Source organism: Medicago sativa, chromosome 1 (assembly GCF_051527215.1).
Source record: "Medicago sativa cultivar Bolivia chromosome 1, Bolivia_mono, whole genome shotgun sequence".
Taxonomy (NCBI): Eukaryota; Viridiplantae; Streptophyta; class Magnoliopsida; order Fabales; family Fabaceae; genus Medicago; species Medicago sativa.
Window position 1 is genome coordinate 60,343,398 of NC_140749.1, and position 72,089 is coordinate 60,415,486.

General features: G+C 33.2%; 5 protein-coding genes, 1 long non-coding RNA gene and 2 pseudogenes across 6 annotated transcripts; 7 read left to right on the plus strand and 1 right to left on the minus strand.

Moving 5' to 3' along the window:
• Positions 1-1,781: 1,781 nt before the first annotated feature.
• Positions 1,782-4,184, plus strand: LOC146955976 (protein MAINTENANCE OF MERISTEMS-like). Its single transcript, XM_085748998.1, has 5 exons — positions 1,782-1,821; positions 1,934-2,058; positions 2,101-2,379; positions 2,839-3,525; positions 3,669-4,184. The coding sequence occupies exons 1-5, from the start codon at positions 1,782-1,784 to the stop codon at positions 4,182-4,184; spliced, it is 1,647 nt and encodes a 548-aa protein (XP_085605124.1).
• A 9,799-nt stretch (positions 4,185-13,983) lies between these two features.
• Positions 13,984-14,453, plus strand: LOC146955977 (auxin-induced protein 6B-like; annotated as a pseudogene).
• A 221-nt stretch (positions 14,454-14,674) lies between these two features.
• LOC146955978 (uncharacterized) lies at positions 14,675-17,535 on the plus strand. Its single transcript, XR_015018476.1, has 3 exons — positions 14,675-15,004; positions 16,291-16,524; positions 17,179-17,535. It is a non-coding gene; the product is annotated as an uncharacterized LOC146955978 (long non-coding RNA).
• A 492-nt stretch (positions 17,536-18,027) lies between these two features.
• LOC146955979 (cysteine proteinase mucunain-like) lies at positions 18,028-20,665 on the minus strand. The gene is made up of 4 exons (XM_085725397.1): positions 20,547-20,665; positions 19,174-19,289; positions 18,947-19,087; positions 18,028-18,480 (listed from the first exon to the last, which is right to left on the minus strand). Exons 2-4 carry the CDS (start codon positions 19,270-19,272, stop codon positions 18,043-18,045), a joined length of 678 nt encoding a protein of 225 aa, XP_085581523.1. The 5' UTR covers positions 19,273-19,289; positions 20,547-20,665; the 3' UTR covers positions 18,028-18,042.
• Positions 20,666-27,517: 6,852 nt separating this feature from the next.
• LOC146955980 (auxin-responsive protein SAUR32-like) lies at positions 27,518-28,229 on the plus strand. The gene has a single exon (XM_085725407.1). It carries the CDS (start codon positions 27,574-27,576, stop codon positions 27,892-27,894), a length of 321 nt encoding a protein of 106 aa, XP_085581533.1. The 5' UTR covers positions 27,518-27,573; the 3' UTR covers positions 27,895-28,229.
• A 1,592-nt stretch (positions 28,230-29,821) lies between these two features.
• LOC146955981 (auxin-induced protein 6B-like) lies at positions 29,822-30,276 on the plus strand. The gene has a single exon (XM_085725412.1). The coding sequence runs from the start codon at positions 29,899-29,901 to the stop codon at positions 30,223-30,225; it is 327 nt and encodes a 108-aa protein (XP_085581538.1). The 5' UTR covers positions 29,822-29,898; the 3' UTR covers positions 30,226-30,276.
• Positions 30,277-41,689: 11,413 nt separating this feature from the next.
• LOC146955982 (auxin-responsive protein SAUR32-like) lies at positions 41,690-42,092 on the plus strand (annotated as a pseudogene).
• A 5,652-nt stretch (positions 42,093-47,744) lies between these two features.
• LOC146955983 (auxin-responsive protein SAUR32-like) lies at positions 47,745-48,324 on the plus strand. The gene has a single exon (XM_085716086.1). It carries the CDS (start codon positions 47,807-47,809, stop codon positions 48,125-48,127), a length of 321 nt encoding a protein of 106 aa, XP_085572212.1. The 5' UTR covers positions 47,745-47,806; the 3' UTR covers positions 48,128-48,324.
• Positions 48,325-72,089: the final 23,765 nt, after the last annotated feature.

The following is a 72,089-nucleotide window of genomic DNA, read 5'->3' on the forward strand; positions in this document are numbered from 1 at the left end:
TTCTAATTCTTGCTAAAGAATTACTTTATTATTTGATGATTAAATTGAAGAATTTAATTAATCAAAATATAAATTTTCTAAGTGGAATATTATTGTATTTTTTGCTAGTACAGAGAATACAAATAATATATATGAACAAGAGCATATTATTTATTGAAAAAGTAAATAAATAAGAAAAGTTTGGTGTACGTTGCATTGGCCATGTATATATGGAAATAAGGCAATTGGTCAATGATTGATCTTTTAGAAAGAAAGAAAAACGTACAACATTATATATGTGCAATTATATATAATTATGTGGAATCATATTGGTCAATGGTCATCTTAGTAGAAAAATGGTTTTTCAAATAAATTAGCATTAACATGTGTTAATTGTTTTTATAAGAATTGACCATATGAAATTAAAAGGTCATTAAGATGAGTCAACACCTTCTATTTGATAGTAGTGTGTGTGACCTATAAATAGACCTTAAGTTATTTGATCAAGACACACAACACAACAAAATACAAAACAAAATATGCTCTAGTTTTCTTGTTCCACTACTCAAAGGTTGAGAGTAAGAATTGGTCTCGGTGTGGATACGCGTAGAGTCTTCATATCATTGAAGAATTTTTCATGCTTCAAGAATTGATACAAAGGTACACTTTTAGTATCTAAATTATAATTTTATAATTTAATCGCAAAATAGATCCAAACTATATTCCGTTGCATGTGTTATGAACACTATTTTTACTTCAATTATTTATGGACGTAATACGTATGTTCTTGTCCTCAGACCCCTACTCTCTAAACAGACAATGAAAGTGTGTTTGTATACTAAAGGCCCCTTTTTCATTGCAGATATAACTAGTAACATATGCTGTATAATTCAATAAAACGGTTAGCTATATAGGGGCCGGAGTGGACATACATTTCTCATTCACTCATAATTTATCAATCATTATTTCCTTTCTGATTGCCATTTTCCTTGATCTTACAATATTGTGGGCTGGGAACACTGACATAGTGCACCATGAACCACAAAACCATTTACCGACATATATTAGTAATCAGATTTTTCTTAATAATTTTAGGATCTTAAATTGAGTACAGAATAGAGTTAACTTGTTGTAATAAATTAATAATATAAATTAAAACTCTTGAGAAAATCAATGAATTCTCAGTTTTATAGGTGTAATGAGCTTGTTGATTCAGAAATAATTTTGACATCATGATAATCCGTATACCGAGGAAAATTGAAACCGGCGGTAGTTAACTGCCGAGGAAAATTGAAACCGGCGGCAGTTAACTACCGAGGAAAACCTCGGCAGTTAACTGCCGAAGCGTGCTGAACATAGGCAGAAATAGAAACATCAGTTTTCCAGTTTCTTCATTGTTCAAAATTCTTCCAAACTTCTCTCAAATTCCTCCAATTTCCATTTTCACGATTTGCAAGCAATCATCTCCACATTATCACAAGTAAGTAGCATTAATCAATTAGTTTGTTTAGGTTAAGTTTTTTTAAAAAAATTGAGTAGTTTGCATGTGGTTAGGGTTGATGTAGGAATTGAAATTTTGATGATTGCATGTAGTTTATAATTGAATGTAGTTGTTGTGAATGTTGTTTGAATGAGTTTTAAGTACAATGTGGTTTTGAATGATGTCAAATTAACACAATTTGAATATGTTTGAAACTTTGCACACAAAGTGTTTGAAAAATGCCCAAATGAGAATTGTATTGATTTTTTAGTTAGTTATGTACTTAGAGATAAATGTAGTTGATGGAAATGATGTTTAGATTATGTTTAAGTTGAATGTGGTTTTAGAATGTGACGTGAATGGTTATAGAGACAAAAGTGTTATGAATATTGTTTAGAATGTGATGTGAATGGTGTTTACATTTTTTGGTAATTTTCTTTGTGTAATGTGTTTATTTGTTAAATTTTTGTGTAGATATTTCTAATCAAGAGCCACCGATTGATCCATCTAAGATGATTGGTGGTAGGCGTGCGATGACTCAAAGTGACCGGAAGGAGTGGCAAAGAGGGCACATCCCAAAGAGAGGAAGAGGTAGGAGGGCGGATGGTTCAGAGACTTCTCAGCCTTCTGAGGCTTCTTAGGCACAGCCTGAAGAGTCGCAGGTGGTTGACCCGACCAGGGAGGTGGAGTACTTGAATTATCAGGATCACCATGATGTGACTGATGGTGGGTACGACGAGCAGTATATGCCAGAGCAGCCGCATATGCCAGAGGAGCCAGACGAGGATGACATTGCAGCAGCGGCTACCCCGGAGGTGTTACCTAAGGACCCTCCCTTTCCTGGAGGACCGCAAAACCTATCTCTGCTTCACTCTTATGTCAATCATGTGGCATTGCCGCTTTGGTATAATTCACAAAACGTAAGTATTGTTTTTTAAAATGTTTTATCTTTATGTTTAATTATTTTCTTTATATGTGTGTTTGTTTAATTATTATATCAAATTTTATATGTGTTTTTTTAATTCTTTACTTTATGTTTAATTATTTTCTATATATGTGTGTTTGTTTAATTATTATATCAACTTTTATATGTGTTTTTTTTAATTCTTTTCTTTATGTTTAATTATTATCTTTATATTTTCTTTTATTCAACTTTTATTGTTTTTTTTTATGTTTAATTATGATTTAAATTGTTTTTGGTATGTGTTTTTTAAGTTTTACATGTGTTATGTATTAAATTAAAAATATGTGCGGAAAATTAAATTTGTGATTTTTATTTATATTAGTTAAATGTTTACATTGTTTAATCTATGTTTATTTTTCTATTATTTCAGTGCCGCAAGAAGCGTTATGTAAAACCAATTAATCATGGCGCTTAGATTTTGAGTCTCGGACGTCCAAACGAGAATGCTGAGTGGTTTTGGGGTCCGCTTAGGGAGAGCGGTTTACATGATTTGGTCTACTTGGGCTACGCCACTGTGCCTCACGCTTTGCTGATGACTATATGCGAGAGGTGGCATCCCGAGACTATCACTTTTCACATGCCCATGGGGGAGATGACTGTGACTTTGGACGATGTCGCATGTCATATGCATGTCCCGATTGAAGGGCAGATGTTGGGCCACCGAAAGAAGATGTTGAGACATGAGGGAGAGGCACTACTAGTGAGGCACTTGGGTGCGTCACAGAGGGAGGCAGAGAAAATTTGCAATAGAGAGTATGGTGGGTACATTAGTTATCCAAAGCTGAAGGAGTTCTATACGACGCACCTCGGTATGGCTAACATATTAGCGGAGACTGAGGATCCAGAGGATATGGAGGAGTTGGAGAGGGTTAGGAAATATTGTGTGAGATGTTATCTTCTCTATTTGGTTGGATGCTTGTTGTTTGGGGATAGAAGCAACAAACGCATCGGGTTGGTCTATCTGACGACCATGGAGGACGATTACACGGGGATGCGTAATTATTCGTGGGGAGGGATGACACTTGCATACCTGTATAATGAGTTAGCTGAGGCCTGTTTTCCCGGAGACAGGCAACTTGGGGGAAGCGTGACACTACTCACTGTAAGAAAATTTAAATTTAAATTTTATTTTTTTTGTTAATTTTAATTTTTTTTGTTAACTATTAGTTTTTTTGTTAACTATTATTTTTTTTTATATTTTCCGTGCGTAATTATTTATAAATGTGACTTGTATGGTTTGTGCAGGCATGGTTTTTGGCGCACTTTCCTAAGTTTTATGCTGTTGATCCAAGCCCCGACTTTGTTGAGAACTTACCGGTTGCAGCGAGGTGGACACTTCAGAAGGGTCATGGAGAGGGGGTCACGTATCGGTCATTGCTTGATCGTATTATGTTTGATGACGTATGCTGGAGGCCGTACGAAGGGCATAGGGAGTTCCAGGCTTTCGAGGAGGTATTCTGGTATTCAGGCTGGATTATGTGCGGTGATCGTAGGGTGTACCGTCACTTGCCTGAGAGGGTATTGAGGCAGTACGGATACGTCCAGACCGTCCCTAGACATCCGCCTGAGATTGTACAACTGTCATCGACTGAGATTGTGCAGGCCTTCGTCGACTTCCGCCCTCGCACGCTTAAGGCGGCCGATTGGGGTGAGCATGCAGGAGAGCAACCATGGCGTATGACAGATGGCTATGTACGATGGTACACCGTTGTGTCTCACCCTCAGATTTTGCCACTTCTTCCGGGAGATATTCTGAAATGAGGAGCAGATCATTGCAGAACAGTGGGAGCGGTACGAGGCGAGAAGCTCGCCTGATACCTATGACATGGTTAGTGGCGTTGTTGCCCATGCTGATGCGTTTTTGGGTCTGGAGGTGATGAGCATGACCCCTCAGCAGTTGTATGCGGCTTTGCATGATGTTAGGCAGCAGATCGCGCCGATCATTACCAGGAGGCAAGGCCAGAGGCCGAGGAGGAGGCACCAACAGCATCAGCAGGACCTAGACCAGCAGTAGGATTAGGACTTGTTTTTTACTTTTTGGATTTTGATGACATTATGTTTGTATTTTGATGACATTATGTTGTTTTTTTATGACATTTTGATGATAATGGTTCATTAGTTTTATCGTTTAATTAGTGTTTGTTAAATTGAGCCAAATTTATTTTGCCATTTGAACACATTTGCGCCACTTAAGTTGTCATATTTGTGATGTATGTTTGTGTTTTTAACACATTACAGGATCAGAAGCAGAAGCTTAGCTTCTGCCTCTACAATAGCATCAGCCCGCATCGGCAGTTAACTCCCGAGGAAAAAATGAAACCGGCGGTACTTAACTGCTGAGGTTTTCCTCGGTACTTAACTGCCGATGTTTTCCTTGGTACTTAACTGCCGAGGTTTTGTTATAAGAACAAAACCAGCATAGGTGCGTTTTTTGATTTCTTAGGTGCGAATTTCACAAAGCATAAGTCATTCCAAACCAATTTCAATCACAAAATCAAGTGAGTGTTTTGAATCCTATTGCATTGGTTTTTTGTTATTGAAATGTTAGATTTTTTGGAATTTTTTTGACAAATTTAGGTTTTAGAAATTGTTTTAATTTGATGATGATTTTGTATTGGTTTGTTATATGTTGTTTAGAATAGAATTGTGTTAGAAAATGTTAGGAATTGTTATAAATTATTTGAAATTGTTAGAAATTGTTAGGTGAATTCAAATAAAAACTAGTTAAATCTAACGTGAATTCGAATAAATATTGCGATAGTGTGAATTTGAATAAATATTGCGATAGCGTGAATTCAAATAAATATTGTGATAGAGGTTTCCTTACATTACATTAAAAGGTACATTGCATTACATTATATTACATTTGGGTTGCACCTTCAAACTACAACAATTATCTAACCCCTGAATGGGGTAAATTCAAACTCGCTAAGCAGCAGGACTCCAACGTCCGACCGATAGTCCAATTGTTCCATTCAAAAGATTAAATTCTTGTTAGGTTTGGTTTAAATGACGGTATTGAAGTGTCAAAAGAATGAGGTCCAATCATTGACAGTTCAATACCTTCATTTAAACAAGCCTAACAAGAATTTAATCTTTTGAAAGGAACAATGGGAATGCCAGTCGGATGTTGGAGTCCTGCCGTTTAACGAGTTTGAATTACCCCATTCAGAGGAAAAAAATTGTTGCAGTTGGAATGTGCATTCCAACTGCAACAATTGTCTTACCTCTTAAATGGGGAAAATTCAAACTTGCCAAACAACAGGACTCAAGCATTTCGCTCGACATTCATGCTTTCCTTTGAAAAGAATAAATTTTTGTTAGGCTTGCTTTAGATGATGGTATCCAAGTGCCAACGAAATGAGGTCCATTCCTTGACACCTAATACCTTCATCTAAACCAGCCTAACAAGAATTTAATCTTTTCAAAGGAAAAACATGAATGCCGAGCGAAATGCTTGAGTCCTCGCCGTTTGGCAAGTTTGAATTACCCCATTTCAGAGGTGAGACAATTGTTGTAGTTGGAATGCACCTTACCCTAACTAATGACGATCTTCTGGCGGAATCAAGCTCTTGATGATATCTTTAGTTGATCTCAGCAACGTCACCCGCATATCGATCCACTGGAACATGATGTGCTCCCAAAACATGCTCGTCACGTTTTCGTCGTTCTTTAACTCCACCCAAGTGAATGATACCCTCCCCTCGTCGTGCGTCGGGAATTTATACCAGACGTTTTGCACCCTCCTTGTGTCTCTGAGGTTGACTCCTTGGTTGAATTCATTCAGTTGATCCTTGAGACCTCTTAACGTTACATCAAGGCACCGAACCTTCAACCGCTGAGGTTCTCCGCCGTTGAATTCTGCATGAACGTCGATCCACCCGACCATTGCTTAAAATCTACACACATAGAAATTTAAAATAATCAATGAAAAACTCATTCAAACATTTCATCAAACACTTGATGTGCAAATTATACATAGACTCTAAAAATCATAAAAATAACCCTAAAATGTAATTGTCTAAAAAATAAATAACGTAAACTATAACAAAATTATTCAACTTATATTTACTCTTAAAAAAAAAAATCATATAGTCTTACTAAAATAAAAAATAAATATAAAACACCAAATTAAAAAATCACCCTAAAATTTTAAACTATAACATAATCATCATGCAAACATTTTAACTAAATTAATCAACTAACATCTAATCTAAAAATGATTTATAACATGTGTTATACCCTAATTTTGGACCTAAAAATACTTGCTCAAAATGTTTTTCTATCTTTGATATGTGTCTATTACTTCACACTGATATTTTACCCTGCTTTATCTTCCAATTTTGCCTCAAAAATCTTTTCAAACTGTGAATTTGTCTATGTCTTCTTACATTTAAAACTATCCAAATGTTTTTCTTACATATCAAGTCATTTTGAAGTTGTCTCTGATCAATTGCATGTTTCTCTGCATTTTATTTCAATATTATTTGTAAAATTCATAACAAAGGGGTATTTTAGTCATTTCATGTGTCCAACTTCATTTTAATCCATGAAATTGCCTCTGAGTCATTTCAAGTTGTTTGTATAAGTCCTTGATTTAATTCATGTCAAAATTCATTTTAAAAATTGCATCTGAAACATTTTGAGTCAGTTTAGTCCTTAAGGGCATTTTAGTCATTTCCAGTGTTAAAACTCTGTTTAATCTCTAAAAAAATTGTCTCTGAGTCTTTTCAATTGGTCTGAATAAACTCTTGCTTCTACTCCATGTTAAAATCCATTCCAAAGCTTGCATCTGAGTCATTTTGGGTCATTTTAGTCCCTAGGGGTATTTTAGTCATTTCACACAAAATTTTGATAGAAAGAGGTTACTTTGACGTACCTCATTTATGTAGTTGGTTCATTTTAGACATTTTTGTGTTTTTTATTGGTTTCACTTTACGTTTTTTTTTCATTTTAACCAATTTTATTCCAATTTTTCATTTTTAGTGCTTCAAAGTTTCGAAAATTGCATTTAGGTCCTTATTGTTTTAAACTTGTGTTTTAGTCCTTTTTCTAAAATTTCAGTCCAGCCCTTTATTGTTTAAAATTTGTTTTTTAGTCCTTTTATAAAAAAATTATAGATTGGTCCCAAAGTTCTAAAAATTGCAGGAAGGTCCTTAGGACAGTTCTAAGCCAAGGCCGAGCCATTTTCAGTCCAAGTCCACATGTCACAAGCTCATTGGTCCAGTGGTACACATGTCAACTATATAAAGGATCCAATCATCACAGTGCCACAGAGAATCGAACACATCATCACAATCACAGAAACAAATCACATTTTTCTCTCTCTTGACAGTTACGATCAAACATAACAATTCTCCAGAAATTCATCCCCAATTCATCAAACCCTAAGTTTCCAGAATCACAAATTGAACAAAATTGAATTGAATTTCGTAGTAGTTCTCAGAGATTCACCAAAGAATCATCATCATCGAACTATATTTTTCTTATCTTCTTGCAATTCAAGCTCAAGGCGATCATAAGAAGAAGATCGAAGAAGAGAAGAAGAAGAATCGAAGCAAGTTTTGGACCAGTGAAGAAAAAGAAGAGAAGAACACCGATTTATTTTTGGTTCATACTTACCAGAAGAATCTGAAGCGTTCTCAAGGATCTTTTGTTCGAATCTCCAACTTAAAACCAGGTAATCACCAAAAACTTCTTCGTTTTCATCGCAATAGCTCAACGAAGGTCTATTAACACAAATAAACGGTGAATCGAAGCAGATTAACAAGTCCTAAGACTTGTTCTTTCACAAAACTTTGAAAAGATTTGAAAAATTTTGAAACCGAAACCCTAAAATGTAGATCTACGAAGATTCACCGTTTATTTTTCAAATCTGAGTTCAGATTCATAATCAGTGTAAGAAATAGAACAAGTTAGGGTTTAGATCCAAACAGATCGGAGAAGTTTAGGTCTTGCCGGAATCTGGAATTCACGGCGGTGACAATGAAGATTCCGATGAATCTTCATCGTCTCCAGCCGTTTCATTCCAGAATCCGGTGGTGGAGAGATGAACACCGGTGAAGAGAGAAGTGAGAGCTTCTCTCACTAGAACGAGAGTTAGAGAGAGAAGTGGAAGAAGAGAATGAGGCTGGATCGGCCTCTTACGCTTATAAAGGGGCTTGAACCAGACCGGTTCATTTGAACCAGTCTGGTTCACCCCTGAACCCAAGCACTCCCACCGTTAGATTTAGGTCAGGTTTGATCTGGATCAATCCAACGCTCCTGATGCGTTTGGATGATCCAGATCCATTTCCCCCTTGGGCCTGGGCTTTTGTTTGATGTGGATTTCGTTTTGCCTATATTTGTTGCTATTTTAATACTGTGATTTGATTCTTACACCCCTGCTTTGCCTAATTTTTTTTTGTAAAAATTCCTAAAAAATTTCCACATGTTCTTGATAATTTTCTTGACATTTTGTGATATTGTTATATGTTAAAACTTGGGGGAAAATATGTGTGGTAATTCTTGCTAATTGTTTACTATTTTTTTGTTAAAATTTGTGAAGTTTTGCATGTTCTTGAGCCTAAAAATCCTTTAAAATTCTAAAAGAAATTCATGCATGTTTCTTATTCATTTTGTGATATTTTTGTGGTAATTTTGCATATTAAAAGCTAATAAAAATAATGTGATGATTTCTCTTGCTATTTTGTGACATTTCATATTAAAAATTTGTGAAAAGTGCATGTTCTTGATCTCCAATCATGATACATGATATTGATTTGTGAATTTATAATGAATCTCTTGCTGTTTTGAAGTGTCTTTACTGCATGTGGATATATTGTGTGTGTTTACTTGTTTTACAAGCTTTGTTTGTGAATAAATAAGTGAAGAATATGCCTAATTGTCTCCCAAAAATGCTCATTGTGATACATACTTTTAATCCTCTTTGCAAAACCTAAATTTATGCCTTAGAAAATGTGTTGGATTGTGAGGATTATAAGTCATGTGAACTTGGTATTTTTGTGATGATTTTAGGCATTCTTTTGTTTTGTTTTTACTTGTTTTTGTGATACTTTCTTATTTTTGTTATGATAGCCTTTACTTGCTCTATATCTTGTGTTACTAACATTCCCATCTTATGTTTCATACATTCCATAAGCATATCTCATCCTTCAATCTTAGTTCCATTCCTTGCACTTTAATTCTCATGCCAAGACTTAGAATGTAAAGATCCTAGGAATTTTGTAATTTTCTTTATGTTTTTAATTTCTTGCAAGACCATAGCATGTAAACTAGGGCATATGTAAAGGACAATGGACTCTAATGATGTACACCGACACAAGCACCGACATATGCACACATATCACATGGTTACTTTAGATGAATGTTTAGGGAATGTATGCTTTAGATGTATGCTTAGGAATCGCGGTACGTAGAAAAATTCTTTTTTCCAAAAAATATGAACAACTTCACTCAAATATTTTTCTAAATAAACTTTGGGATCAAGATCCCATTGATTTTCCCTTTATTTTCTTAAACAAAAGTCTTAATGAATTCTAATCATACTTAGACTTTTTCTTTGCAAAATAACTAATTCCACCTCACATTTTTTCCAAATCTTATGCCCTTGAGGCCTCTCTCTCTTTCTTCAAAATTCCATTTTCAAACTTAAAATCAATCAACAAAAACAAAAACATTTTTGGAAGAGAACTACGGTGGATTTGATCCCTTAAAAGGGTTCGTAGGCAAGGAACCAATATTCCTTCAATTCATATAAAAATAAAAATTCAAACATCTTCTTCTCCCTCCAATTCTTGACTTAGTGAACCTAAGGTGTAAATATCACTTTTCAAATAGCATCTAAAAATAAAGCGTGCGCGTAGAAAGTAAAGACGGTTCCTATAGGATACTATAGTCGTTATGGGTGCCTAACACCTTCCCGTAGCGAAAACAACTCCCGGACCTCGATTCTCAAGGGTTTTTCTTATTTTTTTCCCTTCCCAAGAAAAAAATGAGATATCAGAGGTTAAAAAGGTTCAAACGTAATCAATGTTTGACACCCGAAAAACCAAGATAAAACAACATGTAAATCTAATTAAAAACTAAAATAAAAAAATTAATTTAAAACACCAAATTAAAATATAACCAATAAATTTTAAACTATAACATAAACATCATACAAACATCATACAAACATTTTACTCTAAAAATGAATTATACTATGTAAATCTACTCAAAAACTAAAATAAAATAAATCTACTCAAAAACTAAAAAATAAAAACATTTATAACAACTAAAATTTAAGTTAATAGCATTATAATTACTTACTTGTGCTTTTGTTGAATAAATTTGGTTGGATTTTGTTGGGTTTTTTAGAGAGATTTGAGAAAAAAATTGGAAGATGAGATGAATAATGGAGATGAGAGAGCTTCTGCCAGACTTGTAGCAGAAGATCCTCGGCAGTTAACTACCGAGGAAAACCTCGGCAGTGAACTGCAGCCAATTTCTTCAAAATTCGGCAGTTAACTGCCGAGGGGGTATTTAAGTAAATTACTCGTGTGGCATAGCCTTATGCAATGTGTCAACAACAATTTTCTTGATGTTATCTTGAGACGCAGTAAAGTGGTAAAAAAAGTAATCGATTAATCGAGGGTTTTGCAGGGAATTTTTTTTACAATGGAGATCCAACACATTGATCACAAAGATATTAGAAGAAATAAAAAAAAATTAAGAGATATCATATCAAAATGATGACAAGATTGAAAGAATGAAGAGTATCAAATCTTTTAGGATGTTTTTTTTTCTTATAAAGGATAATTGAAATGTAACGATGTTTTTATTTTTCAAATGTTTCCTCCATTTGAGCTTTTCATATTCGAGAAAATGTCGGAAATTAAATTTGGCATCTCTTCTTTTCGTGTTTTTTACTTTGGTTCATCACATTCTGGAAGTCGTCTAACTCCTTCCGTTAGATCCATCCTTTGTTGGTTAATTAATAGATATTTAACTTATTAGTTGGAACAATTTATTTAATTACATGTGTTTATTTAATTTTATCAATGTAATATTTGCAAATTCCGTGCCGTACAAAGTATTAGAAAATAGGGAAATGCTAACAAAGTGCCCTTGAGGCACTTGTTTAGTAGTCAAAAGAAGAAACTTTTTCTTGGAAATTGTATATTCTACGCATTGAAACTTGAAAAAAGAACTTTTTCTACATAAAATTTATAAATCATTTCCTCTTTTAAATCCTTAGGCTTATAACACTTGTTAGCATAACCCTAGAAAATAACATGCCCATAAGTATGAGGCTTTAGGCAGTCACCCCGTTTGCCCCCGTGCCTAGGGCCGCCAGTAGATGCCACAAACTATGCATTCTATTTTTCAAGATATGCTCATGAGAACAAAGTTTGTACAAAGTCATCAATAAATGTTGCCTAGTTAATCCTTCTAGTAGTCATATATGCTTCTATAATTCGATTGAGTTTAAAATTCGAATGTACTAGCTATAGTTGGTTCATTCACCTGAACTTTCAACTTCGTGGTGTATGTGTGTGTGTGTGTTTATATATATATATATATATATATATATATATATATATATATATATATATATATATAGCAAAGCTGTCAAAATCGAGATTTTGTTTCAGGTCGAGTTTCACGTCGAAAGAGAAGAGCAAAATCAAAAATTGAAAAATCGCAATTAAAATCGAAAGATTTTACTCAACTACTTTTGTAGAATCGATATAAAAATCGTAAAATCACAATCAAAATCGATGGATTTTACAAAACATAAATAATGCTAATTATATGTTATAAACCGTATATAGTCATAAATGACCCAGTTTAAAGTCACAAAATACTTATACATAAATGACTAAAAAAAATGGACAAAATCCTCCAAAACCCTTTAAAATCCTCCTATTTTGTGTTGATTTCACGATTTTGTGCGATTTTGATGCGATTTTACTAGGATTTTGACTATTTTGTGATTCAGCTATGGATTTGAGTTGTTGAAGGTGAATAAAGTCGCAAAATCCTGAATTTTAGGATTTAAGTTCGGATTTTGACAACAATGTATATAAGTTTTAAATCACAACTACTTGCTAATCAATATTCGATCGCATCTTCAAAAAAAATGAACGCTTCTTCCAATGTAAAGTCTTCTCTTAGTCCAAAATGTCATTGCTCTAGTTCGATACATTCCCTTTAACGTAATATCTTTGTTGGTTTGTATTAATTAGTTAACCAAGCATATCAAAAAGTGTGATATACGTGATAGATACTTGAGTTTTTAAACATGTAGTTAGAGAGATTTGATTCCCGATCAATATAAAAAAAACATACTTCAGTTGTATACAAGTATACTTCAGTTTATACAAGTACACTTACTTCAGTTTACCAAACAAGAAAAACATATCATCATGCAGTAAGTGGGCATTGGATATAGCTAGTAGGGTTTTCAAATACAAACCGATCCAAAATAGAACCGCAAACTGATCCAAAAATCTGAAAACCGCAAAAAATCGAATATTTTTGGATGTGTTTGGATGTTGTTTTGTAAAATCTGCTAGGATCAGATCGGATTTCGGATCCCTTTTTCAAAACCGAACTAAATCAAACCGAACCGCAAAAGTAAATATTAATTTTCATTTGCTCTTTTATTAATATTATATATTGCATTATTTTCTTGCTTGTTGGTTTTTAATCTTATATATTGGACTAATTTAATCTATATTGTTAATTAATACTTCATATGTTTTAAAAATACTGATAATTTTCATACTGTAATTTTAATTTTTTTTATATATTTTGCATCAAATCTATTATTTTACTGTGTTTGTGTACTATTAATATTAATTAAAAATATAATTCTTAAAAAAAATTAAATAAAAAAAATATTTTGCATTCTAGATATCCAAAAACCGATCCACATTTAACCGCGTTGAATTTTTTTTAGGATAATCATCCAAACCAAACCGAACCGCATGCAATTTTTCATTTGGATCAGATGACATTTTTCCTTAAAACCGATCAAAATCGCAATGTGAACACTCTAAATTAACCATGGACAACAAATTCAGTGCCCTGCCTCTAAAGTATACGAATTTTTTGGCTAATGAGATGGATGTAATTGACATATCGAATAATGGCAATAAATGCGGTGATAGGGTAAGACCCACCGGTACCGTATATTAAGTGGCTACGTATAACCTAGAGTTAATAAATAGAGAAATGATATTTTGACAACTTTTGGACAACTTTCTCTCTCATACTCACATGATGTTGTTATCCTCTCTCTTCCTTTTTCTCTCTCCATTGTTTTTGACCAATAAGAAATGAAAACAAGGTTGTCAACAAAGTTGTCATCAAATGGATGTCAAAATATCATTACTCTAATAAATATCGTGTTCTCCCTCGAAAAAAAATAAATATCGTGTTCTTATTAGCAAAACAAAAAGAAAAATTTCTTTGAAAAAAAAATCGTGTTTTCGCTCAGCATAAATAGCCAAACTCTGCTAATAAAATTATATTCCAATCTTAATTAATAATTCCAATACCACATTGCTCTCTAATAGTTTACTATTAATTCTTTCAATATTCAAGATGCTTAGTTCATTTGTTGAGAAGGTACAAAAGAGTTTATCAGTCTTTGTGCCAAGAAAGCATGCATTGACTATTGGAGTGAAGATCATGCCACAACCACAAGTGATCTTGCTGATGATGTTATGAAAGGTTACTTTGCTGTTCTTGCAAAGAAGGGTGTAGAAACTAGAAGGTTTATTGTTGGATTAGATTACTTAACTGATCCTGCTTTTTTGGGATTGCTTGATGATGCTTGGGAAGAGTATGGTTTCAGACAGAAGGGAACTCTTGTTGTTCCGTGCCGGCCGATCGATTTACAGATCATTCTGAAGAAGAAGACAACACCAACATCAAGATGAAGGAAATAATCATATCTTAAAGTTAAGATTCTCTCTATTTCTCAAAATATCCTGAGGGCTTCGTTCATGAGAGATAAGCACAAATATGAGATTGGTAGAACTTATTTTTAAAATTATTTTTAAATTTGGGTCTTATCAAATTCCTAATGTGCTTTTCTCTTTCGAATGAAGTCTCTATTTCTTTTGAGAAATGCAGATGATCCAAATGGTCATCTTCCTATGGAAGAAGAACAACGAAACTACTTTATTTTAACAACTATACTAGGGTCTAAGAATATCAAAGATATTGTTGGCCAATATATCATCAATTAGGTTAATATCTTTATTTTAGGAAAAAGATTCATAGACCACTCTTTTCTATACACCCCTTTGTACCACTATTGATGTGGCAGGGGTAGTTTGGTAATTTCATGCGCTAGGGATAGTTTTGTAGTTTTCACAATCTCTTCCTCTTGTCTGTTCACAGATCTCTATTCTCTCTCCGTCTCAATCCCACTCTTCCATCTCTCTCCCTCAACCGGACCGCTCTCTCTCCCTCAACCAACACACGATCTCCACTCATCGCCATGTCTCCTTCCGTGATCTCCTCCCACTGCCACTGTCGGTTCACAATCAGCAACTGTTTTCTTCCCGCAATCTCTCTGTTCTTAGGTGAGGTTAATCTCAAATTTTCATTTTATTTTATGACTAGAATTTGTGTTTATGGTTTATTTGTCTGCATTTTGAATGTTTTTCTCCAAAATTGAATGTATTTTTAAATGATTTGTTAAACCCTTATGAGATGGTAATTTGTGTTGATTTGAAATTATTTGTGACCAGCTTTAAAGGAATTAGAATTTCATGGTGTAGAAATTAATCATATTAGGGTATGATATTGATTTTGTGAGAATTATGAGTTAATTGAAGCCTGGTAGTATTTAGAAGTTTAGGTCATAATTTTCTTAAAATCTTCTATTACATTATTGTCTTATTGTTGCCTTTTGGGTTTTTGCCTATTAAGATGTTATGTTGTTGGTTGCATTTGATGGGATCGACAAATGGGGTTGGGATGATAATTTGTGTTGGTTAAGTTATGTAATTCTTTAGTTAGTTTGTGTGAAACATGTTATACATAGAATAACATTCACCTCTCATTGTTATTTTCTCAGTCAAAATTCACAAGTTCTCCTCCAATTATCTAGTATGTCTTTAGTGATTTGTGGTCACAGTTATGTTAAAAAATGGCTAAGTGTGGGAATTTTGGAAAAAAAGTGTGGTTAATTATTTGTTACGATATGGTTAAGTGCATTGAACTAGTTTTTTTTTTTTGAGCAAGCATATAATTGATGGGGAATAGTTAAAAAAGATGGACATACCTATGTAAAATTGTGGCTATATACTTCAATTATTTGGTTACTTGGAGTTATCTTGTTAAAACTATACAATTTTAATACAACTTATCAGTGAAATACCAAAAGTGACTATTTGTTATGTTTCTTAGACTCTAATTCCATTAATTTTGTTGTAAGGTTGATAAACTTATAGAAGGTAGAAATTAACATTTGTAATTTTTTTATCACCTCATAACATTACAAGAAACATTCCATCAAAAAAACATTACAATTTGTGATTATCTAGGCTTTTTTAACCCTTCTTATATGTAGTTTGTGCTTGTTGTTTATTACAGGATAACTAAAATCCATCTATCCAACTTTATATTGAAATCAATGGTTATCATGCAAGTCTCTACCGAAAGTACATGCTTTGAGTTTCTATGGAAATTTGCACCAACAATTGAAATGTATGATGTTAATAATCTAGAATTTATCATCTGCTTGGCTTTAATAAGATGCTTTGGCTTGTTGCATAAATGTTTGACTTTAAAAATTGCTGATTGAAATACTTCTATGTTTGATAAAAACTAGCCATTTGTTCATTGGATATTTTTCTTGTATTAGTGTGGAAGAAACCCAAGACAGAGCACAAGCCTTGCCATTGCATATCAATGTTATTACACAATAATAGAAACTCAACCAGCTTTCCAATCAGCCATTCATGGGGAGAAATTGAGTCATGAATTAAGGAGAGACCTCACAAGAGAGACTGCATGGGTTTTTCGGTGATTAATGATGATCTAGCTGTCAGAATTTTTGGGGTTGGATTCACCGTCATGACTGTCTCTGTTCTTGAAGGTGAGTTCCATCTCAAAAAATTTCTTTAACTTCTACATTGGGGGTTTGCATTGAGGGTTTTATATGTTTCTGTGTGTTGAAATTTGTTCTTCATATTTGATATGAGTTACACATTGATATGAGACAGTTATTTAATTTAAGTTTTTGGGTAAATTTCTGCAAGATTAGGTTATGAATTAAGATATGGGTTACTAGGTTGAAAATGAATGAGGTTTGTGAAGAAATAGTAAGAAAGGAGACAAACTGGTAATAAAAAAATATGGATATGCCATTGTTAATAATTGGTTAAGGACAAATCATTTTTGGTTAGTTTGCTTAAAGCCTGTCAAACAATAAATATCATTCACCTCTCATTTTATTACCATCAGTCACAAATCATGAGTTTGGTGTAATAGTATGATGTTGGAGATTTTCTTAGGTGTGTTTGTGATAAGTGGTGTGCTATTGTTTTCACTATGCTAGATGTAAAGACAATATGTGATATTGAATTTCTTTTGGTGTTATTTCAATTTGTTTTCAACATTGAACTTGTTGGGTTATGTTTGTTAGATAATGGAAGCTTTGTGTATTGCTCTCATATAAAATCCAAATATTAACTTGTTTAGGTGAGTAGTTTATCACTTTATTCTTTTAATTTTCTTTTGTTTAATGCAGGTTATGTTAAAACGAAGCAAACTCAATTGTTGACGGGCAAAGATTTCTCTACAGAAAGTCAAATAGGTATTGACACTACTATGAAGAATTTAAAGTGTTCTCATTGGCCAAGGACAAACCACTATGGATAATTTGAAGCTTTCTCATTGCCAAATGAAAAATTAGTTGAATATATGTAGGATTATTGACTGCTAAAAAATTTGTAAAGTAGTTTTGGGACATAATGTACATAATGTAGTAACTAGTGAGGCTATGATACAACTATTGATTATGCGCGATTTGGTTTGAGTCTTCTAATATTGATGATAAGTTGTGTGAAATTTCAAAGTTTTGACAGGAACTTGCAAACTAACCAAATATTTGAAGCGTTTATCCATTTTTTAACAAAGGGTTAACCTTTTTTTTTTCCTTCGTGTGTCTAATTTCTGAAAAAATAGTGGTCACGCATATTAAAAAATATAGTCACACATACCATATATTTGGCTAGCTTATCTTTACCAGGTATAAATAATCTTGTTTTAGGCAAATCAAACACATAATCTAATTTGATCACTGCACTAAAAGCCTTTACAACCATAAATAACTTATTTTACAATATGCGAGTTTATCACGCCTAAAGACAGACAAGTTCTAATTTCTGAAAAAATAGTGGTCACGCATATTAAAAAATGTGATCACACATACCATATATTTGGCTAGTTTATCTTTACCAGGTATAAATAATCTTGTTTTAGGCAAATCAAACACATAATCTAATTTGATCACTGCACTAAAAGCATTTCCAACCATAAATAACCTGTTTTACAATCGGCGAGTTTATCACGCCTAAAGACGGACAAGTTCTAATTTATGAAAAAATAGTGGTCACGTATTTATAAAAATGTGGTCATACAGACCATATATTTGGCTAGTTATCTTTCCCATGAGTAAATAATATCGTTTTAGGAAAAATATATACATGCGAAGATTTCCGATTCCAAGTACACAACAACAAGTAGTGCTTGAAGTACAACTGTGATATCTACTACAAACGGTTGGTGGGTTCACAGGTGAAGGAGGAGATGGTCCAGGATTTGGGGGATTTTGGCCCTTCTTTATGGGATAGGAAGACTGCATTGCAATTCCACGTTTGCTTCCCATGCTTGTTGCTAGATTACGTTCCATTCTTACATAGCCTAATTCTCCCCAACTCTTACCCCATGAATTCCTTACTATCCAATAATCGACTCCATTTTCTGTTCCATACCCAACAGCGGTAACACCATGGTCTAATGCTGTCCCACATTTTCCTGTGAATATACCCTGCAAAAGTTGTGATAAGTATAATACCTAAAGCCAGAAAACAAAGAAAGCAATTCACATAGATACGTACAAGAGAGTCTAGCAATACTTTCAGAAGGCCTTGTAAATTCTTGTGAATAGCAGAAATAACAATAATAATTCAAGTATCATAGTCCAATAATAAGTTAGTAGTTACGCTGAATCACGAACCTCTGACTTCTAACTTCTTAGGTGTCCCTTACCAGATACTTATGTTGTTAATCATAGTCCAATAAGAATGTGCCAAAATGATTACATATCAATCTAACTTACAGTTGAAAGAGATTAGGCCAAATTCACATATGTACTGATTAGATTAAATATAAGGCACAATTCTATGCTTTAGTATGCATTACTAGTGTCGACTCTTTCCCTTCTACTCGTACTGCATGATTAGGAGCTTTTATTTTACTTTGGTGCACCGAGTAAGTTAGAATAAGAAACTTACGGATACATATAACTGGAATTCCCTACCACCAGCTTCAATGGCAACACTGATTGGCTGATTAGCTACAGCCTTTTTCAAGGCCAACTCATCATAAGCAGGAACCTGTTCGTAGTCATCAATTGAAACAACTCTAGCATTTTTCTGTGAGACAATACAGCAGAGAAAATTATTAGTAATTATTGGAGTGAGAAATATTACAAGAAGTGGAAAAATGAAGACTAACTAACCTTGTATTGATCACATTTACCATCAACGCCACGATAGGGATAATCCTCATCACTGTCAATACCACCATTGTTTATAATGAACTCAAAGGCATATTCCATAAGTCCTCCATCGCAACCTGCATTAATTGTTCTGTCACAGTCAACCAGTTCTTGTTCTGATAGTGAAACAAGCTCTCCTGTGACTATCTGTGATAAATTAATGCGTATTGAATTTATGTTCATAACTTTTTTATTTTTTTGAAGGAATGTACATAACTATTCTCCCTATCATAATTTATTTCATTTATATGAGAACTTGGTTGGTCATCTAGAAAAAAAATCTGGTAATACACATTTCAGTTCAAATTAAATGTTCTAGGAAAGTTAGCTAAAAATATGCTCTGTCTGACCACATTTTCTGATTTACGTGACCACTATTTTTCCAGAAATGAGAATTTATCCGTCTTTAGGCGTGAAATACACAAAGCTTATAAAAGAAGTTGTTTATTATTTGACATGTTTGTAGTGCATAATAAAATGTTCGATTTGCCTAAAACAGGATTATTTATACCCGATAAAATAAAGTTAGCCAAAAATATGCTCTGTCTGACCACATTTTTTCATTTTCACGACCACCATTTTCCAAAAATTTGATTTTGTTCGCCTTTAGGCGTAAAATACTCGCAGCTCATAAGAAGTTGTTTATTGTTTGACGTGCTTTTAGTGCAGTGGTAAAATGTGATTACAATGTTCTGGGATTATTATATACCCGTTAAAGTAAAGTTAGCCAAAAATATGCTACGTCTGACCACATTTTTTCATTTATATGACCACTATTTTCTAGAATAAGAATGGGCTTAATATAAAGGCGTGTCATCTTTACAACTTAGTTCACAACTTAGATAATTTAGTTTACCGTCAAATGCAACCTTGAAATTATTTAGTTTAATGTTAAATGCAATCTTGAATAATTTAGTTCACATCCACTACTATCATGTCTAGCTTTTATCTGAATGAATGACCATGTAATTTTGTCTATGAATATTAAGAATTGACTTATGAATATCAATGAATGACTTGCTTCAAATGTCTATGAAAATTAAATTGCTGAATTTGAGATTCAGATTTTTTAAAATTGGATTCAAATGGTTCAATATTTACTTAATGATATTTATTAAAAGAGGTACCGGGGATCAAAATCCCAGCTCCACAACCCAAACCTCGCTACACCAAAACTCCAAACCACAGACTGCAAGTCTCAAAAAGTTGTATTCCAATTCAGAAACTACATTTACTGTTTAACAATTTTGGAAAATAAATTTCTAAACACAAAAAACCCTAAATGCAACCCATGAATCCAAAGATTGAAGAACCAACAAGAAGATAGAGCTCACCTTCAACAGAATCAGCAGAGATGACAGATCCGACAACAGATTTGGTGAAGCAACGGCGGCTGGGAGGAGACAGAGAAATTGAGCTATACCGAAGACGACTAGCTTGTGGGAGGGGACAAATTTTGGCGAAACAACCAACTAACAGATATGAGAGAACGAGAGAGGGAGAGAAAACATGATGAAAGGGAAAGTGAGCGTATGAGAGAGGGAGAGAAAACAGGATGAGAGGGAAAGTGAGCTACTGGGATGATGAGTTATGAGAGAGAGCAAACAAAGACTTTTTTTATTTTTTATTTTGCTGACATGACATTGGATTATTATCTTATTACTATTTTTGACAGGTAAGAGGGTGTACAAAGTGGTAGCTCCACGTTAGGGTGTATGTGTATCGGTGCTCTTATTTTAACCGCCAAAGTTCAATTTTAATGGGATGGTTTGGCTTATTTTTTCGGTTCAGGTACAATATCTGGTGGCACCCTTTACTTTGAATGATTTGTGGTTGCTAAATTATATGAAGTCATTGTGTTTGGATGTTTCCTACATAATTCTTTTAACTTTTAATTCTATTTATACAGTTTTACACCTTTCTTGTGTTGTGCATGGAAGTTTTAGTGATAGAATAATTAATTCATGTGATAAATAAAATGTTCTTTGATTGGGTTTGACAGGGACTCATTATGATTTATGAGTTTATGAAATTTGGGAATGACAGTATTGAGAAACCGAAAAGCAATGTATTGGCGATATGGATGTAAGACTTGTGAAAAGTTATAGAGGTTCAGTTCAGTTCAGTTCAGTAGTGTAAAAAGAACTTAAAACATTTTTTATAAGGAATCTCTAAGAATAAAATACATCTAGGCTCTGTTTGGTAAAAATAGCGGATAGCTGATAAGCTAGCTGATAGCTTATAGCTGATGACTGATAGCTGATAAGCTAATTAAAGTGTTTGGTAAAATTAGCGGTTCAACTAGCTGATAAATGTAAAATGACATAAAAGGACATTTTTAATTCTAATAAAATTATTAAATTATGTTCTTAATCTATATTTTATATATTACTAATTTTTTTTACTCTTTTAAAAAAATATTATTTTTTTGTTGAAATTTCATTTTAAATTTATTCCATTTCAGTTTTTATACTTTACAAAAAAAATATAAATTTTTTTTTAAAAAAATAAAGTATAAAATTTTATTTTGAAAATAAAAATTGTTACGAGAACAAAAAAAGTTAAAAACAAATCATCATCTACATGCAAAGATTTGAAAACGTGATATACATCGGAACTGGAAAACTAGGAACAAAAGAAATAGAGCAACGCATTGAAAACATAACAATAAGTGTGCTTTAATATATAAAGGGTAAATGTGGGTTTTAATTAAAATGATAAAGGCAAAAGTGGAAGAAAAAACAATAAGTTAGAAGCTATAAGCTCAAACGCTACTTGAAGTAGCTTCTGAAAAATAGCTTATAAGCTCCTGAAATAAGCTATAAGCTCGTTGAAAAAGCGTTACCAAACAGAGCTATTTTTTGTCAGACGAGTTTATAAGCTATGAGATAAAAGCTAAAAGCTCTTTTTTGGTGTTACCAAACAGAGCCCTAAATGCCTTTTGGTTGAAATCACGTTTAAATATCAGTTTAATATCTGATATTTGACCCAATGGTTCACACGATATTAAATTACCTTTTTTTGGTGGTGGTGGTGGTGGTGGGGGGGAGGTCGCCTCAATAGCTTGCTATTGGGCTTCTCATGCGTTGCGCTATTGCATGAGCCAGACGCACTCAAAAAAAAAATCACATTTAAATATCTGCTTTGTATTTTCTGAAAATAAAAATTAAAACCCAATTTTGAACCGATTTACCTTAACATCTAAAAGGAATATTAAAACACAATTTCAAAAGTAACAAAAAGACATTAAGATGCATTTTAGTTTATTTTGTTGAGTGGTGATAGGCATACCACCTTAGGTGGCAAACACCATTTGACCTCCACACAAAAAATTGAAACATGGCAAACTTTAACTGTTCAAAACAACCCAAAAAAGACAAAGACAGTTAGAGTCTCCCTCACAACTTCTCTTGCCCCCTTCTCTCTCTTCTTCCTCTCCCCACCAGCACCCTCCATCACCACAGTTTGTCACCACCATCATCTTTTTTTTTTTTTTTGAACAGCTTGTCACCACCATCATCTCTTTCAAAAAAAATTGTCTTTTCTTATTAACCTTTGTCACCACCGTTCTCTTCAACCTTTGTCCATCACCAACCTTTGTCACATATCCATCCAACCACCCACTTCTCAATTTTCGTCCACCCCACTGCCGTCGCTCAGCCCCTCATCTCCGCCACACCTCCATCTAGATCTAAGAACTCTGCTGGTGGCATCCCTTTCATCGCTACTTCATCCATCAGCCACCACCACCGGTCACATCCACCACCGGCCACATCCACCACCGTCCTCCGCCGTTCTCAGCATCTATCCTCTCTGCCTCACACTCCTCCAAAACGCACTGACAACAAACTTTTTAAATAAATCTAACAAAAACATTTTCAAAGATGCATACAGAGATGGGAACGGCGGCAACATACGCAATTAAAAAGAAAGTTTTGAGGGAGAAGAGAGAAAAAGAGACAAGGGGCTGAAGAGAGAGCAAGGATGAACGATGAGAGAGGAGAAGAGTTTAGATCGTACATTAGACAAGAGAGAGAGAGCAAAGTTCTGATATGAGTGAAATTACTAAAATTCCCATACCACATCAGCAGTGGTACAAAGGGGTGTATAGAAAGAGTGGTCTATGTATCTTTTTCCTATTTTGTTTGGGTTGTCCATTATCTATCCAAATATCGTACATGACTAAAAGTTATATAATACTTTAAAGTTTGTCCTATTTCGTCAAGTACTTTTTTCCTTCCCTTTTCTTAATCAAATGGACCCATAAACAAACAAAAGAGAAGAGGAACACATTAAAGGCTAAAGACAACCAACTAAAAACAAGGGGTAAGAAAAACAAGCTAAACAAGAAAAGGTCTAACTCAGAGAATCTCACAAAGGGTACACCACACAGTTAAAAAGAACAAGGTGATGGGTTCGATGATAAGCTCAAAAAGTACAAGGAGATCTCGAGAACAAATGAATTAAATTGTATTTAAGTCATTTGTTCTCGAGATCTCCTTGTACTTTTTTGAGCTTATCATCGAACCCATCCCTTTTCTTTTGTTCTCTTGTACTTTTTTTGACTCAAAAAATATTTTTTATATTGTGTTTGTGTTTATTTTTAAAAAACTTTATTTTCGTTTAGATCAAAACATGTTTGATGATTTAAAAGCTTTCTGGTGTGGTGAAATAAAGATACAAATAAACCAAGAGGTAGTCTCACATGGTATTTAGTTGACAAATCTATGAAAAACCAAAAAATTGTCGTAATATCGTAAACAGTAAAAAAAATTAGGGTTAATACCACTTTTGGTCCTTGTAATATGAGCGAATTCCGGTTTTAGTCCCTGTAAGAAAAATGATTTAGATTTTGTCCCTATCATTTGAGATTCTTCCACTTTTGGTCTCTCATTTAAACATGTCAGCAGAATCTAGCCACATGTCACGCTGACCGTGTAATTTTAATATGTTTTAATACACCTAAAATTTATAATTATTTCCATTATTTAAAATTCTAAAACATAAATTAAAAAAATTAAAAAAAAAAATTAATCCCTCATTCCTCACATCTTTCTCTCTCTCGCTCTTCATCTTCTCCATCCTTCTTTCTTCTCCTACGACCACCATCTTCGTCCACCATCGTTCATCACACCACCATGCACTACCCTCGTTCTCCCTCTCTTTCTCCCTCCCTGCACTGTCATCTCCATGTTCCTCTTTCCCATCTCTCTCTCTCCACCGTGATCCCTCCCTCATCAATAAATCTCCACCACACCCTCCCTCATCAGTCACTACCACCATCCTCGTCGCCACCACCACCATCTCACTTTGAAAATTTATGCTTTAAATCAAAATCCCCAAACTTTAATTTTAAACCCTAACTGTTCTCAGATTTGCATCAGATTCGCATCAAACTTTGCATCAAATTCGAATCAGATTTTCCATTCTTTGTGTTGAAGATTATTCTGTATCTAATAGTTAAAGTGGTATGGGTTTGTTATTTTGAAGATTCATGAATATGGGTTGAAGAGATATGGGCTTGTTCTAGTTATTGTGAGGGTGATGTAGTTATTGTTGTTTGAACGTGAGGTGTTATGGTTCTGACTGAGAAATTGAATGGAGTTTTATGTGTTTAAACTTTAAAGCCTTGGTGAATATTTGCAGAGAAAATAGTTATGGATTGAAGATGGTTGGGTTTGTGTTGAACCTGATGAAGAAGATGAATTAAATAATAATTTTAGAATTTTAAATTTTTTTTTTTCTTATTTCAGTTTTATTTAATTTAAAATTAATAAGAAAAAAAGCCACATGGAATTAATTAATTACACAAAAATGAAAAAAAATATCTAGTCAGCATGCCACATTGGAAGATTATGCTGATATGTTTAAGTAAGAGACTAAAAGTGGAAGAATTTTAAATGAAAGGGACAGAATCTAAATTATTATTTTTACAGAGACTAAAATTGGAATTCGCTCATATTACAGGGACCAAAAGCGGTATTAACCCAAAAATTTATCCTAGAATTGGTGGGTCTGTAGATTTAACGATAGTGCTTAACATACTTGCTATTGAATATTATTATTGTTGCATTCTGTGTGTATTTCATCTATTCGTAAAATAAAATTTTAATTTATTATTCATCATGGCGTGATGTGACTAAACTATACTCCCTCCGATCCTATATATATGAAACAATTGACTTTTTAGATACATTGGATAATTGATGTATTTGATCTATATTCTAGATTGGATACATCAATTATCAAATGTATCTAAAAAGTCAATTGTTTCTTATATATAGGACCGGAGGGAGTATTTGGTTGTCACTAAAGTGTGTAGCGATAGAAAAGAGCCGTAGGCAAAACATATGCGTGGTTTGATTAAACTCTATACCTATGGTCAAAATTTGTAGGTAAAGCCAAAATGTTTTGTCTGATGGGAGAAATCTCGGCACTATAGGATATATTGACGGAAAAATTCCGTAGGCATAGAAAACTATTGACTATGAAAAAAAAAAACTGCCGTCGGTATAGGTATTTAGTACTATACCTACGGTAAAATGACTTTTCTTTATATAAATATACAATTCAGTAGTGTGTCAAAAAATCACATAAAAAAGACATAAATCTTCTGGGAAAATTCAAACCTCCTAACCCCAAATTCCCCAAATTCAATTTCGATTTTTTGGGAAAATTGGGAATATTCGATTTCCCCCAATTGGGAAGATTCGATTTCCCCAAATTGATGAATTTTCTCCCAAATTCATCAATACTTTTTTATTAGTAACGAATTGTTTATAGAGGATTTAGAACTATGATTTAACCCTTAATCTTTTACAAACCTGGGCATTTCTATAACCATGTCAATTCGATTTTCTTTTTCTTCTATTAGCCATCCAAGAATCAGAAAGAGCAATCAAACTTTTTCTTTTTGTCTTGAATATGAACAGTTTAGAATGAAAGTTGGAGAATAGAGAAAGAGGAGGGGAGTATCGCTGATTGCTTTGAGTGGTGTTTAAATCTGAGTAATTCATTTTAATTTAAAGGCTGCAATATCTAATCCCATGGTTCATGTTTATTCATACTCTTTTTATCAAGTTTGTTGAATTTTTATGGGTTTGTTAATGAAGTTCGTGAAGGAAGATGATGAATTTTCTGAGTTTGGCGATGAATGCAATGAATTCTGGGTTCGAGGATGAAAGATTAACAGTTTTTGACAAAAGTTAACGGATTGGATTTAATTGGCTAACGGATTATAAGTTAAGGGACCAAAACGTAACGTTCATAAATAACTTATGGGATCAAAATGTAACCAACAAATAACTTAAGGGACCAAATGATTAATTAAGCCTTGAAACAATTTATTTAATTGTATGTGTCTGGCCTTAGATTATGAATGCTATTTTTCATGGTTTACCGAACAAAATCTGTACTATATGCTTGTATAATTCAATTGAGTTTATAATTAGAATTTACTAGCAAGCTAGAGCTTGGTGCATTCACCCGATCTTTCAACATTCTGATTCATTTTCTCGAAAATGATTCAAATCACCATTCAAAAAAAAGTTTTCAATTACACATATCTTTGCTTAGTCCAAAATATCTTTGCTTCATTCAATCTATCAAAAGAAAGTCTTTGGTTAGTCCAAAATATCTGTGCAATGAAAGAGTTTTCAATCATACTATTTTGTTATCACTTTGTCCAAAATATCTTTGCCCTAGTTTGAAACATTCACATCAACAAAATATCTTTGTTGGTTTGTATTAATTGGTCAAACAAATATATTGATAAAGCCATGAACAAGTAATAGATACTTGAATTCCTTAAGTATGCGGTTAGATGTTTTTGATCAATATATAAAAAACATATACATTGAGGGATGTCGATTTAAAAATATCTCATTTATCCGCTGAAATTAGTCTCTGCAATTATATACATGTATACTTTTGTGAATGGTTAACCTTTGATTGCAATTAGAGATTTCCTTTATTGTTCATAAATTATACTGAAATAGAAGCAAACATGCAACAAACTGCGCCGCTAATCTAAACAAAATAAGAGCTTTTTGCCTAATGAGATGGAATATATCCGGGGACAACAAATTTTTGGCCCACCCTGCCCTCCCTTCAAATAAGAGCTTTTTGCCTAATGAGATGGAAGTAATTGACATATCATATAATGACATTAATGAATGCAGTGTATAGAGCTAGACACACCAGTACAATACCGGACATTATGTAGCTACGCACTTGTTCTCAATTAGCATATAAATAGCCACACTCTATACATGATATTATATTCCTATATCTCTTAATAATCAGATACTACATTGTTAATAGTTCTCTAATTATTTTCAATTAACTGTTTCAATATTCAAGATGCTTAGTTCTTTTGTTGGTAAAGTACAAAAGAGTTTATCACTCTTTGTACCAAGAAAGCATGCATTGAGCTACTGGAGTGAAGATCATGCCACAACTGGGGTTGCCGATGATGTCATGAAAGGTTACTTTGCTGTTCTTGCAAAGAAGGGTGTAGAAACTAGAAGGTTTGTTGTTGGATTAGATTACTTAATTGATCCTACTTTTTTGGGATTGCTTGATGATGCTTGGGAGGAGTATGATTTCAGACAGAAGGGAACTCTTGTGGTTCCATGTAGGCCTATAGAATTACAGAACATTTTAGATGGTCGGAAAACATAGAGAAGACACAACACCGTTGAAGGAAATGACCATATTCCGGAGTCAAGATCCTCTTTAATTCTGTAAAGAAATGAATGATTCCATTAACGAGAGATAGACGTAAACATGAAATTGTTAGGCTACATTTTAAAAATTATTTTTAAACATGAGTCCTATCAAATCCTGATTTATGTCTTTCTTTCTTCTAATGTAGTCATCTTACTAAAGGAGAAGAACAACTACTCTAAGGTCTAGGAATATCAAAGATATTGCTTGGCCAATCTATTTTTAAGTTTCATCTATAGTTTATAAATTGTTGCACCAATAAGATGTGAGTGCATCTACGTGCTGGCGATGATAAATTAATTGATAGTAAACTTGCTTGAAAAAAATGAAGGCTTTGTTTAGATTGAGTATTTAATTTTAGGTGTTAAGTCTATATTTTCATTTCCGTGAAGAAATAAATGATTCAATCTAAGAGATAAATATAAATAGAAATTGGTAGGATGATATTTTTAAAATTACTTTTAAATGACTCTTATCAAATCCATTTTTGTGTCTTTCTTTCTACAAAATAAGAATGGACAAAATCCCATTCTCGGCCATATCCGGTGTCGTGATTGTCTTTTATAGTAGTTGTCATTTTTTCTCTTAAAAAAAAGAACAACAGCTACTATAAAAGTTAGGTTTTATCTAATATGCATACATGCATACATGTCTTTTTCACTATTATATCACATCATACCTCATTTGATTTAATAATGAAATTTATTGATCAAATGGTGGAAACTATTTGTGCATGATCTAAAATTTGTCCACATGCACCATAAAATTGACCTAAATTTAATAAAATTTGTTATGTTTGTGACCATAGATATGTTTCTTAGCCATCAATCAATTTGCTGCTCTCTCCATTTAATTTTCCCTTGCTTCCAACTACCCCAAGTAGCTCCACAAGCTTCCACCCTTTGCCTCTTCAACCCTCGAAATGTCTTCCTCCCTCTTGAGGATCCATGCATCCAACTACACTAGGATTTTAGGTAGTTCCACAAGTACGGGTTGAGGGTTACACACGAGGTTCAAGGGTTGACCTTTCCTACAACGGCAGAAGGCGACTCCCAAGGTCGAGGGTTACCCACGTCCGTACTAACAGGTACGATTGTTAGGATAAGGTTTGTCAGCCAAGCCCTACCTAACTCCATGTCTATTGTTCTCCCGCTGTCTGTACTCTCTCTTGAAATCCGATCCCATTGCTTTCCTAGGTCTATTACTCCCCTCAGTCCACTCTCCCATATCCCATCTCCTTTGCGCCTCCCTATCATATATTATTATTTTCAGTGCATTTTATTTTTTTTAAAAATAATATTTTGGGCCCCAAAATTGGGGAGGCCCAGCTCCATTGAGCAGTTCGCACCTCCCCAGGGACGGCCCTGACTAAAGGCCCCATTTTCATTGCAGATATAACTAGTAACATATGCTGTATAATTCAATAAAACGGTTAGCTATATAGGGGCCGGAGTGGACATACATTTCTCATTCACTCATAATTTATCAATCATTATTTCCCTTCTGAATATCATTCAACTTTTTGGTATGTTGAATATTATTAAAAAAAGTTGGAATATAATTTTGGTATGTTGAATATTATTAAAAAAGTTGGAATATAATTTTGGTATGTTGAATATAAAAAAAGTTGAAAAATAAAAAACTATTACACTTGACCCAAAAAAAAAGTTCATGCTTTTGAATAATATTCAAACGTCCATGCTTTTGATACTGTTCAACATACCAAAATTATTTTCCAACTTTTTTATATTCAACATACCAAAATTATATTCCAAGTTTGTTAATATTCAACATAACCAAGTGTAATATTGTGTTCTCGCTCAGCATAAATAGCCAAACTCAGCTAATAAAATTATATTCCATCCTTCAAAAAAAAAAATTATATTCCAATCTTCAATTAATAATTCAAATACCACATTGTTCTCTAATAATTTACTATTAATTCTTTCCATATTCAAGATGCTTAGTTCATTTGCTGAGAAGGTACAAAAGAGTTTATCAGTCTTTGTACCAAGAAAGCATGCATTGAGCTACTGGAATGAAGATCATGCCACAACCACAAGTGAGCTTGCTGATGATGTTATGAAAGGTTATTTTGCTGTTCTTGCAAAGAAGGGTGTAGAAACTAGAAGGTTTCTTGTTGCGTTAGATTACTTAACTGATCCTTCTTTTTTGGGATTGCTTGATGATGCTAGGGAGGAGTATGGTTTCAGACAGAAGGGAACTCTTGTTGTTCCGTGTCGGCCGATTGACTTACAGAACATTCTAGATGGTCGGAAAACATAGAGAAGATAAAACATGTAGTGGCGATTTGTAGTTGCTAAATTATATGAAGGCATTGTGTTTGGATGTTTGCTACTAATTCTTTTACCTTTTAATTCTATTTATACGGTAAGACTTGTGAAAAGTTATAGAGGTTCAGTTCAGTTATGTTCTTGTGTAAAAAGCACTTAAAACATTTTTTATAAGGAATCTCTAAGAATAAAATAGAATAAAATACATCTAACTGTCTTTTGGTTGAAATAACGTTTAAATATCTGCTTTGTATTTAAGCATATCTCAAAAGAAAAGGGAAGGGTTCAATGATAAGCTCAAAAAAGTACAAGGAGATCTTGAGAACAAATGACTTAAATAGCTTTAAAACATACTCCCTCCGTTTCAAAATAAGTGTCACTTTAGCCAAAAAAATTTGTTTCAAAATAAATGTCACTTTACATTTCCAATACAACTTTAATTTTTTTTTCCAACTTTACCCTCAATAAATACTTTAACTTTTCTCTCACACAATTTTCAATGCAACTTTAAGTTTGTCTTTTTCTTATAAAGTAAGGGCAGTTTAGTAAAAATGTTATGTCTAATGATTATTTCATTTCATTCTTTAATCTGTGTGCAATTGGCTAAAGCGAAACTCATTTTGAAACGGAGGGAAATAACAACATTAACTACCAAACATTCTGAAACACTTCTTTGTAAACTACATTAGATGTAACATCAATATCTCCGCCTTCCTCGTTAATAAACAATATTTTTAGCCATTTATATCTCCACATTCCTCGTTAACAAACAATATTTTTAGCCATTTCTTGAAGTAACTCAAGACATGGAAATATACAACTGACCATAAGAAAAAACTGATTGGGGTAGATAAATTCCGGCCTGATTAAGAGAAAATTGATGTTTTTAAGACCTAAATCCATAAACTTGCTATGAGATACACCAAATCTAAATGGTATAGGGCTCAAGAAATTGTGCATATATGATGTGCCATTACGTAGATTTTATAAATATGACCATCATAGAAAATCTTATTACTTACAATTATAGGTTTCCCAAAATCGATAGCACTACTTGTCATTAATATTTGCACATATTAGAGGTTTTCTGGACCTAAAACTAAAGACTCTCTTAGAGATACACAATGGCTGAAAGTTGCGGATCTCAATTATGTGCTGTTTTCAAGACCTTAGACCATGGATTGCATGCCAAGAAAACTCGAGTAATTATTTTCTAAGTAATTATGAACAGGGGCGGAGCTAGGTGCAGCCCAGGGGATTCAACTGAACCCCCTCAATTTCATAATTTCTGCCCAATTATCTATGTTATTACCATATTGAACCCCCTGACATTTAGTCATTGCACCTCTTTTGAACCTATCAGCCTATCAAGTCTCCATAATTAAAGTGAAAACATAACATTTTAATTTTTAATTAAACCGCAATTGTGGGAATCGAACAGCTGAAGTCCAATGAAATTGCACTAATCCTTACCACTATACCAAATGAGCCCAAACGAAAAGTATTGCTCAGACTTGTATATAAGACATATTTTCACAAGTTATAAATAAATCCTGTAAGGTAAGTAAATTCTACTTACTATATTTAAATTATGTATTCTAGCACTTATATATTTATCATATAAAAAAATTTCATAATTTTTTCCATATACATACATAAACTATTAATAAATATTTAAGATAAATTTTCAAAATAACAACATTTATAATGAGCTTTTGTAAAAAAAAAACATTTATAATGAGCCGGTTATTCAACAATTTCAAAATATATATATATATATATATATATATATATATATATATATATATATATATATATATATATATATATATATATATATATATATCAAAGTTCAAAAGTCTGAACCCCCTGACCCAGGTTCCTGGCAACGCCCTTGATTATGAATTGATGTTTTTGAGACCTAAAACCATAGACTTGCTATGAGATACACCAAAATCCAAATTATTGGGTGGAAGTTTGATCATTTATTTATTTTTAAACTAAATCAAAACGTTTTTGTGTTTGTGTTTATTTTTAAAAAAGCTTTATTTTCTTTTATATCAGAACATGTTTGATGATTTAAAAGCTATTTGATGTGGTGAAATAAAGCTACAAATAAACCAACAGGTAGTCTCACATGGTGTTTAGTTGACAAATCTATGAAAAACCAAAAACTTGTCATAATATTGTAAAAAAAAAATATCCTAGAATTGGTTGGTCTGTAGATTTAATAGTAGTGCTTAACATACTTGCTATTGAATATTATTATTGCTGCATCCTGTGTGTCTTTCATCTATTTGTAAAATATAATTTTAATTAATTATTCATCATGGCGTGATGTGATTATATTGGTTGTCACTAAAGTGTGTAGTGATAGAAAAGAGCCTTAGGCAAAACATTAGCAAGTTTTGATTAAACCCTATACCTATGGTCAAAATCCGTAGCTAAAGCCATAATGTTTTGTCTGACGGGAGAAATATCATAGGTATAGCAAACTATTGACCACGGAAAAAAAAAATCCGTCTGTATAGATATTTAATTGGTTCTATACCTACAGTAAAATGACTTTTACCTGCGGTTGTTTGTTGTCACTAAAAGTCAAATTTCTTGTTGTGGTTATGTCAATTTCTGTACGGAATGTTTCCTCTAACTTTAAATGACCCCTCACAAATGGACGGTGCAATTATTCCAGCGAATTAGACGTCCTTAGGTTGGATAACAAGTTTTTTAAAAAAACACAATCATTTTTTTAGGGGAAAGCACTATCATTTTTATATGTTTGAATTGAGCATAGTATATGAATCAGTGTAGCTTACCTTAGCGAAGGATCTAGTTTTTCTATTATTTCAATGGAAAAACTTTATGAATATGATTATGGAAAAGAACACAAGTACTACACCCACAAGCTGGGATTTAGTACATGTGATAAATATATTTGAAAAATGATATTTGTACTACCATTTTGTGACAACTTTCTCTACTTTTTCACACCTCTACCTGTTCAATATACTTTTCTTTATATAAACATACAATCCAGCCTGTTAACAAATCACATCAAAAGACATAGATATCCTGAATGCTTACCCACACACAATGATTTTTATGAGAAAATTAAATCATTGAGAAGGATCTAGTATTTGTGCAAGTACATTTTCGTGCGAGTTTCCATGACAATGTATTATTGAGAAACACTTGTGTGGACCATGACCAAGAATTTTGGTTTGGTCAAACACACAAGTTTTTCTCCTTCTCTCTCTTCTCTTCTCTCTTCTACATGTTCTCTCTCTTCTCTCTTCTCTCTTTGTGTGTGACCAAACCAAAATTCTTGGTCTTGGTCCACACAAGATTTTCTCTGTATTATTATGCATGCACTGTACTATGTATGTTCTTGTCCTCAGGCCCCTACTCCCTAAACATACAATAAAAGTGTGTTTGTATACTAAAGGCCCCATTTGCTTTGCCGATATCTATAATGTAGGGGCCGGATGGACAGACATTTATCATTCACTCATAATTTATTAATCATTAGCTCCTTTCCCATTGCCATTTTCCATGATCTTACCATATAGTGGCAACACTCACAAATTGCGTGACAGTAACTACATAACCACCGACGTTAATTAGTTTAACTAGATCATCGTGCGATGCACGGGTCCTACCGACTAAACAAACATGAATAAATAATATTGAACATTAGAATTGTAGTGTAATAAATAATATTGTACATTAGAATTGTATTGTAATAAGTCATATGATAAAAATGTATTACATTAGTCATATCATAGTGACGTTAACAAAGTTCGAAAACCGTACATTTTACTTATCATACATTACAAAATACTACTTTTCTATAAACTACATTTGAAGTTACATCAGTATCATCACCATCTTCAACATTATTTTCAACCCATCTAGACTTTTGACCCGTGCCATTAAAAACACATAAAAGAACTTAAAAGCGTCTTTATATACCTTTGAGTGGCATTATTTTTTAAGGAACCTTGGAGTGGCATTTAAAAACTATATTTTAATATGCTTAATATTTCTAAACAAATTTTATAAATTTTTTTAATATTTCGGTATCTGATTCATGAGTCGACTAATCTAAGAGGTCGAGTTCCACCTTCATCTTGAAAACTTATTTTTGAAGTTCATAAGTTATGTTATATAAAGGACTTATGTCTGAACACCTTCAATTTTAATACACGTTTTCTTCCCATATATTTCCTTATATCATATTATTAACTTATCACATCTATCATTTCACTCTTTTTAATTTTTTTCTCACCGTAGGTAGATTTGAGTTTGGGTGTGCAAGAATCATTTTCCTAATATTATCATTGAAATAGTCGATACAAAATTATGTAAATGCTAATCTATATATCAACAAAATATATAGTATTGTTTCATTGTAGATATAAACTTGCAGCAAAATCCAACAATGTGATGAAATAGACGATATGATCATCGACTTATATAGAAACATAGAATAGTTTTATAAGAAAAAATTAAAGTCATGTTAAATCTTTACACACAATCAATAATAAATCACTTCTTTAACGTAACTCTTAATGTCAATCATTTTTAATAGATGCGTAGTTGTTTATTTTACTCAAAAATCATATCCGTATTTTTTTTAAAAGAGAACTATAGTAGTTAGCCTCTCAAATAGACCTAAGCCTTTTTTTATACAAACATATAATTGTATGATATTTTAAAGACTATATCATTACGTTTAAAATAAAAAAAAGACTAAAATTTAATGGCTTAAGTATGATATTTTTTTGTTTAGAGCAAATATAGTAAGAAATTGGATTATGTATGTTTAAATTTAATATTAAGTCCAACAATTTAAGGCTACATACAGTTGAAAAATATAAAAAATATTCATTACTGTTTTCATTTTTGACAGGATCTTCATCTCTCTGTTCTAATTTAGTGGAATTTGTAACCCATTCATGGAAAACTCAACCTGAAGACAACTTCAACGGCTAAAGTTATCCATGCAAGGCAAGAGTTTTAAGTTACACTAATAATTTACAATAATACATATTAAATGATTCGACTATAAAATAAATGTGGACCTCTAGCTTAAAACAGACCAAATGCTTACATTTTTTTTTTGAGAGACCAAATGCTTAATGTTTTTGGTCTATTTCTTTCCTCTTAAAAATTTCAAATTACTAACCTAATATTTACATGTCAGCTAACTTTAAAAGAAAAATTACATGTCAACTAATGTATCAAAAGTAAATCTGAAATGGTAACAAAAACCAATAAGGCAATAACATGGATGCACATGCCTAAAGAATATTAGGAGAATTTTGGCCAAAAGAATGTCATCAGAGGCCTTAAACATGAAAGGGTAGTTTCATTCTCATTAAGATCTACCAAACTGCAGAGAACTTGTTTGTCTTCACTCCTTTTCTTCATCATTGATTGAGTAGAATGTTGAGGATTTTTCTGCATTAAAACTATATATATAACAGATCTTTATAAAGACCATTTTCCTTGCAACCTTGCATATCATATTAGCAAACAAATTTCTTCATTCATTTTGCTTTCCTTCCATCATTCGTAAATTTCATTTCAGTAAAGCACACTTCCTTGTTATCCATTCTAACAGAAGCATTCCAAAGGCAATTACATATCAGCCACCAAAACAAATATGAAACTGAAAGTAAAAATCATCAACATAAAAAGCAAGAGATTGATCGCCATTGATACCTTTCCTGTTGTTTAATAATTGTGGTGAATATAATGAAAATGAGATTGAGGAGAGGGAGATCAAGATGTGACCTGAAGCGCAACCTCGGTTAGTGCGTTGACAGGTAGAGTTTGGCAAAAGTGTCGACAGGTAAAAATTGGCAAAAGCGTCATGCAGAAGCTCATTTTACTTGACGACATCGCATATGTTGTACTTCCTACAAATTGAACCAACTCACATCTAACTCAAACAATCATAGCAAAGAAGTAAAGATTCAGCAATAGATATAAAGACCAAAACCAAAATACTAAAAGACACAAAATGTAACATGAAACAAAGACATTTAAAAGTTTAATGCCAACAAAAACCACCGAGTAGCTAGTAACTAACTACTTAAATTTCATGTCTGGTGGCTCAATTTTTACCCAAACCAGTGTCGGCTTCTTATTCGTAGAACACTCTGCTATCCAGAAGATTATCTTTAGCATATTCTGCAGCACTTGACGACCTCTTTCTGACTTGTTTGCTCACCGGAGTTTCAATCACATCTGTATTGCTTGACAAATCACCATATTCCAACGTTCCCTGCAATCGATAACCAAATATTATCAGAAAAAATACATACATGCCTAAATACAAACGAAAATAATGGGTTATAGCACAGGTATTACCACTACAGGATTTTCATTTGTCAACTGAAACACATCCTTAGCAGACTTAATTCAAAGTAGCAAACATTTTGAATTTGATCTCCAAAATCAGAACCAAACATTGTATAAACCAAACAAATTTGGACCGACCAGGACAGTACTAACCCAAGTCAGAGAACACGAAATCAATTCAACAAAACACCACTAACTCAAATAATACAAACCGATGCAGCATACAATAGAAACACCGCACAACAGAAGGAAAACTGGAGGAAAACCCGCTACAACTAAGGATAACCAAATCTTATTATATTTGGGCTTAATCAAAATACTAAAAACTGAAAATAAAAACAGAGAGAACATGTGTACCGGTAAGGCAGTGGTATGACAAAAGGGTTTCAATAGTACGACCAGACATGTTGAATGCAAAAGATAAAAAAGATGAAAAGAAGATGCAAGGGTGTGGTTTGATCAAGCAAAGTATGCAGGTATTTATAGGAAGAATTGTGAAGAGATACCAGTGTATGCATTGGAAACGCTCAAAAAATATTAAAAGATGAGGAAGTTCAATGTATTCTAAAGCATGATTAGAAGGAACCGAAATATTAAAAGCTGAGAAATGCACTAAATGATTATATGGAACCGTTCAATTAGTCAGCAAAGAAGGCACTAAATGTTGCATGAAAATAGGGAATTTACATAACAATACCGAGGTTAATAGCTAGTAATTTCGAAATTGACAAACATAAGGAGTGAATGAGGGATAATTTGAATTTTAAATGGCACATCTGATGGAGGGAAATATTATTAGGGCTAACATCTTAGCAATTAATGATGGATACTTAGAGGGAAAAATGCTAGGTTTAACAATTGCTTAACGTAATAAGCTTTACAAGTAAGGGATTTTGTATCTTGTGGGTTTGTAGATTTTGTATCTTGTGGGTTTATGCTCGTCTATTGCATAAATTTAATTATTAACAAATTTTATTGATTAAAAAATAAAATTAGTTACATTTCTTTCAACAATTTTACGATTTTTAATTTGGTATGTTGAGTATTATTAACAATAGGATTCCCTGTTCATCTTGTGCAGGGAGCCTAGTGTGATATATAATATGTTATTTCAAAAAAAAAAAAAAAAGGATACGGTTATGTTTGGTTATGAAGAGACACACACATAGACAGAGATAAATTCTTAGGCATAAAATAAATTCAAGTGAATCTCTACCATTTTTAAAATGATAAAGTTTGAAGTATTATGTAGACAATTTTTTTTTATGATGTGTGTATACAATTTAAGTTAGTTTGAGTTTATATCCGAGTGGCTTGCTTAATTTGGCTTAACCTATCCCATAACATTGTTGGGTGTTGAGATAGGCTGGTGGCTTTTAAGTTATACGTATGTTTTCCTTGAGATGTCCTATGTAGTGTCTATTGCTTGAGATAATCTTTGGTTTTCCCATTTTATACCGTATTAAATGTTGCATTTAAGGCCAATTCTAAGATCTTTGGTGTCTTGAGTTAATTAAGAGAATGATGTTCTCATAATAATTGAAATTGTTTCCTTTTGTTTTTTGTTGCAAAATTATTAATGAGATTCCATTTTATCCTTAATTAATTCTTGCCTTCCGAAACGATCATAAGAAGATGCTAATAATTAAGGTTTTTATTGATAATAATTTTTTAAAGAAATCAAAACAAGATTACTTTTTTTTGTCTAGTAGTCTAGTAGCCGGAGCTCACACAATTAAACGTGGAGAAGTGGGGTGTCCGGGTTTCGAACCCCGACCCCTGTAATGTTCCTACCAACTGAGTTAAGCTCACGGTGACACACAAAAATTACTTAATCTTTTAAAAAAAATAACAAGATTACATAGCAATTATTAGTTGTTGAACTCTAGATTGCTACAATCTTGTTTCTCTAAGAATTGGAGGTTAACACACAAAAAAAAGAAGAGATTTTTACAATTTCAAATTAAAAAAATTTGTATCAGCAAAGTGAGTTAAAAGAGTGAAAACATTTTACCGATTAATCATGCTCTAGTGGTGAGACTTTTTTGTATTAGAAATGTTATTTAAACACAGTTTTTGGGACAAATACTTGACATATGGGTATTTTTGTCATTTCACCCCTCACTTTTCTCTCTCTTCTCTCTATCATCTCCTGTCACTCTCTGTCTTCCCCCGCTTCACCCTCTTTTCCCCCTCTCCTTCCAGTTCTCTCTCATCTCACCGACTATCACAGTTAATTCACTGGCGACCATTGTTTCTCTCTGCCTACCATCATCATGTTTGCCTCTCTATCTGCCCCTCATCCCTCTCCACCATCGCCTGTTACCACCAAAACCCAGATTTATCACCAATCACCGCCACATGCGTCATCTCTCCACCAAAACCCTGATCGGTCACCACCCCCACCTTCGGCGCCGCCTTCCTTCACTGTGCCTCTACCACCTCGATGTTACTCTCTCCTCTACTCTCTTTTTGTTCGACCCCAACCCACCATCATCCTCCTCACCACCATCGTCCATCCACCTTCTTCAGCCACCAGCACCTCATCGTCATCGACCTTGATGGTGGTCGGAAGATATATATATAGAGAGAGAGAGAGAGAGAGATCATGGGAGAGAAAGTGGGGAAAAAATATTGTATAAATATACCATTTTGTCGCATATGTGTAAGTTTTTTGTGTTTAAATAACATTCCTCTTTTTGTATTGGTCATCCAACACATTTACCACAAAGATAATAAAAAGAAATAAAATGATTACAAGATATCAAAGTGATTACAAGATTTAAAAATGAAGTATCAAATCTTTTAAGGTTTTTTCTTATCAAGGAAATAGAAATGTAACTCGGTTTTTTCATAAGTTTCAACCATTTGATGTTATCATATTCGAGACATTGTTGGACATTAAAAGTGAGCATCTCTCTGCCGAAATTCAAAGTTTATTTTGCCATTCTTTTGGAGTATATAGTCACTTTCGTTAGACCCAAAATCAGTTATGTAAATAGATATGCTAGTCATTAGTTGAAACAATTTATTTAATTATATATGTGTAGCCTTAGGCGATCACCCCTCCCATATGTCCTCAGGACCAACACTAGTTGCCTTAAATCATGTATGCTATTTTTTGTTGGTGATTTCGAAAATAATGGAATCACATTAGAAATAAAAGTTGTAACTCTTCACCAAGAGTTGTAACTCTTCATGGGAATCATTCATATACATTGGAACCTTTGGCAAAAGGGTGCTTAATGAACCTTAGCATTGATCCAAATGTATATGATTATAACCTTTGGCAAAGGGGTGCTTAATGAACCTTAGCATTGATTCAATTGTATATGATCATAACCTTTGGCAAAAGGGTGCTTAATGAATCATAACATTGATTCAAGTCAAAGGGGTGCTTTCTCTCATGTGAAGGGTCATATAATGCACTATAAAAGTTTGACATTTGGGCATTAATTTGACACACACAAGAAACAGAATTTTGTTACATTAACAACATAATTCTCCCTCGTTCTCTTGCTCTAAATCATCCATCAATTCTCTGATGCATGAGTGAATTGTTGGAACCATAAATCTGTAAATACTGTTAGGAGATACGTTTGGTGTGGTTGTGCAATACACGTCAAGGAACTCATAGTATAGTGAAGGGGATTCACCGGTCATTCATATTGCATCCAATATAAAATTATTGGTGGGTGCGAATCGAGCCTAAAGGTTAGTGTGGCAACCCCATGCACTTTGAGTTTTACATGCATAATCATTAAACTTTTCAGGTTTCAAGTGCTGCAGCATCTTCCCAACAATCAAGTTATATACACTTCATCATGTTCATCTTCAACATCTTTTTAGTCAAGTTATTGCAGCAGACCCCTGAATCAAAATATATAACATTTTTCACGGTTTACCGGACAAAACTGCACTATATGCTTGTATAATTCAATTGAATTTATAATTAGAATTTACTAGCAAGCCATTAGAGCTTGGTGCATTCACCCGAACTTTCAACATTGTGATTCATTTTCTCGAACATGATTCAAATTATCATTAAAAAAAAAAAGTTTTCAATTACATATCTTTTGCTTAGTCCAAAATATCTTTGCTTCATCCAATCTATCAAAAGAAAGTATTTGATTCGTCCAAAGTATATGTGCAATGAAAGAGTTTTCAATCATGCTATTTGGCAATCAGTATTTGATCGTTTGTCCAATGTATCAGAAAAAAAGTTCTCACTTTGTCCAAAATATCTTTGCCCTAGTTCGAAACATTCAAATCAACAAAATATATATCTTTTTTGGTCTTTGTTGGTTTTTATTAGCTGGTCAAACAAGTGTATCGATAAAGGCACATACAAGTGATAGATACTTGAATTCTTTAAAAATATATATATATATATATATATATATATATATATATATATATATTGAGAGATGTCGAATTAAAAATATCTCATTTATCAACTGAAATTAATTAGTCTATGCAATTATACACATATATAATTTTTTTAATGGTTAACCTTTGATTGCAATTTGTGGTTTCCTTCACTGTTCATAAATTATAAAGAAATGGAAGGCAAGCAACCAACAAGTTGCGTTGCTAATCCAAACAAAATAAGAGCTTTTTGCCTAATGAGATGGATATATCTGGGGACAACAAGTTCTTGGCCCTCCCTGCCCTCCCTTCAAATAAGAGCTTTTTACCTAATGAGATGGAAGTAATTGACATATCATATAATGATATTAATGAATGCGGGAGCAGATTCTCTCCTGTGACTTGAGAGTCCGGTGAGATCTAAGCCATTTATTTTCCACTACTCCATGTGGGGCCCTCAACATTGAAATAATTGAATGGTATTGATGTTCACTACTCCATGTGGGGCCCTCAACATTGAAATAATTGAATGCAGTGTATAGGGCTAGACACACCAATACAATACCGGACATTATGTAGCTACGTACTTGTTCTCAGTTAGCATATTAATGGCCACACTCTATACAAGATATTATATTCCTATATCTCTTAATAATCAGATACTACCTTGTTAATTGTTCTTTAAGTATTCTCGATTAACTCTTTCAATAATATTCAAGATGCTTAGTTCTTTTGTTGGTAAAGTACAAAAGAGTTTATCACTCTTTTACCGAGAAAGCATGCACTGAGCTATTGGAGTGAAGATCATGCCACAACTGGGCTTGCCGATGATGTCATGAAAGGTTACTTTGCTGTTCTTGCAAAGAAGGGTGTAGAAACTAGAAGGTTTGTTGTTGGATTAGATTACTTAATTGATCCTACTTTTTTGGGATTGCTTGATGATGCTTGGGAGGAGTATGGTTTCAGACAGAAGGGAACTCTTGTGGTTCCATGTAGGCCTATAGAATTACAGAACATTTTAGATGGTCGGAAAACATAGAGAAGACACAACACCGTTGAAGGAAATGACCATATTCCGGAGTCAAGATCCTCTTTATTTCTGTAAAGAAATGAATGATTCCATTAACGAGAGATAGACGTAAAAATGAAATTGTTGGGCTACATTTTAAAAATTATTTTTAAACACGAGTCCTATCAAATCCTCATTAATTTATATCTTTCTTTCTTCTAATGTAGTCCTCAATTAAAAAAAATGGATAAAATCCCAACCCCATATGCTGCATCGTGGTCATCTTACTAAATGAGAAGAACAACTACTATAAGGTCTAGGAATTCATATCAAAGATATTGCTTGTCCAATGTATTTTTAAGTTTCATCTATAGTTTATAAATTGTTGCACCAATAAGATGTGAGTGCATCTACGTGTTTGCGATGATAAATTAATTGATAGTAAACTTGCTTAAAAAAATTGAGGCTTTGTTTACACTACAAGAAAATTGTCATTTTGCGACACTCAGATTGCGACATATTGGCACAATTGTCGCAATGTTGCTTTTTTAATGATTTTTGCAACGGTTCATACGACAGTTTGCTCAAATGTCGCAATGTATTAATTGTAAAATAGAGAATGGCATATAGCGCGAATCGAAAATAGAGAGCGCTTCTTCCAAAAATATTGGCTCCCTCTCATTTTATTTTCAGAAAAATAAATAAATAAAACAAAAACTTAAACCTCCGTGACCCTTCTCACTCCCAAATCACTTCTCACAAATCGTTTCAATTCAACATGAAAACTATGAGGGAATCATTCACCTACTCGCACATTTTTTTGTTTCTTTTCCATTATGTTGTAGAAGTGACTCAAAAATGGGGTTTCTGAAACTGCCAAAATCAGGGACCGATTTGGTAAAATCAGTGGCCTATTTTGGTTGTGTTTTCAGCCTTTTCCGTACGGCAAAAATCGGCACCCGAAGAGTAGAAATCGGTGCCTAATTTTGCCAGCTGCAAATAAAATAAAAACATATTTTTGTGCTGAGATTTATTCCAATTTTTTAGGGATACTTTTATTATAAATATTGACCTTTTGTATCAGAGTAAACCTTGAGAGAGAGAGAGAGAAGGGGGCTGAAAAGAAAAGTTTAGAAACAAACAACAAATTAGGGTTTAGAGAGATTTCTCTAAGTGGGAGACACTAGGGCCGGGATTGTTTTGATTCACCTTGAACAAAACACTGTTAGGATTGAGTCTCTTGGTCATGGGAAGAGATTGGGACTTTGGGTAGAATTAGGTTTGAAGACTGATTCTTGTAACCCTTTGTTATCTCTTTTGTAAAGTTACTCATCATTTTAGTGGAACGAAGAGCTGCTCTCTCCCCCTGACTAGGTCAGCATTGGACCAAATTGGGTAAACAAATTTCTTGTGTTCTCTCTTTCTTTCTGTCGTTGTTTTCTACTTTTGCATGTGTTTATAACTGCACCCACTTATTTTGGTTGCTTGACTAATTTGCTCCACACAATAAGTATTTTATTGGTGTGATATTTTAACGAATTCACAACAATTGGCGCCCATCGTGGGACAAGGATCAAATCGATAATCAAGTACCATGGGTTCGAAGTGGGATATTGAGAAATTTACCGGAGATAATGAATTTGGGTTATGTAAGGTAAAGATGGAAGTGGTGTTAATACATCAAAAGTGTGAGAAAGCTTTGATGGGTGAATGTGCGTTACAGGTCACCATGTCGCACGCGGAGAAGACCGAGATGGTGAACAAGGCCAGGAGTGTCATTGTCTTGTGCCTCGGGGATAAAGTTTTGAGAGATGTAGCGAAGGAAACAACCGCGGCATCAATTTGGTCAAAGTTGGTGTCTTTGTATATGACAAAGTCTTTGGCTCATCGGCAATTCCTAAAGCAACAACTCTACTCATTCAAGATGGTAGAGTCAAAGGCCATCATGGAGCAACTTCCGGAGTTCAACAAAATCCTTGATGACTTGGAGAATATTGATGTGCATCTTGAGGATGAAGATAAAGTTATACTCTTGTTGTGTGCACTACTGAGATCTTTTGAATCTTTCAAAGATATCATTCTCAATGGCAAAGAAGGCACTGTTACCTTGGAAGAAGTTCTAGCGGCTTTGAGAACCAAGGAGTTGACCAAGTTCAAGGAGTTGAGAGCTCATGAAAACGGTGAAGGCCTAAGTGTTTCAAGAGGGAATGGTGGAGGTAGAGGTAACCGGGGAAAAAGTGGTAACAAGTCAAAGTTTAAGTGCTTTAACTGTAACAAGATGGGTCACTTCAAGAAGAATTGTCTAGAGAATAAAAGTAACTTCGCACAAATTGTCTCCAAGAGTGATGAGGATGTGGGTGCTTTGATGGTGTGTTGTTGGGAGAATGAAGAATGTGATGTTTCTCACCTTGGTAATGATGCCTTGTATAGCAGTGGTCGTCTGGAGAGATGTTAAACACTCAACATCAGCCTGGAGAGCCGGTGGAAAGAATACTCATGGTCAATCCGAAGAGGCGGAGGTAAGAATACTTGTTATCTACCTTTGAGGTGGAGTTTCAAGGTGGAAGACATAGTGAGATGTACGCATTTGAAAGTTGAGGTAAAAAAAAACTCAGCTTGAGGTGGAGTTGAACACACCAGGAATGGTACGACTATGGAGACCTTTGGTGATATGCTCTAGTTGTGAGCAAGGGAATTCTTCATGAAGATGTAAGGAATTCTGGAGTTTGAAGAATGTATAGCATGGCTTATGGGATTACCCTAAAAGACCAAGGGTAATTGGAAGCAAGTGAATCTTCAGGAGGACGAATTTGATCACTCCACGGGCTGAAGAGGTTATTGTGTAGACTTGTGGAACTACCTAAAATTCCCAGTGTAGGTGGATGCAATGATGGTTTTCGAGAAGGTGGAAGGCATTCCGATGGTCATAGAGGTTATGATGTATACTTGTGGAACTACCTAAAACTCCTACTGTAGTTGGATGCAAGGATCTTCACGAAGGCGAAAGGAATTCCGACGGCTGAAGAGGTTAGGTGGAAACTTGTGGAGCTACTTGGTGTAGTGGGAAGCAAGGGAAAGAGAAGCATGGTGACTTATGGTTAAATTGGCATCATCACTAATTTAGAGTCAAGGTAGAGATTGTTGTAGAAGTGACTCAAAATTGGGGTTTCTGAAACTGCCAAAATCGGTGGCCAGTTTTGGTTGTCTTTTCAGCCTTTTCCTTAAGGCAAAAATCGGCGCCTGAAGAGTAGAAATCGATGCCCGATTTTTGCCAGCAGCAAATAAAATAAAAACATATTTTTGGGCTTAGATTTGTTCCAATTTTTTAGGGATACTTTTACTATAAATATAGACCTTGTATCAGAGTAAACCTTGAAAGAGAGAGAGAGAGAGAGAGAGAGAGAGAGAGAGAGAGAGAGAGAGAGAGAGAGAGAGAGAAAGGGGGCTGAAAACAAGGGTTTGGAAACAAACAACAAACTAGGGTTTAGAGAGTTTTCTCTAAGTGGGAGACACTAGGGTTGGGATTGTTTTGATTCACCTTGAACAAAACACTGTTAGGATTGAGTCTCTTGGTCACGGGAAGAGATTGGGACTTTGGGTAGAATTAGGTTTGAAGACTAATTCTTGTAACCCTTTGTTATCTCTTTTGTAAAGTTACTCATCATTATAGTGGAACAGAGATCTGCTCTCTCCCCCATACTAGGCCAGTATTAGACCGAACTGTGTAAACAAATTTCGTGTGTTCTCTCTTTCTTTCTCTCGTTGTTTTCTACTTTTGCTTGTGTTTATAACAGTCACCCACTTATTTTGGTTGCTTGACTAATTTGCTCCACACATCAAATATTTTATTGGTGTGATTTTTTAACGAATTCACAACACTTTCCCTCAACAAAACCCCAAATCGTTCCAATTCTTCATTTTAAGTTTCAATTCAACTGGCACAGTAGAACAAATTGTTGATTTTCCTTCGAACAACAAATCGTTCCAATTCAACTAATTAGATTGAGTATTTAATTTTAAGTGTTAACTCTATATTTTCATTTCTATAAAGAATTAAATGATTCCATCTAAGAGAGATAAATACAAATATGAAATTGGTAGGACGATTTTTTAAAATTATTTTTAAAAATGAGTTTTATCAAATTCTTTTTTGTATTTTACTTCCAAACGAATAAGTCCTCCATTACAAAAAGAATGGAGAAAATCCCAACCTCGGACATATCTTGTGTCATGATTGTCTTTTATAGTTGTTGTTTTTCTCTTAAAAAAACAACAATGACTCCTATAAAGGTTTTTGTCAGAAAACTACTATAAAAGTTAGGTTTTATCTAACTTGCACAAGTAAAATAGTTTTGCTACATATATCTTTTTCACCGCTAGGTCAATAAATCACATCATATCTCATTTTATTTAATCGTGAAATTTATGGATTCAATAGTGGAAACTAACTTATGCATGATCTAAAATTTGTCCCGCTTGTGCACCATAGATATGTTTCTTAGCCAATCTATTTTGATGTTTCATCCATAATTTAAAAATTGTTGTACCAATAAGAATGAGATGTGCGTGTCTACATGTTTGTCATGATAAATTAATTTGAATTAAACATGCTTAAAAAAAATTAAGGTTATGTTTGAATTGTGTATTTAATTTGAAGTTCTAAGTTCATATTTTGATATATATTTAAAATTAAAAAAAAATAACAAAATAAATGATCATGTATAACATTTCAATCAAAATTAACTTATTTTTACAAACATTTTATAACTTTTTTAATTTAGAAAATAAAAAGGTGAATTATTGCCCCATTGTTGAATCTAAAGACAAAATAAGTTTAAATTTTTGCAAGAGAGAATTACATAATGTATTAAACATGAGTAGAAAACAAACATCAAAATTTTGAATGATTAACATAAGTTAAATTAAAAAGCAGAGAGTAAAAGTGGTGATAGAAAACTTTTTAAGAACTAGAAGTCAAAGAAAACTAATATGGAGACTAAAATGTAAAGTTGTAACCAAAAAACATATTTAACCCTAGAATTACTAGCTAGAGCTTGGTATTCACCTGAACTTTCAACCCAGTGATTTTTGTGGAGAATGATTCAAAACAATCAAAAAAGAATTTTCAATCACAACTATTTGACAATCAATATTCGATCGTTCATCCAATGTATCAACAAAAAGTCTCTGCTTAATCCAAAGTATATCTGCTCTAGTTCGATACATTCACTTTAACAAACATCTTTGTTGGTTTGTATTAATTGGTCAAGCAAATGTATAGGCAATGTCTTATAGAAGTGATAGATACTTGAGTTATTTAGTATATCGTTAGAGATTTGATTTATGATCAATATATGAAGAAGGAAAAATAAAACATATATATTAAAGGATGACAACTTAAAAATATCTCATTTATCTTGTGAAATTAGTCTCTGCAATTATGGATTTTTTTTTTTTGAGAGAACTGCAATTATGGATATGTATACTTTAGTTTACCAAACAAAGATAACATATCATCATAAAGTAAGATAATTCAATATATCTAGGGACAACAAATTCTTGGCCCTCCTTTCAAATAAGAGCTTTTTGGTTAAAGAGATGGAAGTAATTGACCTATCATATAATGGCATAAATGAGTGCAGTGTATAGTATAGGGCTAGACCCACCAATACAATACCGTATATTAAGTAGCTACGTATGTGTTCTCAATTAGCCTATAAAAAGCCACACCCTAAGCATAATATTATATTGCAATCTCTTGACAATTCAGATACTACCTTTTTAATAGTTCTCTAACTATTCTCGATTAACTCCTTCAATATTCAAGATGCTTAGTTTTTTTGTTGGTAAAGTACAAAAGAGTTTATCAGTCTTTGTGCCAAGAAAGCATGCATTGAGCTACTGGAGTGAAGATCATGCCACAACTGGGCTTGCCGATGATGTCATGAAAGGTTACTTTGCTGTTCTTGCAAAGAAGGGTGTAGAAACTAGAAGGTTTATTGTTGGATTAGATTACTTAACTGATCCTGCTTTTTTGGGATTGCTTGATGATGCTTGGGAGGAGTATGGTTTCAGACAGAAGGGAACTCTTGTGGTTCCATGTAGGCCTATAGAATTACAGAATATTTTAGATGGTCGGAAAACATAGAGAAGCTACCCTATAGGGTCATATTCCGGAGTCAAGATCCTCTTCATTTTTGTAAGGAAATGAATGATTCTATTTATGAGAAGAAGAAGACCAACTCCTATAGGGTCTAGGAATATCAAAGATATTGTTTGTCTAATTTACTTTCAAGTTTCATATATAATTTAAAAATTGTTGCACCAATAAGATATGAGTGCATCTACGCGTTTGTGATATAAATTAATTGGAATCAAACTTAGCTTAAGAAATTAAGGTTATGCTTGGTTTGAGTATTTAATTTGAAGTTCTAAGTCCATATTGATATATAAATATATTTAAAATTAAAAGAATAACAAAATAGATGACCATGTATAACATTTCAATCAAAATTAATCTATTTTTTTTACAAACATTTTATAACTTTTTTTTAATTAGAAAAGAAATTTTGATTTTTTTAATTGTTTGTTTTATGTTTTTTTTTATATTTCACATATAAAAAGTTGATCATATAAATATAAAAAAAAAATGTTATGATTCAAATTATAGCATATGAGGAAATACACTCCAATAACCGAATTGATTGAGGTAAATAGATATGTGGGTAAACGTGATCCTAAAATCAATGAAGCTTGAATATGCATAAATAGAAAATTTTGATTTTATGTCAAAATTGGCTGAAGTTCTTCTTCCCTTTCCTATTGCTATTTCATCTTAGGTACTCTCCAATAGAGTAATGACTTTAAGCATTTGTGCTTAAGTTCTTCTTCTTCTTTCCTTTCTAATGCTATTTCATCTTTTCCATAAATTGATTATGTACATTGTACTATTATTCCTAATCAATGCAACTTCCAAATTTTCTTGATCTATTTCAAATTATTATGATTTTATTGATAGTACGATACCCTTACACAAAACATTATCACATGAATGAAGTCGAGCATTTATGAAATTCACAGGTGAAAATGAAAAATAGTAGTGGTATTTGTTTATCAAAATTAATAACTATGTAAAACATACATCGAGCACCAAATTTGTAGCTGTTTAGTTTTGTCGCGATGTATATTTGAGAAAGATAAATTTAACCGTATAAATATTATTATGTTAATTGTTATGTTAATCAAAGTAAATTGATTAACAATTTAGATACTGAGCTTATAGAGAAAATTAGATATTGAGCTTATGGTGACCTAGCTGTTTGGTTTTTTTTTTTTACAAAAACTAGACTTTTCACCCGTGTTATCGCACGGGTCTGATATAGATGAAGATTATTTTTGAACAAATGATTTTTTTAAATTGCTAGTTGCGACTAACATGTATGACATTTATATTATATTCGCAATAAGACAATCGAATATAATGACATGAAACAAAATAAATTTATCACAACCTTACACTAATTTTATCTTACAAAAGTAGTCTAAGTTATAAGTTTTTGCTGGATGGGGTAATAGGAACGTGATCACTACTTGATATTTTTTAGACAACTTGATCACAACTTAATCATATTAATGTACTCCACATGTTTGATTGTTTCCTCTGTGATCCAATTCAGTTCACTCTCTATACATCCAATAGCTTATTTTGTTGTTTCAAAAAAAAAAAAAAAACCAATAGCTTGTCGCAAAAGTGTGTCTAGGAAGCTTATTAATGCATTGTTCAATATCAGTGATTTATGATTTTTAAGATTGAATTAGTAATGTGACATAAACACACTTCAGTGGAATACAATTGTATTTTACTCTTTATTCTCTTTCAATTTTACTAAAAGTGTGCCAATTGATTAGGAACATACCTAATATGCAAAACCTGTAGTTTTTGAAATTGGAAATAAATTGATACTTCACTTGCTGTTAAAAAATAAATAATTTGATACATCAGACAACAATAGAACCCTTATAGAGTGTGAAAGCCACTGATCCAAGATGACATCACTTCACTATAAAAAATCACGTGGGAGTGCTCTTGGCTTAAAACAATATGACTTTTTTAGGAGAATTGATGGTTGTTCTTTATATAGTTAGTAAAATTACTGTATTAGAATATTTCAGCATAACTATAACTATAGTTTACATAAGTATTCAACACCAATAAGTTGGTCACGGACTTACACCATTACAATGTGGGAAAAAGAGTGTTATAACACCAAAGCCACTAAAAAATTCATCAAGACACATTATTTGCCTCAATTGAAAGAAACTTGATCACTTATACTCAGCAAACTATACAGAGGCAACTTCTGCCACAGAGAAGCATGAGTTGCACAGTTATAAGGCACCTCTCACAAAATATAACAGTCTAAATGAATTCGGCAAGCTGAAAAACAGTGATATGGATATTCTGCTAGCTACGTCTCTCTTGATTGATACATCAACTCCCCACTGAAGATACAATACAGCAACCAAAATCCTGAAACAGTATGCATATATCAACACTGCAAAAACTACAACACACTACTCAGACAGAGCAACTCCAACTCGAAGACAGGCTAAATCAAAGGTAAAATGACCAAACTATCATGACTTGACTTCCCCTTTTTTGTATAAGAAAACATGTCAAAAACAATAAGATTAAAGAAAACATGTAGAGCATCTCATCAAATATAGCTTTAGTTGACCACATTATGCCAGGTTTTGGTTGTGATATGTTGATAAGTGCTAGGAAGTGATAGTTTCATGTTATATTTTAAGCACTTTTGTTACTTGTTTTGCAAGTAATTTAGGGAAAAGCCGAGATAAAAGTGATAATTGCCTTATTACGCTTTAATTGCCTTACTTTACCCAATTGTGCAGGATTTGACCTCAAGACACTAAGCAAGCATGAAAAAGCCAAGAAAAGTGCAAAAGGCCGCAGGTACTACACTGCTCGCGAGGCGAGCACAGCAGCTCGCAGTGGCGAGCTTCAAAACAAAGCCAAAAGGCCGTGAGCACCCCCTTGCTCGCGAGGCGAGCAGAGCTACTCGCCGTTGCGAGTAAGGGCGGTTTGACCCTCCCAGGGTGACGTGGCAGAATCTTAATGGTGAAGGAATCAGAACTCGCCATGGCGAGTAATGCTGCTCGCGAGGCGAGCTCAAGCATAGTGGGAATTCTATAAATAGCCCACTTGCTATTCTTTGTAAATATCTTATCATATCTTAGCTTGATATTTTCTTAGCTTCTCTTAGGTTTTAGTTTAGATATTTTCATAGGGAGAAGTAAGGTAGTTCTTCATTGAGTAAGATTGGTTTTGGAAGTTGGATCTTAATACTTTGTTGAGACATCACAAGTGTAATGAATCCTTCCTTTTCAATCCATCCTTGCATGGCTTCCATGATGATGAGTAGCTAAATACCCTTTGTTGGGATGAGAGGTACTTGATCTTGCTAAACATGTAATCCTTTTTATCTTGCAATATATGGTTCTAGCAATTTATATTCAATATTGTTGTTATTCTTGTGTTAATGCTTTCAATGAGATTCAAGATGCTTTGGACACAAACTCTTGAATCTTGAGCTAGAGTAGCAATATATCTTAGGTTAACTTACTTGACATCTTTGTTAATCTTGTGATAATCACCATAATCAAGAGTGAAATGCTTTCGGATATTTAATCAGGCTGGACACGGTCGATTAAGCTATCCGATCGACTTTGTTATCGTTTAAGGAATTTGGACACGAATGTTTAAACGCTAACTTAGAAATAATTATATCACTTTGGACACGAAGGATAGTTTAGAATTGATTGTGATAATGTTGTTTACAAAGCTAGAATTCGTATGGATCATTAGGTTACGTGTGACGCTTGGTTAAGGAACGCTACTCCTAACAAGTTTCAATCCTTATTTATCTCAACTTTTACTTTTTGCAATTAGTTTAGTTAGTTACATTTCAATTCAAACAAACAAGTACTCTTAATACTTGGAATGATAGTCGATGTTAAACTGTCATTGATAACGCACTATTCCCTATGGAGACGATACAAAAATACTTATCTTGTTTGATGCAGAATATACTTACATCATATGTCAGGGTAAAAACAACATACTCTATTATCATATATTTTTTCTCTATCGAGACATGAAAAACTCAGGGCATGTGAAAAAGTAAAATACATCAAAACAACTTCCAAAATTCCTACAGGAACCAAAAAACATGATAATAAGCCTCCAAATTATTCATCAATGTATATCTAAAGACTAAAGAAAGCAAAATATAATCAAGCATCATTCTCATATTACGACAATGACTTCAACATAAAGAGATGCAAAACTGGAGTAGCAAAGCTAAAAAAAATACATAATTGTGCCATAACATCTGAAACCAAATTGAAGAAAACAAAACCGACCTTAACAATTCTGCGAACCTGCTAATGGGCAACCACAAAACTCCAAGCAGAAAAATCACTAAGGCCACAAAACCAGTTGCTTGTCCCACTTAATATCAAGAGTAGAGTTTTATATTCTTAGGTTACCTCTAGAAGACAGTAGTGAAGTTTACAATCTTTCATGTCACAATGAAGCCTGCTTAATCAAAGGTTTATCCCAACAAACCGGGTGAAATGGAAATTGTGTAGGAGTTTATTCAATGGATAGAAACATAACAACATAAGACCAACTAAAGCTTCATTCCAATGAGATAGAAAAAATAAATAAAAAATTAACATAATTACATAAACAATAAAACTTATATACAACTGCATTATGTAGAATAACTTCCTTTTTTATAACTATGCACGAAATCTTATGATAAGATCCACCGCAGGTATTAACACAAAAACTAATCCAATTGAATTTAGTAATAGTTGATAGCAATCATACCAAATATCAAATCCGTTGAATCATCATAGTGTTTTAGGAGCTTGGAGCACTAAACATATGTACAATTAAATAAGAGTAATTTCAATGGAAAGAACTTCAGTACCTGGTTCCCTACAGTACTCACCTACCGGTTGTTGTAGCACTGCCACAATGTTCCCATCTCCCAAATACATATCCGTTGCCAAGAATCTAAAAAAATCACTACATAATTAGTGTCCAATTCTTTACAACTAATTCAATAACTAAGAAGCATCTTAAAAAAAAATCAAGAAATAAGAATAAAATTAATGAAACTAAATATGACTTAGTCATGGACATAGCAAATTAACATCAAATTAATGTCATATCATAGTAAATTCACATTAGATTTTTTATCAGTACAAAATCTGTGAAGGAAGAGACTTCTAGTCTAAGTGGTGTAGTCGCATAAATAGAGAACAAAAGAGAGATAATTTAGAACAAAAGAAAAAATGAAAACAGCCAAACTTGTTGTGGGATAAAGAAAATCAAAGGATCCCCAATTTAAAGAGTTGGAATTGAAAAATTGAAGAAACATTATGCTAAAAGAAATCCATGTAAAATCAATAGCAGTGGCCAAACCTACCTTCTCTACTGAGACGGAAAGGAATTTCAGTTCCACCATTAATCTCAACAAAAACAACCAGCTGCGATACAATGAAAAATAACGTCAACCAAAAATTAAAAAAGATGTGATTTCAGATCTACCAAAAAAACATATACACCGCATTTCATTAAAGGGAAAAAAGAGGGAAATCATAAGCCAATTGGGTTGGCTATGGTGAGGGCAACATATCGTGTAGAGAGAGAGATAGAGAAAGAACTGACTGTGGCGGTAGCAACTGAGGTTATGAGTTTGTTGTGATGATCTGAAGCATAGACGGTGGCGATGGAGTTGACGGCAAGGGTGGTGCCGGAACCGAGAGCATTGGCGAAGGGAAGTGATGAGAGGAGAAAGACAACAATGAAAATGGAAAAGACACAGATGTGGCAAAGGAGCGATTTAGCTTTGCATGAGAATAGGTAGGAAACGATTTTGATATCTGTTTATCTGTTTAGGAAAATCATGAGCGATTGGTATGAGAGAAGGTAGGAAAATAGGAGATTTTGTTAAGCAAAGGAGCGATTTTGCTATGCATAAGAATAGGCAGGAAACAATTTTTATATCTGTTTATCTGTTTACGAAAATTAGGAGCGATTTGTTATTTCTTTATTTTTTATAGATAAATAGATTAACGATTTAGTTAGGGTAAAACAGTAATTGTAGCCATTAGGGTTTTGGAAAAATTAGGGCTTCAAAATTGGCTTGGGACAACTTTTATATATAGAATAGATATTTGTGCCTAAAAATAAAAACATCATTCATAATTTATAGAAGTTTTAGTAATTAGAAGTTGGTGGACATCCCTATAAGGCTCACATGTGAAGGGAAACTCAAGATATCGAATCAAGAAGAAGATGTCGATCAAGGAGTGACAATAGTTGGTTGTCTAGTACTCGTGATGTTGATATATCATAGTGAAGCTCATCCATTTGCAAATATACTAGTTCTTTGTGTTAAGATTATGAGAGGAAGTCCTCAAATACAAATATCAATTGAACATGGTTTGTCACTCACAGATCATACCGCAACATTCATCTCACATAAATTCTCTCACTGCTAGAAAAAGCAAAATTAGGGCGGGAAATTAGTGACGGAAAAAATAAAATCTCTCACAAATTCCTTGGTCGCAAAATTTAGTGACGGAATTAGAGAGGGATTTCACGTTTTCCCTCTCTAAATTTCCCTCACTATTTTTTTTTATAGTAGTGTCTTCGCAAACATTGTGAAAATACTTTTTTTTTTTGAAGGAATTGTGAAAATACTTGTAATCACGTTGACAAAACGAAATGATAAAAGGGTTAAATTATTTTTGGTCCTTATAAATATATAAACTTTTTATTTTAGTCTCTTTAAAAAATGTATTTGACTTTTAATCACAAAAGTTTTTCATCCCCATTTTTGGTCCTACATTTTTAGTACACTATATGTCTAACTTTCATATCTTTGAATGAAATTTTTTAGAAATGGATAGAATATCATGACAATAGTTTCCAAAATAAATTAGAATTTTTTAACTAAATATGAATTAAATATGAATATTTATGTTTTTTGTGTTTAAAAATTTATATTTAATTCATGTTTTGATAAAAAATTTCAAAAAAAAAATTGGAAGAGATTGTCATAATATTCTACGCATTTCAAAAAAAAATCATTAAAAAATATAAATGATAGACATGAATTGACTAAAAAGTAAGGATCAAAAGTAGTGATGAAAATTTTTGAGGAGCTTGTTGTAAGATTGAAGTAAAATGACATGTATTAATAATTTTGAGGAGTTGACTAAAAAGTAGACATAATTTAATAATATTTTTAAATTATTTAAGATTATTATATGATAAGTGTTGTTGACTGTGTTCCTAAAAAAATGTTGTTGACTTTTACCATAGATAAATTAATAATTAATACTCCGGTCACATTTATAAATAATTTTTACTTTTTTAGATTCATTCAATAAGTGATGTTCTAAAACATAATATAGTCTAGATACGTCACTTATTTAATGAATCTGAAAAAGCAAAAGTACTACTATTGACTATTATATAAAATATAATAATTAATACAACTATAATAATTAATATATTATTTTATTTAAGCTATTATTTAAAGGGTGCTCTGAATAAACGTTTATAAATAATACCCTTAGCATAAACAAAAGTTGATGTCATAAGATCAGTTGTGATCCAAGTATAATGAGTGATGATCCAATGAGTGACGGGGTTAAGATCAACCACAGTCAAAATGACACCATTTTGACTCAATTGGTGGCTGAAACCACCACCAATAGCATGTCACCCGTTTTGCCAGATGAATTGATCGAAGAGATCCTCATGAAGGTTCCTATGAGACCTCTCATACGAATGAAGTGTGTGTGCAAATCGTGGCAAGCCCTAATCTCCAATCCTCGATTTGCAATCTACCATCTTCTACTTACTGGTCTCTACCATGAAGACTAATAAGCATCAAAATCACATCTTACCCGTTGAAATATTTTTGAAAAATCAATCAATCCTTGTTAAATTTGTTAGCATCAGCATGAGGCACCATTTTTGTATTCTTGATTCCTGCAATGGGTTGTTGTTCTTTATGATACTAATAATCAATATAATTTCAAGTTGGTCTCTTAATGTTAAATTGAAGTATGCTATATTTTAATAATTTCATAAAATATTAGAATAATTGAACATAAGGTGATATCAAGTAAAGTGACAAAAATATTTAATCCTTGAATTTTGGCAACATGGATAGTCTACAAAAGTTTATAGCTTTTAGTGCGGCAGATTTTGCATCGAATTATAATTTTGAAGAGTAAAAACTCATTTTAAGAGGGAGAAAAGTTAAAGTATGCATAATTTAACTTCAATACAATACTTTTTTTTTTGTAAGGAACAACTTATTTACATATTTTGAGAAAAAGGGTGCTATTTGAACATAAAAAATTTGGAAAAATATTTGATACCGTATAAAAATACATCATGTATGACAATTGATTTGACTTACGGTGAGATTAAAAAAAAAATTGTATCTACACTATTTATAAATACAACGTTGGACAACAACGTTCTTGTCAAAATAATGTTTATCTTTGGCAAAACCTACGCCGAGGTAGAAGCTTAAGTGAAAATTTGTGTATAAAGAAATTCTCATGTTAACATTACTCAAACAAAATTAATTATATAAATAAGCATTATAATATAATTTGAGAAGAAACTTGTATAATTTACATATTTTTGAGCTGTTCATATATCTAATTAAGTTGGTATGTGGGAGGGGTATGTTAGAACCATGCAAGTTCAAAAAACAATATCGCTATATAGTATATTTTGAAGATAACAAGACTATTGATGAACGAACAAATTGTCTACTAACTGTGTCTATAAGCATGCAAATTAGTATAACAAACTGTGTCTATAACCATGCAAATTAGTATAACAAAAATAAAAGAATAAAGTCAATAATCATGTCTTAATGCAATGGTTGAACATCCAAAGAAAGAAGACATATAATTATGCTTGAGGAAAGGACAAGTGGTCATCAAGAAGAAGACAAGTTGACCAAGCCCACAACAAGAAAGCAAACCCTTAAGTCAACACATTGTCAACAAAAGCATCATTTGTGCCAAGAAGTCCAAGCCACTGTTTGGACGTGATGAGTCAAGTGAATTCATGTCTAGTTCAAATATCTGACCAAGCAATCATCTGGGATATTGATACATTCAAATATCACGACAATTATATGCATCATGTACTAAAGAACACGCCTACCTCAGATTTGGTTCAAAAGCTATTAAGATCATTAAGTACAAATAAGTTATTTTATCCAAGCTCTTCAATCAGAGTAGTCACTTCAAAGTCAAAGAGATAGAACACATACAAGTACTTTATCATATACATCCTTACAACAGTTATATCTCTTGTCGTATTGTTCAATAGTAGAATTCTTGAGCTTGTACAATGAGAAGCGACTTATTTTAAGAGAAATGTAGTTTTTGTTCTTGTTGCAATCATCGTTGGTGTTCCAATAACCATATTATGAATATCAACAAGAGCAAGTGTTCAAAATACTGCACTTAAAAGAAAAAAGCTATGTTCTTATTTGAAAATAAAATCCAAGGACATGATTCAGGATCCTAGTAAAATATCCTCTCATGTGACAATTATCTGGATCATTAATAAATCAATCAAGAAGTCGGAAGCACTCTTGAATTGATATAAAACTTTTATTTAATATCCTCTCATAGAGAGATACTATCCTGAAACAAATTCGTGTTAGTTAGATACAAACTCAAACCCCACTTTGTATCGTGCCCAGTAGTGGCACAATGAAAAAGTCTTAAGAGACTCTAAACACTTTAGATAGTATGCTAAGACTTTACGGTTGGAGAAGATGGAATAAACTTAGCTATGTCATGATCATTTTCAGTAACTTGTCGTGGTTATGTAACCAGGTAAGTGATATGATCATCATGGTTGGTCAACCAGGTAAATGATAAGATTAACATGGTTGGTAACAAGGTAAGTGATGGGGGTAATGGACTTAGACAATATTGATGCTTTGTGAAATATTAGGCAGATACCTTGAGTATTTTATACTCTGAAGTCCAGATACTTCAAAATGGTTGATGTACCGGTATCTGATACGTATCCTACACTAATACCTACCTGATACGTATCAGGATAATATCCAGAGATTAAATTTTATTTTTTAAAAATGGATTGTCCAATACTTTTCTGATATATTGGGGATATGCGGTGAAAAATCGTTACACACGAATATATGATGTTTCTATTATTTTTGAGATATATGTAATTGATTAAGTAATGGTGTTCTATTTTTAAGATATATCATATATGTAATTGACTAATTATCACTTTTTTTATTATCAATATTACTTATATTTATATTTCTATTGTTGTCTGTCGTTTGTTTTGTGTCTTTTTGTTTATTGTTGATTGTCGTGTGAAAGCAATTTTATTGTTGTGCCTTACCCTTGTTCTATGGAGTTCTTTATGGCTTAACTTCACCTTTTATTTTTTAGTTTTAAAATGAAGTTAAATTTTTTTGATAAAGAACCATTATGTTCTATCAAAATTGGAAATGGTTAGATAAGAAGAAACAAAATCTAGAAAAACAATTCAAACCCCCTTTCATGTGTTTTTCACCCACCTTCAGGGTAGGTGGAATTGGCCCTTGATATGTCGTAGGCTATTTTTTGCTTAGGATGAGTCTTTAATCCACGATCTGATGTTATTTGTTTCTAGCATTTCATTGTTGATTTAAAGTGATTCGTGGGAGTGGGGCTTAGAGAATGGTGGAGCTTTTACAATCAATTCCTTGTATTAATTACTTGCAACTTTAAGAACGGGTCAGTCTGGTAAGCCAGTTTTGGAATCCTATGTCTTCCATCATAGTTGGGAAAGTTATGCTCTATCAAAGGTCTTTGCATTTTTGTGGAAACTTCTTTTGTATTGGATTCCAACTAGGTTGAATTTGTTCTGGCGAGGGGTAATTCTTCATATTAAGCCAATTGTTTATGTAATGTGTAGAGCTGCAATGGAATTGTCACTTCATCTTTTACATTGTCGTTTTTCATAAGATGCTTGGTAAAAGGTGCTTGGATGGTTGATACAAGTTATACCAGTTTTATTGATTATTTTTTATCTCTTATGCAGCCCTTATTGAGCCATGAAGTGGTAAGAATGTCAAAATTAGATTGATGCTAATTTGGCACTTTTCTTTGGGTGGTGTAGAAAGCTATGAATGAGATATTGGACAACAACGGAATCAAGTCACTAAAATATGTGGTGAATAAAATCAGGGAGATGGGATAGTTTTGGTGCATGGGTAGACTGGTGAGGAGTCCCTATATTTTTTTAATAGAGTTAGGACTTCATGGGAAGACTAGCAACAATGTAACTTGTTTTTGTGAAGACAAAATTTAGGAAGCCATTTTTGTCTTGGTCGTGGTTAATCTAGATACTGGTTATATTTGATTATGGGTTCCCTTTGTAATTTTTCTTGGTGTGCATGCCATAAAATCATGTTTTTTCAGGTAATGAGAATTTGCCAACTGCTCAAACCAGTCTACACAAGGCATATTTTTTTTTTTTTTGACAAAACCTACACAAGGCATGTGAAATTTGTTTTTTTAGTAGCCATCGTTGTTGTGCCTTGTGTGATGCGGATGTACATTTTTTTTAGTTTTTTACTTGCCAAGTATTAAGGGTTGGGCAAATCCTATATATAGGGAGATCGAGTTTAAGGTTTGACATAGTGAAAAAAGTAACCTTAGAGATACCAAAAGAGAAAACCTTTATAGAGTGTAAATATAGTGAATTTTGGGGGAAATTTCTAGGGTTAGGAAACACTTCAAAACACCTTGGGAATAAATCATTGAGTATCTTGTCCACGAGAAGAGATTCGGGAAAAATGTAGAAATAATGGTTTATTGTTCAAGCCTAATTTTTTGTATTTTTTATATCTCTGTGTATGAAACACTTTGATAGTGAATTAGAGAGATCTCTCCCCGCAAATGCATATCAATTTGGGTTGAAAAGGTAAATAAATATTGACTTCTTCTTCTTCTTATTGTATTACAACAACTGGTTTTATGCATAATGGAGTTTATACAAATTAATATAGTTGATTACAAGTAGACTTGTAATCTAGTTAAGGCTTGAATGGACATTACATTAGTTCCATTTTCTGCATAATTAATGTTTCAAAATATGGAAACAGGTTGCTTTATTCATAACTAAGCATTAGAACTTTGGCAGTCGAATAGAGGGTGTAGGAGAAATTTACTAGTCGAATATAGTTATTGATACGGTAAATATTGGCCTAGTCATAAATTTAACTTAGTTGTGTTGCTACTAAATAGGTGTGCTAGATCATATTATTTCAGTATACATATATGGTCATAATGTTAAGATCTTTTCTACTATTTTCAAAATAACAACAACATTTAATCAGTGCTGGCATGCTTGTAGTAACTTTTGTTATAACATTTTTCTCAAATTCAGGGATGCCTTGTATTGAGCTTGAGCCTTCTCAATATATTTTTCTGTTAAAATATATAGCAACCATTTATCAATGAACTATATTTTCCCTTTCAAGAGTGATCTTTTGTTGTTAGCATTGGGAATTAATGACTTATACTTTTCAATATATTTCAAAGTGATTCAAGTCAGAGTGTTAAGTGTCCATTCGAAGAGCAAATTTGCTAAGCGCACATCAATTCTCTTAGCGATTTAAGTCAACTTTAATGATCTAATGGATGAGATGGAAATTACTTCATTCTGAAATAACCTCAATTCTCTAAATGAGAACATGTTCGCCTAACAAATCTTCAATTTTATCCAACATATATAAAGCAACCAACAATAGATTGGATTTTTGGGCATTGTTACACTTTTCTAAGCTATGAAACACATAGAGGGAGGTGAGGATTCACAACCAACAAGGTGGAGGTGCATAGAAGCTTGAATCATTCATATTTCATCCAATTTCATCTCATTCTTGTCTCTTTGCATTTTTTTTACCATGAGTGTTTGTACCATATGTCTTTTTGTGTTTGGGGTTATGTGTGGTTAGCCATGAGTTTGATGTAAGCTTTTGATTCTATTGGTTACATATAATTATTGTTTCATGACATCAATGAAGTTATTTTTGTTCACAGTGCTTTTCTTAATGTTTGATTTAAAAAGTGCTAGAAATAGACTTTTTACTTAAGGGAACCGCAACAATTTCATCACTAGAGGATAGTTTCTAGACATAGGGCTCATTGACAATCGCAAACCAGTGTCAAAACATAATGTTATTGTATCGATTAACTTAAAGAGATATTAGATGTTAATAGGAACAATAAATATTTTGTCGTCTGTTGGACACAAAAAATATGATGAATTATGTATGAAATGATGAATGTATAATTGAAACATTTAAAGTATATAATTAATAGAGATGATAAAATAGAGGAGTAGCTAATGAAATCTAATCCCAACATAACTTCTTAATTTGTTGAGTTTCATCACATTTACCGTATTTGTTTATATTACAAACAACTTTGCAACACCCTACATAAAATAGTAATATATAGATGAACGGATTAAACATTTGCGAGTCATTGTGGATAGGATGAGTAAATACCTTGATACCTTTGTAGACTATCAGTTTCCTCACCTAAATCAATAATGATATGTTTAAAATTAAGGTTTTTATATAAAATATCTTTCGGGAGAAATAAAAAATAATTATTTGCTTGAACAAAATAAATAAATAAATAATTATTTGATCTATTTTCTAACATTATAGATAATAAATGAGATTTTTACAATTTCAATTCAAAAAATGTTTCTCAGCAGAGTAAGGAAAATGAGTGAAAAACATTTAATTGATAGATCGAGGCTTTTTGCGATGAGACTTTTTTGCATTTGTTGTCCAACATGATTAGAAGATATTAGATAGATTACAAGATTAAAAAAATAAAAAAACACTAATTCTTTTAGGGATTTTTTTTAGGGTTAATTAAGTTTTTAGTCCCTATAAATATTCACAGTTTTGTTTTTAGTCCCTACAAAATAAAATCACACTTTTTAGTCCCTCTAAAATTTTCCATTAGCATTTTTAGTCCCTATAAATTTTCCATCAGCACTTTTAGTCCCTGTAAAAAATTTCCATGAATAGTTTTGGTTCCTAAAATGCTTGAGGAAAATGTTACAGGGACTAAAAAGTGTGATTTTATTTTATAAGGACTAAAAACAAAACTGTGAATATTTATAGGGACTAAAAACTTAATTAACCTTTTTTTTATAAAGAAAATAGAAATGTAACAATTTTTTCAGGGTTTCACATAGGTTACCACCACTATAGATAATTTTATTCAAGATATTGTCGGACACTAGATATTGGTTGATTATGAATGTAACGTATTAGCTAAAGCAATTTATTTTATTACATTTGTTTATTTGATTTCCTCCATATAATATTTAATATATAATATGAAGTTGAGAAAAACACAAGAAGGGGGGTTGAATTGTGTTAGCTTTTTCTTCGTTTTCTCCTAAGCTAAAATTACTGATCAAAATCGGATAGAGTTCCACTTCTGAAGTAATGTTCAGGATCTAATTGCAGCGGATAAAACAGAGAGAGAGAGAGAGAGAGAGAGAGAGAGAGAGAGAGAGAGAGAGAGAGAGAGAGACACAAAACAATTATACAGGTTCCTTCCACAAACCGGAAGTAGTCCTGTCCCCCTTGCACTTCCAAGGAGAGTTCACTAAAATGTAATATGTGATTACAACTGCTCACTGCTAAAACTAGCAAGAGACTTCAAACTACTCAAGCACAACTACAAGAGATTTTCTATGCTCCTGAACACATTCAAGAGACTTCCTATACTCAAGCACAACTGCAAAAGACTTCTATTCAAACAGAATTACAAAGAAAATTGTTTGAGGTTGAACACTTGATATACAATCAGTGGTGTTCACAATACAAATCAGATACAAACTCTTAAGACTCTAGAATTTCTAAGATATGAAAGTTGTTAAGAAATTCTAAGTGAACTTTTGATGCAGAACAATTTTGACAAAGTTTTGGCACTTGTAAATTGTTGTTGAGTCCATATTATTCTCTAAGTCTTCACTCCTTTATATAGAGATGTGAAAGAGACGTTGTGAAATTGCCAGCACATCAAAAAAAAGAGTCGTTTGAAGCTTTGATCAATCACCAATGATCTTTTTCCTGATATGGTTATTGTCCTATGAAGGATCAATTTCAAATCCATTCCAAGTATGAAGGAACATCGTTGCAGGCATAGCTGTTATTCTTGTCCTATAGCAGCGACAAAAACAGAGTAGTGGAGGTAGTGGTTGTACACTTCGTACAATTGTACTTTGTCAACGCTCTTCAAAGAACAAGCATCCAATGTCTTCAAATCCTTTCAAAATGGTCGTTGCTTCACTCTTCTGGTCTTCTGCAATGCTAGGCGTGATTAAAACCTTTGAACAGCCTTTGAAGTTTTAAGTCTCTCATCTTCTGATGAACTTCAGCTTCTAGTGATATTGCTTCTGATGAGGTGCTTCTGATGAACATACTTCTGATGATGACGTCTCACTTCAGGAGCCCTTGACTTCAGGAGCACTTTTCTTCAGATGCTTCAAGCTTCATTCTTGTTGATTCCTTTGCTCTCTTTTGTTCCTTCAGAACCTTATAAGATACCAAAAATTTTGTCTATGGTCCTGTATACTTGAACAAATATTAGCATATCCAATTGACAATTTTTAATACCTTGTTATCATCAAAACTCTAAAGGGTAATGTTAAACTCATTTTGTTCCAACATAATATATATGAAAAATTGGGTGCCCCTCTATACATATTATATTGCATGGTATTAGAAAATAATCGGTATGCTATTTGATCGCTCCTCCCAATCGTGTTTTGAGCCACTGCTTGTTGGCTTAAATTATGTATAGTTGCAAATGGATATTCCTAATTGATCCTTCTAGCATACTCCCTCCGGTCACTATTATAAGCAAAAGTTTACTTTTTAAGTTCATTCAATAAATAATGTATGTGGTCTATATATGGACTACATACATTATTTATTGAATGAATCTAAAAAGTAAATTTTTGCTTATAATAGTGACCGGAGGAAGTAGTCATATAAATGTATACTTTAGTTAAGTTTATAATTAGAAATCTACTGGCTAGAGCTTGGTATTCGCTTGAACTTTCAACCTTGTGATTTATTTATCAAGCATGATTCAAATCAATCAAAAAAGAGTTTTCAATCACAATTATTTGGCAATCAATATTTGATCGCTTCATCCAATGCATCAAAAGTAGGCATGATGACAACACACGTATTTGCCCGTATCCACACCGATTTGACGGGTTTTCTCCGTGATGATTAGGTTTTGAGTTTGCTCGATTTTAAAATACGGATATGAGACGGATAAGGGTGATATAGGTACTCATCCCGAATGTAGAAAATTAATTTATTATCCATTTTATATAAATAGATAGAAACCTAAACATCTCAAGTAAACCCTAAACTAATCACTCACGTACAACACTCTCACTTCTCTTAGTTCTCTCTCTTTGTCTCACATTCTCGATTTCTCACCCTAAAATCCTTAATTATAAACTCTCATTTTCTCCATCACCATAGCCAGAGCCTTCATCTTCTCCATCGTCGTCATCTTCTCCATCCATCTCATTCTCACTTTTGGCTGTATGTTCATATGCAACATGCAAGCTTCTAAATGTCATCCATACTTTAAAGATTTTTTGAACTTTTAAGCAATATGAACATTCCATAATTTGAAAGTGGTATTGGTTGTTTTCCTAGCCCAAATGGATTTAATTAATAGATAAATTGTGGAAATTAAATTTTGGTTGTAGGTTCAAGTTTTGGTTATGGGATTCGGGAAAATTCTGGCTTAGGAGCATATTCGGGGCTGGAAAAAACTTATTTTTTATTTAAAAAAATAGATTTCATTACAGGGAGTCAGGGACGGGTGGGGATACCCGAACCGATCGGGGACAAGGATGAAATTCAATTTTTCATTGTCGTCGGGGATCGAGAACAATAACAGGTAAGTATATGGGATTCGGGGGAGAGGAAGATAAAACTTGTCCCTGCACCATTATCATGCCTAATCAAAAGAACATATCTGCTTAGTTCAAAGTATCTCTGCTCTTGTTCGACACATTCACTTTAACACATATCTTTGTTGGTTTGTATTAATTGGTCAAACAAACGTATCGAAAAAGTCTTATACACGGGATAGATGCTTGAGTCCTTTGAGTACGTGGTTGGAGATTCAATTCTGTTAAATATATTAAAAAAACATATATGAGACGTCAACTTAAAAACATCTCCTTCGTATCGTTAAATTAGTCTTTGCAATTTTAACATGTATACATTAGTTTACCAAACGAAGACAAGAAATCATCACAAAGTACAAGAATCAGATATACACCATCTGGTCACTATTATAAGCAAAAATTTATATTTTAAGTTTATTTAATAAATGATGACCGCATACATCATTTATTAAATAAACCTAAAAAATGAATTTTTGCTTATAATAGTGACCGGAAGGTGCATATATACCTAAGGACAACAGATTATAAGGAAATCATCACAAAGTACAAGAATCGGATGTATATACCTAGGGAGAACAAATTATTGGCCCTCCCTTCATATAACAACTTTTTGGTTAAAGGGATGGAATTAATTGACCTATCATATAATGGCATAAATGAATGCAATGAATAGGGCTAGATCCACCAATACAACTAAAAATTTGTACCCAAAAACATCTCATCTTTAGACCTTTTAAAAATGATCAAGTGGTGGACTCTTACTATTTCTAATAAAAAAATTAATAAATTTTATATTAAGAAAATGGAAAACGTGTATAATAGTTTATTAAAATTAACTAAAAATAATAAGATCAACCTTTAAACCAAATCCATATTAGATGTATCTTTCTTGTCATGCTAATTATTATCTTATTTCATGTATTTCTCTCTTCACAATCAATAACACCGATAATTTTGACAAAAATAATAATAATTAATACTACTTTAAAAGATTATGGAAATACAAGGCCAGAATTGATAATTTAATTAAAGATTATGATCATGTAGCATCACACGAAAATCTTCCTTCCTATGTGATTTATTTTGATCTTATCACCATAGTCTAACATACTCCCTCCGTTTCAAAATACATGTCAAATATTTGCAATGTGCACTATTCACTTGACTTACTTTGACCATACTTTTTAACTAATGTATAAATACAAATATTAGCATGTAAGATGTTGTTTGATTTGTCTCGACAAATATTTTTAAAATATTAAATTTTTATAATTTTTTACTTTAGATAATTAAAGATATTAATGGTCAAAATTGTGCATTGACATGTGTGAAGTGGTTGACTTGGACATGTATTTTGAAACGGAGGGAGTATATGTATTTGCCAAATGATTGAAAAGTTTGGCAATACCTAAACGCAAGTGGCAAGAAAATTTCGCTTGTTTGTTTATTTTCATTTGCGTACCTAAACGCAAGTGGCATATGATATCTTGGTATAAATATATTGAACTCTACATTAACATGCCCCATCCTCAAAATAAATTATTTATACATACAGGGGCGTAGCCCTTCATATGGGAGGGGTAGCCTTGGCTACCCCAAAAAAAATATTATTCTTGAATTAGTCGGTATGTATTTATATCCGGCTACCCCAAATAATAAATATTGAGCTACCCCAAACAAAATTAGTTGCAAAAGTTAGCATAAATAATAAAGTAAAAAAAACTAATACAAAATTGATAGATTTATTTGTATTGGTTTGATACTTTCGGTCTCAATAACAACAATAGAGAAACCTTTTTCAACAATAAAATTATCAAGACAATAGTTATAGACAAATTAAATGGACAATGAGTTTCTTGCAAATAACTTATTTATTTATATTTGAAAATACATTATTAATCTATTATTAAACAGGCAGTTGATGAAATTAGGTTCTTCAAATGCATTTTGCCCAACATTTTAAAATAGCGATTTTTATGTTAAGTTTCTAAGATTTGTTAATTTTAGTCCTTAATTTTTTGTTAGAGATTAAATTCAAGACTAAAAACACTTTTTTTGTAAAATTTTAAAAAACTGAGAAAAAATTGAATAATTATTTTAAGGACCAAACCTAAAAAATTATAATTTATGGGACTAAAAATATATTTTATCCTTAAATTTAATACGTCTGTTTTCAAAAAAATCCTTCTTTATAGTTGGCCCCTGCATAAATTTTTCGCGAGCTTCGCCGCTGTATACATATATAATTAATCTTTCAAGTTTACTACTTAAAGATGCTTAGATCGTTAGAAAAATACAAAAGGGACTCTCACAAACTGTGCCTAAAAGCTACTTCAATGAAGATATTAGGGAAGGATATTTTGCTGTGGTTGCAATCAAAGATGGAGAAATCCAAAGGTTTATGATTGGATTAGAGTATTTGAGTGATCCTGCATTTTTGGGATTACTTGACCAAGCTAGGGGAAGAGTATGGTTTTAGACAGCAAGGAATTCTTGCAGTCCCTTGTGGGCCTCAAGAATTACAGAACATTCTTGATGGTTCTAGAGCGTAGACCAGAAGAGCATGAAATGGTGCAGCATGGAGTAATTAGCAGATGTTTATTTATTTATTTATTTGATAATCATTGATTTATTTAGTTTAAACTTCCTACTCTAGATGGACAACTAGAACGTTTTAGTTTATTTATTTAGTTTATTGTTTTCATATATGTTCCTTTTCCAAATCTTTGGTAGTTTTTGTCTATTGTGAATTTTGGTCAATACATAAATCTTTCAAATTCAACCAGAAACAAATGTTTAATCAGTGTGGTTGTGCAATCTAAACATGCTAAGTAGTAATCTTATGTGTGCGGAGTGTAGTATAGGGAAATGGTTTTAGACTCTAAAAACTTTTATGGTAATTCAAAGGAACTAAAATGAAAACAAGTAAATTTGACAATTTAAATATGAAAACAACTCTTTTCACTGCTCTCCACACACTGTGAAAATACCAAAATACCTCAAGCGGCAGTTAATTGTCGCTCGTTCCACAACGACATTTGTCGAGCGACAATTAACTGTCGTGGGAGTATTTTGGTATTTTTACGGTGTATGGGAGCAAACTGGAAGTGAGAAGAGCAATTTTCTTAAAATATAGGCAAAAGGCCTATAAAGGATTTGGAGAAGTAAGCCGTGTTCAAAGTTTTTTTTTTTTAAAATGACAGAAATAAAAAAGATTACTTAAAACAGGGTTCAGACACTAAGTATCAACAGAGTTTCAGCTCCGATGGAGGAGTCTGTCAAAAAGGTCACATCATTACTTATTTGCTAGAGTATGGTTATTTCTATTTTTTTAAGAAGCTAGAGTATGGTTATTTCAAAAGCGTCAAATTAATGAAATAGCTATTGCAAACATGTTACCTAAGTCCTTTAGACCTAGTTTATAACCATGTTTTCAAGGATGTAAAGCTGAAGAAATATCGATGATTAACACTTACTATTTGCCACTAAAATTCCTTTGATTTGCTTGGAATTAGAAATAACATCGAAGGGAAAGGATATTAAAGAATAAATTTGACATAAAAGAAATTAAATAAAGGTAAATTAATCAGGATGAAAGGAAATATTTGAATTATAAAAGATTTGAAACTAAATTGCTGGAAACGTAGAAGTAGAAGAAGTAAAGGTTTGAACTTTAAATGTAATTGCTGAAATTTAAATGAAAATAAGACATTGGCTGAAACCTTCAGAATATTAGTATCCAATCTTTCCTACATAACTCTTATTTACATATAAGGTGGGAAGAGTAATTGGTCACTTTGAGATGGGGCTGGAAATAAGATTTGCTGTAATCAGCTTTTTAACGCAGTCACGTAGTCATTACATTAATAACGTCTCATCTTAATTGGAAAGTTCAGAAGAAAAAAAAAAAGGATTTAATTTTTATTTATAATTTTAATCTCAAACCAGGACCGTCCGATCATGATCAGACCGATCATGATTGAATAGTCAAGGCATGTGACTGTGTGAATGTGGCAAATTGTCGACGACGGTCAATCATGATCTCGTTAAGGCAGTTACTTTGTCATAACTTGGATGTTTAGCGCCTAAAAGTTAAAGTCTGATAAGCAATCAGCTAAGTATATTTTCGCGGTCTATCAACTTCGTATATTTCTCTTTCTCAAAATGGTCATGACAGAATGTGTGACGGCCTAAACTCTCACAAATTATAGAAATGGTCATTCCTTACGTAGACTAAAATAATTCCTTTCAATTTTTAGCAAAAAATTATAGAAGAATGTGTGACGGCCTAAACTCTTACAAAGTTTGCGGTTGTTAAAGCGACAAATTTTTTCCGTAATAAGATTTATGGCAGCCTAAGCCCTAACAAAGTTTATGGTTGTCTAGGCCGCCATGAATTTAAATTTAAATTTCCTTCATATGTTTTGTGACGGTCAAGAGTATGAACCTTTTTTTTTTTGTAAATTACTATTGCCATTTGTTATCAGTCTACTCTCTAGCTATTTTCAATCTAAAAATCATCATTCTTTTCTATGATACATGGGATCAAGAGTATGAAACTTTTTTTGTAAATTATTATTGAAAGATGGGCTTATTGTGTTTGTGCAAATCAAATCAAGGTTTTTCAAAGTATCTTGGAAGGGATTCATTGTTATATGATAGCTCGGATCCAGCAAGACCCAAACGTGTGACCCGGAAGCCCAAGAAATTGGAAGAATATGTTTGTGTGCTAGATGGGGTAACCCAGTAATTGGGGACTATGTTTTATTAAGTTTTTTCTGTTTTCCCTAAAGGCCTTAGGCCCATTATCGTTTAAGCCCATAAAGAGCTAGTAACCCTAGCTATATAAGGTGTAACAGTGCCATTGGCAGCTTTTATGAAAAAACCTATGCAGTTTTATGTTTCATTTTTCTTTGCAATTTTAATTTCTTTGTAGTTCAATAGTATAGTCTATCAATTTGGTGCTTTCATTCTTGAATCATCATGCCTCCTAAACCTCCTAACCCAACCATGAAAGACCTAGAAGATGCTCTTCAACATGTTCATAACCATTTTGAAGAAATCCTCCAATCCAACAATCAATCCATCGATCAACGCTTTGTTCAGGCCGAGCAAACCTTGGACAACCAGTTGGGGCTACTATATACACGATTGGATAATCAAGCGAGCTTACAAGACACTCGTTTTGAAACCCTCACCACACAACTAGCAACATTGATCCAGAACAACAACAATCAACACCTGCAAACCACGCAAACAGCCGTCTCCATTTCATCAGGTAACATTCACCCCCCTTTACCTCCTCCTGGTTACGAACAGCTACTAACCTCCACAAACCCCTAGCACACCACTCTTTCATCCTTATACCTCTGCCACAACACAACCACTCCTTACCACCGTACTCACCCCGCACTCGACTTTTCCAATCCCTATACTTACAAATTCCACTCGCTCTACCACCCAACCGGTCTCACACACACAACCCATTCCACCATTTCCACCCCCATACTACAATAACCCTCTTTATTACCTACCACCACAATACTCCCAAACACTACCACCCTCCATGGCCTTTTATAACAACTCAGCCTACCCAGCAACACCCCAACCATCATTTTTCATAACTTTCCCCATAACAAATTCACCACAAGGCTCACAAACAAGCTCCGGGCCCACCATCCGCTCCCCAAAACTAGATCTCATCCCGTTTGACGGCTCGGACCCATTAGAATAGTTATTTCAGGCTGAACAATTTTTCGGTCTCTACCAAATTCCCATGGAAAGCCGCCTACACATGTCCTCTTTTTATATGAAAGGGGAAGCTTTGAGTTGGTTTAAATGGATGTTTCAAAATAACCTACTTCATGATTGGGCCTCTTTTACAAAAGCCTTGGAGCTAAGATTTGGACCCTCTACTTATGCAAACCACCAAGCTGAATTATTCAAACTCCGACAGGAGGGATCCGTCGCCGACTACCAAGCTCAATTTGAAAAGCTTGATAACCGTGTCCTTGGGCTACCCGCCGAGGCTATTTTAAACTGTTTCATCTCTGGCCTCTCCCCCGAAATCCGCAATGAAATGGCTATCCAAAGACCAATCTCCATCTCACAAGATATAGGCCTTGCCAAGCTCATTGAAGCCAAACTCAAAGACTCTAAGCCCAAATACCAACGTCATATACCTTCTTCTCAACTCCAACCTTGGAATCGACCATCCACCTCAAACACTCCACAAAAAAATCTTCCCTCAACCACTCTCCCAGGCCTCCCTCGACCTAACCCTCCCAAAATACCAATCCGCCGGCTTACTACAGCTCAAATGCAAGAGCGGCGGGCCCTTGGCCTCTGCTACAACTGTGACGAGAAATTCATTGCCGGTCACAAGTGTAGTACCAACCGTTTTCTCCTTCTTTTGGTTGAAGAGGAAGTCCTTGAACCGGAAACAGATAATGACCCCATCCCTGAGGAAGAGCCCGTCCAGCAGGAACAAGCAGAGACTTATTTCCAATTATCCCCTCATGCTGCCAACGGACAGTTTTCTCCACAAACCGTCAAGTTTCGGGCATCCATTCACGGCCTCCCAGTCATGGTTTTGCTGGACACTGGCAGCACTCACAATATCCTTCAGCCACGGATAGCGGAACACCTCCAATTGGCCACTACACCTATTCCTAAGTTCTCCGTCATGGTTGGCAACGGATCTTACCTACACTGTCAAGGAATCTGTCACGACGTTCCATTAAACCTTCAAGGAAATTTTCTCCATCTGCCTTTCTATCTGTTCGCTATTCAAGGAGCCGATGTTGTGCTCGGAATGGAATGGCTAATAACTCTTGGGCTCTTACAAGCAGAGTTTTCAGTCCCATCCATTACTTTTTCACACCAGGGTGCGGATATCACCATTCAAGGTGAAAAAAGAACCGGCCCTACCCCCACAACTTTTACTCAGCTCCGACAACTCATC

Bases quoted from the DNA above. Each gene is read 5' to 3' on its own strand.
- LOC146955981 (XM_085725412.1), top strand. From the start codon at position 29,899: ATGCTTAGTTCATTTGCTGAGAAGGTACAAAAGAGTTTATCAGTCTTT.
- LOC146955979 (XM_085725397.1), bottom strand. From the start codon at position 19,272: ATGGAATATGCCTTTGAGTTCATTATAAACAATGGTGGTATTGACAGT. The intron at 19,088-19,173 runs GTTAGTTAGTCT...ATTGTCTCACAG, and splicing joins GTAAATGTGATCAATACAAG to AAAAATGCTAGAGTTGTTTC. The intron at 18,481-18,946 runs GTAAGTTTCTTA...CAACTTTTGCAG, and splicing joins AATTCCAGTTATATGTATCC to GGTATATTCACAGGAAAATG.
- LOC146955980 (XM_085725407.1), top strand. From the start codon at position 27,574: ATGCTTAGTTCTTTTGTTGGTAAAGTACAAAAGAGTTTATCACTCTTT.
- LOC146955976 (XM_085748998.1), top strand. From the start codon at position 1,782: ATGTTTAAGTTGAATGTGGTTTTAGAATGTGACGTGAATG. The intron at 1,822-1,933 runs GTTATAGAGACA...ATTTTTGTGTAG, and splicing joins TTTAGAATGTGACGTGAATG to ATATTTCTAATCAAGAGCCA. The intron at 2,380-2,838 runs GTAAGTATTGTT...CATGGCGCTTAG, and splicing joins TTTGGTATAATTCACAAAAC to ATTTTGAGTCTCGGACGTCC.
- LOC146955983 (XM_085716086.1), top strand. From the start codon at position 47,807: ATGCTTAGTTTTTTTGTTGGTAAAGTACAAAAGAGTTTATCAGTCTTT.